Source organism: Alnus glutinosa, chromosome 7, assembly GCF_958979055.1.
Source record: "Alnus glutinosa chromosome 7, dhAlnGlut1.1, whole genome shotgun sequence".
NCBI classification, from domain to species: domain Eukaryota; kingdom Viridiplantae; phylum Streptophyta; class Magnoliopsida; order Fagales; family Betulaceae; genus Alnus; species Alnus glutinosa.
This window is the reverse complement of record NC_084892.1, coordinates 21,225,541-21,286,866: the sequence shown is the minus strand read 5'-3', so window position 1 is coordinate 21,286,866 and position 61,326 is coordinate 21,225,541. Positions and strand designations below refer to the sequence as shown.

The 61,326-nt window shown below is 36.2% G+C and overlaps 3 protein-coding genes across 5 annotated transcripts; all 3 read right to left on the bottom strand.

Moving 5' to 3' along the window:
- Positions 1-21,425: 21,425 nt before the first annotated feature.
- Positions 21,426-26,138, bottom strand: LOC133873113 (serine/threonine-protein kinase PCRK1-like). Its single transcript, XM_062310835.1, has 5 exons — positions 25,750-26,138; positions 24,606-24,988; positions 23,717-23,977; positions 23,306-23,428; positions 21,426-22,395 (listed from the first exon to the last, which is right to left on the bottom strand). Exons 1-5 carry the CDS (start codon positions 25,787-25,789, stop codon positions 21,880-21,882), a joined length of 1,323 nt encoding a protein of 440 aa, XP_062166819.1. The 5' UTR covers positions 25,790-26,138; the 3' UTR covers positions 21,426-21,879.
- A 3,867-nt stretch (positions 26,139-30,005) lies between these two features.
- On the bottom strand, positions 30,006-31,940 carry LOC133873825 (pentatricopeptide repeat-containing protein At2g32630). The gene has a single exon (XM_062311599.1). It carries the CDS (start codon positions 31,914-31,916, stop codon positions 30,072-30,074), a length of 1,845 nt encoding a protein of 614 aa, XP_062167583.1. The 5' UTR covers positions 31,917-31,940; the 3' UTR covers positions 30,006-30,071.
- A 17,150-nt stretch (positions 31,941-49,090) lies between these two features.
- LOC133873747 (uncharacterized) lies at positions 49,091-60,444 on the bottom strand. Of its 3 annotated transcripts, none has more exons than XM_062311499.1 (19): positions 59,934-60,444; positions 58,100-58,619; positions 57,689-57,952; positions 57,366-57,457; positions 56,373-56,582; positions 55,859-56,263; positions 55,294-55,472; positions 54,875-54,977; positions 54,695-54,751; positions 54,206-54,340; positions 53,986-54,057; positions 53,048-53,161; positions 52,633-52,794; positions 52,372-52,500; positions 52,160-52,261; positions 52,001-52,077; positions 51,175-51,324; positions 50,140-50,715; positions 49,091-49,206 (listed from the first exon to the last, which is right to left on the bottom strand). In XM_062311499.1, the coding sequence occupies exons 1-18, from the start codon at positions 60,405-60,407 to the stop codon at positions 50,145-50,147; spliced, it is 3,816 nt and encodes a 1,271-aa protein (XP_062167483.1). In that variant the 5' UTR covers positions 60,408-60,444; the 3' UTR covers positions 49,091-49,206; positions 50,140-50,144. The 3 variants fall into 3 exon arrangements, with proteins under 3 accessions (XP_062167483.1, XP_062167482.1, XP_062167481.1); XM_062311498.1 differs by lacking the exon at positions 49,091-49,206 and adding an exon at positions 49,907-50,011; XM_062311497.1 differs by lacking the exon at positions 49,091-49,206 and having other exon boundaries at positions 49,907-50,715.
- Between the last annotated feature and the right edge of the window lie 882 nt (positions 60,445-61,326).

Sequence of the window (61,326 nt, the reverse complement as noted above, 5' to 3'; positions counted from 1 at the left end):
TGTAATTAACTAAAGTGCATAAAATAAACGTAAAAGAGAATTGAAATATAAGAGAGAGAATGAGTAGAGTATTGACTTCACCGCTATCCGCACATCAATGGTTAATCATATTTAATTAGAGAAATTTATTCTATGCATGCTATAAATAAACAAGAAATTACCATATTAAAGCATAAGTATAATACATCCTCGATTGGCATGGACCGTCCACCTAACCACTAAGATGCGGTACTACCCGTCTTCCCTAGGCATGGATTAGCTACGTCTTTAATAGGATACATACAATCAACAAAAAAGTATAACCCATCTTCGGTTGGTACGAATCGTCTACTTAAATTACACTAAGCTAGGGTGTAGTACGATTCGTCTTCCCTAGGCATGGCTTATCTAATCCTCTTGACATATGTCAATTAAACCCGTTGTATAATCATCATTCTCATAATCACAGAAAATAAGAATGATTTGAGTTCAATAAAGGTAAACATCTTTCTAAGACAAGAGAAGAATTCTACCAATATTGATTATGAATTGAAGAACAATTGCATTAAAAGATGAAGAACAATATCAAATTGTAGCAATTCTCATAATTATACAACCAACATGCATAAACTAAAATTCTCTAAATTAAAATACAATCAAACCATTGTGTTTGGATAGGGCTACATCAATACCCTACAAAGGTTTTTAGCCGCTCATGACGTTGCTGCGATGGCCTCTTGCCATAATTACTTCTCTTAAACTCTTCAAGCCTTCAAGAAGTTTTTCTCTGAATTTGCTCTAGGTAGCAGTGTGTCTTTCTTCAATGTTTAGAGGCCTATTTATAGGGATTAGGAGAGGCCTAGAAGCTCTTGTAATTCTTGAAAAATCGCCTCTTGAGTCTTCTTGTCCAAGTAGGAGATTGCAATTTCAATCCAAGTAGGAAAATGATTCCAAATTCGTCCAGAATTGCGGTATTTTATCGTGGGGCAATTTTGGCATAGTAAACTTTCAAATTAGAGAAAAGCTATTTGTAACATATTTGTTGAATTTTTTATTATATTTCCGACGCCACTAATTTCATTCCAATTTGATATCTGACGCAAAAGTTATGATCCAAACACTGAGACATATGCAGAATCCAAATTTGAATCCAATCCGATTTTGACTTTTAGTGGAAAAATTCCGATTTAATCATTCTCTTGATTTGATTAAACTTAACCATATCATACAAGTCTTCTATTATGATTGGTTAAGCTTACCAATATCTTTAGGTCTTCTTAAAGTGTGCTTTAAGCCCAAAATCAATGGAATTAATTGCATCTTTATTTAAAACCTGAAAACAATAAAACGACACAAAATCAAACAAATAACAATGCCAAGAAATTAACGTGTGCAAGTTAAGGGGCTTATATGTGCAATACTCAACGCTTATCAGCGTTCACGTTAGGTTACATGTCAAAGTGCAAGATACGATCGCTGCATGTGGATATGTGAGTGTTACTGTATTGTTACTAGCTTTATCTTCTGAATAGTGAAATTCCTAGGTTTGGCTGCTCTGGAGTGGTTTTTCTCTTATTTGAGTTTGCACTTTATTAACAAAATATCTGTCTCATTTAAATTCCACACTTTTGATATTTTGTTACACGTTGTTCACACACACAGTAAATTAGAAGTCTGTTTATTTTTCAATATGTATATTATGAAAAGAATAAGCAAAAGAGTAAATAAGAGAATTTTTATATATATCTACAAAATTTATCCATGTGAGTGGTTGTCTTAACAACTATGACATTTTGGTGGCAAACTTTGTTTTGAAACCTAAATTAATGGTTGTTTTTATAAACACTACTTAGAGGTATTTTCAAAATGGGGCCCATATTATAAAATGGTTTGTATCTTAAACTTGTTGAGGCGTGGATTCACACATCCACCTATAAAATTATATTCATTTTATAAATGCTGCAAGAGAAGGTTAGGATGAGGACCAATATACATGTCTTGGGTTTTATGCTTGAGTCTGACTAGAAGGCTTAGGCTTTTAGAGAGGGGCTGCCTTTTATTAGTCAGTTTGTTATATTTTGTATGTGCCGCATGTGGCACCTTTATCTAATAGACAATTATTAAATATGTATATTAATGTTTGTAAAAGAATGGCCCCAAAAAGCATCAAACATTTCCGATGAGAACTATGGAGCAATTCTTAGCTCTAGTATATTTTAGTTTGAGATAAGTTTGTAGTGTCAAAAGAAATAAAAGGAATAAAAGAAAAATTTGTTCACGACTATTTTTAACTGCGATGATTCTAATGTTATATTATGTTTTAGCGTCACGTGGAAAATCAAGATATTTTTCACTTGCGAGTTGTTAATAAGTTCGGCCCGTTACAGTAACTACATTTTCACCTATTATTAGTTTTGAAGCAATCTTCTATTTTCTTTGATAGCATTATTGTCCTAGATGTTAGACTTGTCGCATTTGAACCAAAATTTTTAGAATTCAGGCGTAGGTGAAAAAAAGATGAAGCAAATTTTTGTTACAATGAATTATAAATTGTTGAAAAGTGAGCATTTTGGATCTACTTTTGCAACAATAACATAAGAAGAAAATAAAAGAAAATAAATGAAGAACTTCATTTATAATCTCTGATATTTAATTACTTTTGCAAAAAGGTACTTAAACTTTAAAAAGTGTCAATTTAGTATATTCATCCTTCAATTTCAACCTTTTGTAACTAAGATTTAGATATTTGTAAGAATTTAATGGAATTTGAAAAAATACCCATGCTTGAATCTTAAATTTTTTTTTTCAAAAAATAAACACGGGTTTTTTGAGAATTTTGATAAAAATTGAAAGATGAATACCTTAAATTAAGACTTTTTAAAGTTTGACTACCTTTTTTCAAATTTTTTTAAAAGTGATAAAAGATAGGGGTTGTAAGTGAAGTTTTCTCGAAAATAAATTATAATATTCTCTTCTTGGATGAACAAAATTACTTTTGACATGAAACAATGGAAGGGGGATAAGAAATGTAATACCAGATCAAGCTACAATTGATGCGAATAGATTCTGCATTACCAAGTCGTTCCTGATAAGAAATATGTCAAGCATCGAACTAGACATGGGAAATAAGATTTGTAGATTTCCTTCCGAGTGATTAGATTTCTTTTTCCACTTAGTATTGTACATATTTCTTTACAAACATTCCAATAATGCCCAGCACCATCTCCTGAAGGGGGAGGGAGATGGAGTGTACGAGATACAAGGGGAGGGAAAGAGGGAGGTGGGGAATCTTCAGCTTTCACTACAACATTAACAACCCACATCAAAGCCATCATTATCACAAGTCTTCTCAAACTATTTCCTTTCATAGTTATAGTGCCTCTCTTGTAACTTTATGTCATATGAAAGCTATATAATAACCCATAATTGATGCAAAAAAAGTAAAGAATATTAAAGTCTTTAAATCTATTAGTATTTAATTTATATTTCAAGAGTTGGTGTTATTTTGTAATAGTTATTAGTATTTAATTTATGTTTTAAGAGTCGATATGCAATAATAGGCTTGGCCCAAAGTCAGTCAAATTAGGGTTATGGTTTATTTTCAGTGTCTAATATTTAAATGTTCTTTGTACTCCTATAAGAGGAACGACGATTGATATTATGATTTATGAAAAGAAGATATTTGTTTGAGATGTGATTTCTCTTCTCTTTTAGTGGTGAGACTCTGTCAAGGCCAGTAACAGTCACATTAGGGTTAGGGTTCAGTTTCCTAGTCTATTTAAATGTTCTTTGTACTCCTATGGAGAGGGGCGATAATTGATATTATGATTTATGAAGGAAAAAAAAAATGTTTGTTTGAGATGTGATTTCTCTTCTCTTTTGATGGTGAGACTCTGTTAAGACTAGTGAGACTCTGGATTAACGTAAGAATTATCTTTATTTTCTATTGTTTTCCCTTCTGTCCTGCGTCAAACCTCTAAGATTTTTTTTTCGTTTAGAAATTGTAGAAAAATTCTCTTCAAAAATTCTGAATAGGCAATGGCCAATGTTCATATTCAAACTTGCCTTTTGAAAGAAACAGAAGTAGCTTTCAAATTCAAAAATCGATGGTCACTACTGCAAGTAGTATCTTTAAGAAACTTTATACATATATTTTTATTTTATTTTCATGCATGAAGAGACACTGGCTGGTTTGGTATGCCCATGAATCATAGAAAAGTTTCGCTAAAGAAATAAAAAAATGAACCTTATTGGTGATTTTTCTAAATACTGAGGATATTTTTACTTTGAAATTTGTTTTATCTTCCCTAACAATATTTATTAAACAAAAAGTATTTATTTGAAGGAAGAGTTGAATAACAATAATGATTTTTAGACGAAATATGATCTCTTTTGTGTTAAGAAACTTTTAATTAACCTTGCGTGTTTGCTAAGGCTATGATGCATTTTAAGATATCTATCATCTAATTGCACGTTTATGAATTTTAATAAAGGTTGTGTCTAATTGACAGCCTATTTAAACAATTTGGTAAGGACTTGGTCCTGAATAAATTAAAGTACAAAATTCCAATAATCATAATTAAATGGATCATTCCTGTCAGATTACAATATATATTATGAAAGGGCACAATATATAGTACTAAAGATGTTTGAAAAAAAAAAAAAAAAAACAATATCTAGTTTCAAGAAAGTGTAATGAAATAACATTCGACTCTGTATGATGTTAATCGACCATGGACTTATAAAAAGAAAAAATATAAATTATTTGAAAAAATTAAATGGAAGTGAATATTGAAAAAAAAAAAAAAAAAAAAATCTTTCATATGCTTCATGATTTCAAAATAACAGCTGAGGAGGCCGATAAGAAAAACCCCCCATTTTATCTCAACAAATAAATGAAACTTTTAGTTAATTAATTGGAAAATTCTCATATTTCCTAATGCTCCGTTTGTTTCGGTGTAAAATGATTTCTGGAAAACGATTTCGGCATTTTCCGGTGTTTGGTAGGGGCGAAAATAATGGTCAACGAAAATCATTTTCGGTTTGACCGTAAAAGCTTCTTTAATTTTCGGAAAACGATTTACGATTTTTAAAACCGTAAATCGTTTTCCGAAATGAAACTCTTCGTCCTTACATGCATGTTTGATATCCGATCGTCAGAATTTAACAATTATCGGTCGTCGGAATTCGGTCGGCGTCGGAGTCCGACAACATCCGATCGTCGGAATATAGTCAGCGCCGGAGTCCGAGAACATCCGGTCGCCGGAATCCTGCCGGCGCCGGAATCAGGTCCCCGGAATTGTACCGGCGCCGGAATCCGGCCATGGGATGACCAAATTCCGGCCGAAATCTGGAAATTTTGGCCGGATCCGGTCAAACTTTTCGCCGGAATCCGGCGATGGCGACCGGACGTTGCCGGATTCCGGTGACATTTGTCAAACTCTGATTTTTGCATTTCGTAATTTTTTCGTGCGAACCAAACACCGAAAAATATTTTCAAGAAAATCATTTTTTCTGAAAATAATTTCGTCGAAATCATTTTACGACGGAAATCATTTTACGTCGAAACAAATGGAGCATAAGTCAAAACGGGTTGTTAACAAAAGTACAAAAATATGGTACATAGACTCGTTCTTAGTCTCGTTCGAAAGAGATGACCTTAGAATGCCTTGAATGCAGTCTCGATTTGACCTTGTTCAATAGCCGTTGAAACCCTAGATCTCGTTCAAACTAAATTATCTATCATTCAAACGAGATAGCTGCTGAGAGTTTTAATTGTTATATAACTTTGCTTTCAAACCTCAATTTTCTCCCCATCTGTATAGGCCTCATAAGCTACAACTTTCATACATGTTGAAAGGCAATATTTTATGGAAAACATTGAGCCTAAATAGTTTCAAACATTCTACTTGTTTAATCTCATCATTCAAACCACATAAAAGTTTATAGCCACCAGAGTTTTGGGTTGAAGCAGACGAGGTTCATTCGTGAAGGTGATCTATGTAGAAGAAGGCTAGAGGTTCTTTAACTATTATAGTGCGAAGTGATCAAGTCATTTTTCAGGGTTACAAATTGAGTCTTGAAAGTTATAAAGGTTTTGTATGTAAGATCAATTTGTAACACAAGATTTTCACCTCGTCACCAAATTTATGTGTTCTTTTATTCACTGCTTATTGTGATTGTGGTGACTTTAACTGTAGTAACTAGTTTATTGAATGGGTTGATAATTGTCTTGTTTGGTAAACTGGATTAATGACAACTTGAGGTGTAATCAAAATTTTCACTACTTTTGTCTAAATTAAATCAAGTCTCACGAACAATCATAACTGTTGTAGTTAGAATGAAACTATTCAATAACTTCTTCTATAAAATGTTAGAGTATAAAGTTTCCATATATATTAAGTTTGATATTTTCTAGTATTGGATGTAGGCTTTTAAGGATGAAACCCCCCCACCCCCCCCCCCCCCCAAAAAAAAAAAAATAAAAAAAAAAAAAATAAAAAAAAATAAAAGTTCTTTAGCCTCATCTCTCTCTTGCTTTTGCAATATTCTATTTCACTTCATATTTTATTACAAAATTCTACAAAATACTTGCCTTTTCGTAACCATGAAATTTCTTATTAGTACAAAATAAAAAATAAAAAAGTGAATGGTGCCATCCAATAGTCATAATACATGGACTCCGTGTACCCAATCAAAACTAACGACGTCTCGATAAATTGTGAGGCCAAAGGTGAAAGATTTAACTAAGACATTTTCTTACATTTAAGTATTAATTAAATAGTATTTATTTCAATTCTATATTATATTGTTTAAAAAAAGTATACTACAAATTGTTGTTCATGTTTCTTTATTTGTCTGTCTTGAAAAGTAAAGTAGCAAAAGACATTCAAGGTATATTAAAGAGGCAATTATATTATTTTTGTATCTTTAATAAAAAAAAAAATCGCTATTTTTAGGAGGTCTTTATTTCTCAATGGTCCTTTTAAAACTATTTTTTAAATGATTTTCTTTCTTTAAAGAGGTCTTATATCTTTGCGGCCTTAGGCAGCGAGCTTAGTTGCTTGCCCTTTTAGCCGCCATATTCAAGAGGGTCTATAAAAGAATAAATAAGCTTACCTAATTCTAATTAAATTTTGGAGTATTACACTTTAGTAGTATCTTCAGTCAATTAACAAAGGCGTCAGAACGCCTTACTGAAGACCTTGTTGATGACATTGTCAGGTAGGTTACTAGAATACATCACGTCAGAAAGTGTTGCTGAAATCCTAAACGACAGTGCTCTTGGTGGCTCTTCTATACCAATCATGTCAAAATGGCTTGCTGACGCCAATGTAAAAATTACAACTTCAACTTTGAAACTCAACCGCCAAAACAATTAAGTGTTCTAAGACTTACAACCCATGTTTTGATCATCGAAATAGGTCAACACTAAAAACCTAAAAAAATCACTCTTTGACCATTTGATGACAAAACCATAAACCAACAATAAAAAGTTTTCAAGTAAATAAATTTTACAACTACATCCCAAGCCTATCAAACCACTAAGTAGACTTCGATTGAATTGAAAAACATTTATTGTACTTATCTTCTAAAACCACAAAGAAACTAATTATGCGCATTGAGATTTGAAAAATATTAAAGAACATCAAAACCATCACTTATCCAACTCAAATTGTAATCAACAATGCAATGCATAAAACTCTCTCTCTCTCTCTCTCAAGAAGGATGAATGGATCAATGATACAAGAAACAAGATGAAAAAAATGCAATATACAAGATGTAACACACCGGTCCCAAATTGGGAAGATAAGGAGTAGCCCACATAGAGTGGGTGATTTATAAAGATGGTCATGAGTGTTAAGTCGCACATTACCTAGTTACTAGGTGAACTTAAACTTTAAAATGGATTCTATGAAAGTTTCAAATTGACTAGTCTATTGGGTTGATAGTGTAACCACCATATCATGTATTCTGTAACAAGCAATTCAAATAACCAAAACCCAAGCCAAATCAATTGCGCATGTACATTGCAAAGATGAACATCAATGGGTGATGCAGATGACCAATGGACCTATCTAAGAACTATATAGTACCCAATGCCTAATGAATGAGAAACAAAACAAAATCCTCTATGCCTAACCTTGAATATGATTAATGCTACTAATGAAATGAGTAAATGCAACAAGATCCATAAAAACTTATGAAAATGCAAATATGAATGCAAAACTACTCAATATTTGTTAGGACTAGTGTCCCAAACTCCAAATAGTTAGATAATGCTTTTCTATAATTGTATAATATTGAAGAATGGGCATACACATTAATGTTTTACATGTACATATATGTTTGAATATTTTCATATTATATACATGTAAGGTCTTTAAGTTACATTTTATTTGATTATGATGTAAGTAAAAGAATTATCACACAAAAGATCATAGTCATAGGCCCTTGTAACTTATAAATGATAGTTCATAATTGTAAATGGAACTGGAAAATTCATCTACACTATAACGTGTCAACCTTAACGATCTGTCTAGATTAGAAGAAGCAAGTAGGGCTTCGGTTTGATATGTTGGTGTAAGAGCAAGGTAGTGCCATGCACCGAACGGACTTCGTGAGTCATCATACTTTCAACACTGTAATAAAGAATGATGTATGTGCACAACAGCTTATTATAGTTACTCTAAATGCTGAGGAGATTGTGAACTCAGATGTAAAGTGTAGGTCACTTTGATCTAATCATGAGTGAGATCTTTTCATGGTCAACATTTTTCGTGCATTGGGTGATCACATGTAGCATTGTGGGAATACCCTCTTCAAGAAGGAATCCAAATCCTCTTACAAGAACAAAGTGATAAGGAATTTCCCAATTAATGTAGATTTAATGAGAATGATTGTTCTAAAGCTCGGGCCTTAGTGTTTCAATAGGATTTATTGAAACTTATTTGTAAAAAGTGAGATGAAATCTCATAGGGTACAAAAAGGATAATCACATAATTAAATCAGGCTATTAAGGAAAATGGGTAGTGAATAAAGTAACAATGTATAGGCTTTGGTTGAACTACGGAATTATTCTATTGATGGGTGAAAAATAAAGTGACTTCTAATTTAAAGTGTGTGTGTGCAACGTGTAACAAAATATTGTAAAAGCGGAATTTAAATGACACAAATATTTTATCAACAAAGTAGAAACTCATTTTAAAGAAAAACCACTCCGGAGCAACCAAACCCAAGATATCCACTATTCAGAAGATAAATCTAGTTACAAAGCAGTAGCACTCACATACTCTTATGCAGTGGTCATACCTTGAAATCTGATATGTAACCCAACATGAACACCTCTCAACCAAGTCAGCTACTTGAAGGGATTTTCAATGGAATCCTTTATCTTCGGGCTCTTCCCTAAGATAGACTTCATACGAACACAGCAACAGCACTTTTGGCAACGGCTTGAGAGCAACTGGATTAGCACAACAACTCCTAAAATATATTCTCTAAGTACTATGAGATTCAATACTGAATTCTTACAAATTACATGCCTAGAGGCCTCTATTTATAGGCTACAAAAGACCTAAATCGAGTCTGAATCGATTTTCTATAGGCGGTGTCCAGATGGTGTTGGCCTAGAGTCCGAACAGTGTAGACTGACGTCCGGACGGTTGCAACATTTTTGCACATCTTGCCATATCAAGGATAGTGTCCGAACGAAATACCACGTCGTCCAGACGGTTGCAATTGTCTTCCCATATTTGTGTTTGGAAAGGAAATCATTTTACTTGTCAAACACTGAATAGCGTTCGGACGTGTTGCTGAGACGTCCGAACGGATGCAACCTAGAACAGTTCGAAGCTTCTGGACATAGATAGGAGTCCGGACGGAAAGTTCTCGTCATCCGGACGGATGTTGCTTGACTGATGAGCGTTCGGACGGAATACCACGTCGTCTGGCTGGATGCAAGGGACTGGAACTTCACTGTCTTGGATTCTGCACATAGTCTTTTTGAAGCACATAAACAAAGTGTAAACTCTGAATATAACAATATCTTTAATTAAATAAGCAACATTACATAGAAGTTATTTTGTCCAATAGAATGCAGCCAATCACAAACTAACAATGGGTAATATGTAATAAATAAATAAGTACGTCACAGAGATTAATTCATTAAATCGAAAACACATATTAAAGTTCAGTCACATTTGTGTAGTGGACTCAATTGTGATAAATAATGTTGTGTGAAAAGTCTTAGAGACGTATTGAAGCTAATTGTATTTTTCCCTTTAGGTCCCTCTTTGAGCTGATGTAAATTGATTATTTATTTTGACCCTCAGTCATGTATTTATTTATTTGGGTTGTTTTATTTTATAAAACATGAGCCAATGAATTTAATTCCTATGTAGCTTATTATTTAGAGTTGATTGGCCTTAGAGCTTAGGAAATTAAAGAGTTTTAGGCTTAGGGATTTAATTTCTAAAGGCTTAAGTAAAGTTAAAAGAGCATTGAGCCAATGGGATAAAACTCAAGCTCAAGTTTTTGGCTTTTTGGATAAGGACTAGGGTAAAACCTAGCCCTAGGTGGCACATGGGGAGATATTGGTTGGTAGTCTCCAGAGGAATTATCCCCTTGTAACCACAACTCCTATTCTACTAGGATTTGTTATCCTAGCTAGTTCTAGTAGGATCCAAGATTTCTTTTTTCTTATCTTTCCAAGTAAACTTGAGTCTATAAATAGAAGATCATAGTGAAACATATATAACACCAATAAGGTTGATAAACTAGAAGACTAAGTTTCATAAACTATTTTTGGAAACGAACGATTGGGTGCAAGAGAGTTGTGAGAAATATTCAATAGAAAATATTTGGTTTTCTCAAATTTATTCTTCTAACTATTCTCTAGAATTGAGAATAGCTTGTGAGTCCGCACTCACTGTTATGTTCAGTCATTAAAGAAAATCTGAAGGTTGAATCAAGAACAACAAGAACCTGTTCTTCATCATTCAACATGCAAGAAGAATTTTAGGCAGAGTCATATAGCCAGCTCTAAATGCTTAGGAGAGGCTGAATACGATTGTAAGTATCACGAACTTATGTAATTATTAATTTAGCCTTGTTTATCTTGAAGCAAAAGTTTTCATATGATCGTTTTTCGCTGCGTATACTTTCATATGCATTATCCCTAACAATATTATTAACATATTTGACAGAAACGTGTTTAGGACAATTTGTCAAACATGATATAAGGTGCCAAAAATGCCTCAATGAAGGCATCAAAATCACATTTGACACTTAATGCAATCAAATCATGATAAAATTCAAATTTGTGTGTCAAATGAAATAACAGTCCAAAATACTGATGGATATTATTTCACACAAGGATGCAAGCTTAATGTCACACATTTAACTAACGTTTGAGTGTGGTGTGTGAATAATTCACAAGTGAACTTAAGACCTTAATTTTGTGAGGAGGTCAAGTTTTTAACTAGAAACCACAAGTGGTAGGTAGACTTGTCTCACAAACTAAATACTCACACCCTTATGTATACTAGGGCCTAGAGACATTTATACAAATACACACACCCTTACTCATAGCACTAATTTGTTTATAAGTCTATCATTTGCCTTTTTTCACTATGGTTTAAGCAATGAATTTTTCTATAAGGACTTTTGACACAATTATTTATGTGCAATGTTCACCTTTCGCCCTTGTTTATGAACACCGGCTTTTACTAGCACATATGCTTTATTATCACCGAAATAGGTCAACACTAAAAACCTAACAACTTCTATTTCTTTTTTCTTTTCTTTTTTCCTCTCCTGTTTCAATTCAAAAAATTTCCCCTATTTTGTCACAACAAGCATTTGATTTAATTTTTTTTATATAATTAAAAACATGTATTTATTAAGTCAAAAAAAATTTGGTCTAGCATGAGAGCAGTGAAAATAGTTTTTGTGCATCTCTTTACCTTGCACATGCCACATGCAGGCATGCACTTCAAACGACACGAGCCAACTTGGCCTGTGCATCCTTACACGTATCTTTTTGCGTAGGGGTGGCAAAAACCCGTGGACCCGCCTCGCCTCGAAAATCATGATTTTTAGTTTTTTTTTTTTTTTTTTTTAGGTATGGGTCCAAAAACGGTAGACATGTGTAGGGTGGGGCGGGTTGGGGTTTTTTAAAACCCTGGGACCCCCCCCCCCGCCCAACATGAAGAAAATTATAAAACAAAAAACCCCTTACCTGCATAAGTTCATAACCCTAGCACCTCCCCTCTTCATTTTTTCATTCATTTCTTCCTAGTTCCTACCCTTTAGCCCTAGCGCCGCAACCCGCACCCTGTTCCCGTCCCCGTCCTCTTCTCTTCATTTTGGTAATGACAGGTACTGGTCGCTGGTCGGGATCGAAGGATCTGTCATTCGCTTGGCTTTATCATCGGTCGGGATCTCTCATTCGCTTGGTCGTCTATGAGATTCTGGAACGTCGAGAGCAGATTTCTCTTCATCTTCCTCTTATTCGCCCAAACCCGCCTTGCCTCGCTAAACCCGTACCCCCACCCCACGTCCCCCCCCCCCCCCCCGCCCCACACGAACCCGCCCTAGTGCGGATTCCCCTTCTTTTATGCGGATTGCAGGTGAGAAATTCGCAACCTGCAGAGGTGCGGGGCGGGGGCAAAACGGCGGAAATCCGCCCCGCCCTTGCCCACCCCTATTTTTGCGCGTTGTCAGTGGTTCTCACAAATTCTCTCATGCACCTTTACGCACTTCACGCACATCTTCACCCGATACACATGCAAGGCTATTCGACCTATGTCTTTGTGACACGTCTTTTGTAGCTAAGGCTCAACATTCAATTCTGATCAACGATCCGACCCACATGTCTTTTTGGATCTAGATAACTATCTTGGTCCATGTAATTGTTTGGCCATTCATTTTCCTAGCTTGCATTTTGAAGCCAACATGAGCCTTTCTCTAACCACAGCTTAGCCCCACCTATTCTCTAGTTTAGACTGTGTAGTCCAACCCAGATCACTTGCATAAATTTCCCATCTGGTCTGGTTCAGTTCGACCAACCTAATTTTGACCACGAAAAGAAACCAACCAAAGAAAAAAAAAAAAAAAAAAAAAAAAAAACTATTGGACTTGGTTACTTTTTATTTTTTAACTCAAGCTTCTATCTTGAATCTGAGGAGGATGGTAGAATGGTAAAATATTATGAAGAATTTTTTGTGAATAACCAATTACACAAAATTACTAACTATCATGGTTTCGTATGATACAATGTACAAGATGACATATTTATCTTAAAAAAATATTATATATATCTCATATTGTACTACACATTCAATTTAATATAATCAAAATGTATTCCTATTGGATTTTGTGTATAATGGACATAAGCCTAAGACTAAACAACCTCAAATCTTCTGTATCCTTTTTCCTATTCTTTTATTACATTTTCTCCTTATATTATATCTTATGCTATATATTTATCATGTACTATGTCCAACTAACCATTAATTTGTGAATTATCTTCATGGATTCCCCTTACACAGCACCACTCTTTACACTATCATATAGTTTTCAATTATTGTTAGTACAGTTTATGGTTCGACGACATACGCCTTTGATGGTGCTTTCTTTGATTGCTACAAGACAATGAAAATAAACAAAGAAGCTTGTTGGGTGTGCCGGCGGGGTCTCACTTCGATTCCTAAGTCAATTTCTCTAGACAATACATATGAAGTAGCCAAAGCACAGTAAAATTAGAGTCCTCTTCATACCTGGGGTATAAGAATATTTATAGGCATGGAGTCCTGCTCAACCTATGAGTCATTCTCAACCTAGGGTGCTACTCAACCTGGGATTCCTAAGTTGATTTCGAATAGGGCTTTTATCCCGGATCATGTGGGATAAGAGCTTATCCCTTAGAATCCGAGATTGAGACCTTATCCCAAATCGTGTAGGACAAGGGCTCATTCTGGGGAATCCGGGGTGGAGACCTCGCAATAACCATCCTGAGGATTTCAAGGTGGATTCTTCCTGCAAATCCCTCTTGTACATCAAGATAAAGATCTCGATTTATTCTGTCTTGATTGCCTCTTGGTAGTCCTGGGACCAACCTGGGCCTTTTGGTAGTCCCAGGAGATATCTGTCTTGGGACCAAGTTAGACCTCTTGGTAGTCCCAGGATATTCTTTATTCGAGGCTAATGTGTACCAAGCCAAAGACACATAGATAAACTAGGTCTTCATGAGCTTCAGTTAATCAAAAAGTCTTCGTGGGCTTGTGCGGACCTCTCTGACCCATAATTTCAGCATGCCACAGTCTCGGGGATCCAGATCCTCTCCAGTTCACTTAAACTGGAGAGGAGCCGATTAAGGGTGGGGATGTTTCAAAGAAAAATCGAAGGTTCTAAATTTGCCATGTAGCACCCAAGCTCATATCAGTTTAATAAAATATCAAAATAGGCGGAAGTACCCCTCTCTCTGTGTCCACTCTCCAGTCTCCACCACTTGTTAAACCCCTCTCTGTGCCCACGGGTTGCCAAAGTTTGGATCTGTCCACTTCTTGAGGATGTCGTAGAGACCCATTCGGGTGGTGGAGTACAGAGCCTAGTTGAGAACAATGCGGCCACGCCTTCTTGCAGGACCAGACGGACGCCGATGGTGAGTAGGCCCAGAGCGGAGAGTGAGGTGGCGTGGAAGGAGAGAGTCGGGCGTAGATTTTGGACTGCCAGTTTCGGGATCAGGGCCTAGGTTTCACCCTGGAGCTGCATTCGGACCTTGAGTAGGTCAAGTGAGTGGGTAGCACACCTTGCGACAATTGAAGCTATGCCTCCTTCAAGGGGTTAAAATATCCAAGGTCGAGGTGTTTGCAGAGTATGGAGGCATGAAAACAGAGGAGGCTATAAGCTGTTGCTCAAAATATCAGACGGGAGTTTCGATCCAGAATTTTGGCTAAGGGGCAATTCAAAGCTTCAATTGCTAATTTGGTGCTTTTGTGATAGATGGAATCTATCGAGGAAAATCTTAATGTAGTTGGTTTTTTTATTTTTGATTGGGTGATAAAGTTGAGGGTTAGTCTGCTATTATGCTAATGGTTGTCTTGTAGGGTTGTTTTGTTTTATTTTTATTTTTATTTTCCTCTGCTGTTGCAGATGGTGTTCTAGTGGTATGGAGAGTTGTAAATTTTGTGTTCTGTTATAAGAATTTCTTCATTCATCTAAAAAGAAAAATGGGTTTCTAGCATGAGTTTCGCCACATACGACTTGGTGGTGGCTAAGAATGGAAACACGAGGTGTCCTTCAATCTTTTGGTCATTGTCCTTCACAGCCCACTCAGAGCAGCAGTTCATTAAACGGTGTCAATCACACGTTTGCTTCAGATGTTTTTTTCTCAGGAAACAAACAAAATGAACTTAATATAATAATCTGAAAGAATGAAATCTGGGTTTAGCTTTCGAGAGGTTTTAATCCTAGAATAGTGAAGAAGCTGGGTAATTAGATGAAAAGCTTTCGGAAAAAAAAAAAACAGGACTAGTTGGAGCTTGGGTTCATCTCACTGGAGACCAGGAGATGGGAATGGAGGCCGAAGGCTACAGAGGAGTAAGGATGAACGTTGGTCGCTGGGCCTTTGATACATGCTGTTAGAGAGTGTGTTTTTGTGAGAGAAAAGAAACAAGAGAGAGGGTATTTTCACCATTTTGATATTTCATTAAACTCAACTCAAATGAGCTGGCTACATGGCAAGTTTAGAACCTTAGATTTTTCTTTGAAACATCCCCACCCTTAACCGGCTCCTTTCCCGACAGTTATCTCCCAATTTCCTTATCAGAAATGTTTCTCGTGTATGAGAATTTAGTCGTTTGGGTCCTTTCCTAAGTGAGTCTTTTCGGAGTCATTAGTCCTGGAGAGCAGTCGGTCCCTTCTCCCACACATGGCTTCAATGCTAAGTGAAGAAGATCTTCCTTCCTTGCCTGGCGATCTTCTCGGGCACATTCGGTCTCGGGGAGCAGTCAGTCCCCTCTTCAACAGTACTTAGTTAGCTTTTGGCTCCAAGTGAGTCACTTAGGTCATGCTTTCTAGCTCCAAGTGAGTCACTCGGGTCTTTCCAAAAGAGTTGTTGATACCCAAAAAGTGAGTCACTCAAATCTTCTCGGGAACATTCAGGGCTTGTTTGGGTGTGCGTTTGAGGAGCCTAAAAGTGCAGTTGATACCCAAAAGGCTTGTTTCAAGAAAAAAGTAGTTGTTTGGTAAAAGAAAAATTGAAAATGCTTTTGAGGATCAAAAAGCCCAAAACAACGTTTTACCAAAAGCTTGAAAGTGATGTTTTCTGTCAATCGCACTTTTGAAAGAAAATGCGCGACGCAGTTTATGTTTATGAAAATCTCACATTGTCAAAAATATTCATACAAATTTAACATAATTAAAATAGTACCACTATGTATAGATCTTTTCCCACGCCCTCCTCCTCTTTTGTGAATTTGAGAGCTGCGAATTTGAGAGTTGCAGAGAGTTCTGTCGTTTTGTTACCGTAGCTACGGATTTCAGAACTGGAGTGACAATAACTGCGGTAAGTCTAGCTTCTCTTTCAACTCTGCTTTTCAATTTTGTTTGGGTGTTGGGGTTTAGAAAGAGAGACGAATCGATCTAAAGATTAAAGCTCAATTTTGGAGAAGACGAACGAGTGTCTTCTATTGTAACAGAGTAGTGAACTAGTGTCTCTAGAGAAGAGAGACTTAGAGAGAAAGATAGAGAGGAGGGTTCTGGTGAGTCTAGAGTTGTTTATAAAGAAGAGGAAAAACAAAACTAAAAGGGATAATTGCACCGTTGGTCCTGTGGTATGTCATAATTATTTCTCATTTTCTATGGTTTAAAAAGTTTATGGAAGGTCATTGTAGTTAACAATAATTACAAATCGATCTCTACCGTAAAATTCCGTTAAAAATTTTAACAAATTCTGTCAAAGGCTACGTCAACGCCACGTGTCGCCAATAAGATGGCGAAACGTGTCCATCTTAATAAATAAATATAAATTTATTTAAAAATAAATAAATAAACTTATTATTTAAAAAAAAAAAAATGGGGAGCAAAGGGGTGGCTTGGGGTGGCCGCGCGCCACCCCTGGCCACTGGGGAGCAGCCACCCCCAGAGGTGGCCGGGGGTGGCCCAGCCAACCCTTTCCTGCCCTTTTTTCTTTATTTTTTTTTTAAAAAATAAGTTTATTTATTTATTTTTTAATAAATTTATATTTTTTTATTAAGATGGACACGTGTCGCTATCTTATTGGAGACACGTGGCGCTGACGTGGCCTTTGACGGAATCTATTAAAATTTTTAACGGAATTTGATTGTAGGGATCGATTTATAATTATTACTAATCACAAGGACCTCTCATGAACTTTTTAAATTATAGGGAGTGAAAAATAATTATGACATACCACAGAGATCAATAGTGTAATTATTCCACGCTAAAAAGAAGGTTGAGAGAGAGAGAGAGAGAGAGAGAGAGGGGGTAAAAGTGCAAAAATTACGTGAAAGCATTAAGCTTTCAATAGAATAAAAGATTTTTTTTTTTTTTTTAAAAAAAAAAAAAATGCTTTTAATCAAAGGATTGCCAAAATCTGGACAAAATATTCACTCTACACGAAAAGGAGTATGATAGCTACCTTTCACGTCAATGGAACAAATTTCTCTTCTCTGGCTTTTACTTTGGCTTACGTGTTTGTCTTTTATGCCAAAAAGTAATTGAGAGAGTATATATATATATATATATATATATATTTTTAACAGCTAGAAACAAACTAGTAGTTGGTAGGAGTTTTATTTTCTTTTTTGCATGTCAATAATTAGATACAATTTTTAATTTTCTCAGCTATCTCAACGCTTTCAACAATGGTCTTTGCAATCACTTGCCATCTACTGCGTCCGATCCCTCGAGTAACTGCCGCACACCCCTTCATGTATTTCTATCAGAACATACTCCACTTCGGTCCCAGTGTCTGTCATCCTGCTGATTCCTCTGTCCAACAAGAAACTTAACAAGCTTTTTGTTCCCAATGAACTTCTCTATCAGGAGTCTCAGGGTTATACAACCTTCGGTAGTATGGCCATTGGCATTGTGGAAAGCACAATACCAGTCCTTAGTCCTTAGTCCTTGGAGGCGGCTTGCCAATTATCTTTGGAGGCCGAAAATAGTCATAATTCTTCTTTATCTCCATAAGGACCTCGGTCATTGCCGTGTTGAGGGGTGTGAAGTTGTACTCTATAGACTTTTTGACCGGTTCAAAGTTTGTCGTCTCAGCTGCCCGAGAGTTCTCTTTCTTTCTCTTACAGGTGGCCTTGAGCTAATTATAGCTACGAGTGCTTCCTCCTGGTTTATGAACTCCTCTACTTTGTCCATAAACTTCTGAAGAGTGTCAGGCTGCTTCCGAGCTAACTCTGCCATCAGGGGCCTGTCAGCACAAATACCTTGATACAAAGCCACAAACGTCATCTCTTCTCTACAAACAACTTCTCTTGATTGAACCTCATAATATAGTCCTTAAGAGGTTTGTCATTACCCTGGGTCACCGTCAACAGCATCTGTATCAAGCTCTTCAAAATTTTCTCTAAATTTAAGGTAAACAATCTACTTTTTCTATTTTATTCATCACTTTTAAAGTAACTCCTATATCAAACTCTTTAAATATTTCTTTATTTTAACTTTATATTGTTTTTTATTAGTTTTGAGAATAACTTCTTTAACTGTATCTCAAGAACATCAAAGTTTCTACATTAAAACTCTCTCATTCTGCCATCATCGACCAACCAAAACACCCAACAAGTTTGAGCTTCAAACAATCCCACCACAATCGGCTATCCACAAAACCAAGAACCTCAATTTCCAGCCACTACAAACATCAACACAATACCACCAAAATCTCAAAATTACACAATCAAACACCCATCCCATCGGCCATTAACAGAGAACTCAAAACCAAACAAGAATCGGCCATTAACAGAGAAATCTTCAAGCCTTAAACAGAAACCCAATATACCCAGAATCATCCAACAAAACATCACAAATAGAAATCCAACCCACAACACAACAACCAATTGAAACCCACAATTTCAAACCCTAAAATCAATTGAAAACAAAGAATGAAACTCACATTTTGAGAAGGGAAATTCAGGGTCAAATTCCCGACACCGATCTCAACCCGCAGCGACGCTGTTCCTGGCGATCAAACTGAAGTTGCCCGGTGGTAGTGTCTTGGCCGATCGTCTTCGATGAGGGTGAGCTTGGACATGTCGATGGTAGTGGCGTCGAAGAGGGAAAACGAGGTGGCACGGTCGGAGAGGCAAGGGCGCTTGGTGTAGATCCCATTGGTAGAGGAGTGGCAATGGTAGGGCTTTGAATTAGAGGGGTCTAGGGCTTTGGGTTTGCGCTGGAGGGGTTCGTTGGGAGTTGAAGACTTGCAGCTGATTTCCCTTGGTAGAGAGATCTTGCGGGAGGAAAGTGACGAAGGAAAGTGAAGAAAGGCGCGAGAATGAAAAATAATAATAAAAAATGGAATAGCGCGAGGTCGATGGGCGTTAAATATGGAGAAGGATTCTAACAATAAGTATTTTGGTGAAACGATGGAGAGCTTGATGCAGAGGAGTTTTTGAGAAGTTTCACCAAAATTTGGTGAAATGTTTAAACTGCCGAGTTTGATGCCGATGCTCTAACCTAAGGCCTTCTTACATCTTCGCCCCACCATGAACTGAGTTAGGAACTTCCTCCTAGGGCGTCGAAGTTGTTAACGAAGTTCATGGGAAGCTTCTTGAACCAATCTCGGGCATTCCTAGTCAAAATAAGATGGAAAGCCTAGCAAGCTACTTTATTGAGCGTAACGTGAAGGAAAAAATGGGCTCGGTAGTTCTCCTGATGCTTAGTTAGATTTTCAAGCCTGGTGAAGGTTACTATACTAGGGACTTTGAACTTCTCCGAGAGGTGGAACTTAGTCACCTGATCAGTAAAAGGAGAGGCAATTCCTTGTAGCAAATTGTCTACTAAAGAAGTCTTAACCTTTCTCCTGTGTGATGAGGTCGTACTTCTTCTTCAAATCAATCACAACATCTCTCCATTTCTCTTTCTTCGAGATCTTTCAGCATCTGTTTTTTGAGGTTGTTCTCCTAGTGGTTGTCTTCCACCCGGGCATCTTCTTCTTCATGGCTCTTTCGCCCATTGCTCTGGATCTGTGTTCAGTATCTTCTTCCCTCTCGGAAATTTCATCGCGGAGCCGTGTTGGAATGCTCCTGGATTTGGAGCAGCAGAGCAGCATTTTGCCTAGTCAATGTCCCCATGCTTTTTGACATCTCGACAGTCTGATCGTTCAAAAGGGCTATCCGCATCATTTTGTTTAGGGATTCTGTTTCTTCCAACCATAGAATCAGTAGAACGCGTATTCACCATTGCAGATTTTCTTTTCATGAGAAACGATATATCGTTCCTACAGACAGCGTCAAACTGCTAGTAGTTTCTGGTTTGGTGTTGTACGCCTTTGATGGTGCTTTCTCCAAAGACAGTGAAAATAAACAAAGAAGCTTGCTGAGTGTGCCGGTGGGGTGTCACTCTGATGTCTAAGTTAGTTTCTCTAGACAATACGTATGGAGTAGTCAAAGCACAATAAATCATAAGGCTATGGGCATATTTATAGGAAAGGAATCCTGCTCAACCTAGGGTCCTGCTCAACCTGGAGTCTTGCTCAACCTGGGAGTCCTAAGTCAAGTTCGAATAGGGATCTTATCTCGGATCATGTGGGAGAAGAGTTGATCTTGGGATAAGGGCTTATCCCAAAGAATCCAGGGTGGAGATCTCACAACAACCTTCCCAGGGATTTCAGGGTGCATTCTTCCCGTAAATCCCTCTTGTAAATCAGGATAAAGATCCCGATATATTCTATCTCGATAGCCTCTTGGTAGTCCCAAGAGACATCTATCCCGGAACCAAACTTGGACCTTTTAGTAGTCCCGGGAGACATCTGTCCCGGGACCAAATTGGACCTCTCAGTAGTCCCGAGAGGCATCTGTCCCTGGATCAACCTGAACCATTTGGTAGTTCTGAGAGACATCAGTCCCCGAACCAACCTGGACCTCTTGGTATTCCCGCGATATTCTTTATCTGAGGTTGGTGTACCAAGCCAAAGACGTCTATATATAAACCGGGTCTTTATGAGCTTCAGGTAATCACAAAGTCTTCATGGGCTTGTGCAGACCTCTCTGGCCCATAATTTCAGCATGGGCCAGTCTCTATGGTATTATTTCCCAACAAACGTCATTCTACATTATCTGCATTTAGATTTCAACAAAATGCGTAACACATGTATGTATTCTTTCTCCATTAACTTTCTTGTCCATGTATTTGATCAACTTCCTCCTAGATGGCTGGTATTAACTGATTAGATATATGTCAGAAGGCGAGTATAATAGAAAAAGGTGTAAAACTAGAAAAAAAATGTTTCCAATACAAACACATTTACATGGTTACAGAACTTGAATTACACTGTTTATACATACAGATTCAGCAAGAAATTCTCAATCTCTTTCAGGCTTCTCTAAACACCAAAAAGAACTAGCCTAATCCTCTTTTGCCCGAGGCGCTGCAATTAGCACCACCTTAGAAGCTTATTCTTATTTATACTATTTATAATACCCCGATTAAGTAACAACTTCCCACAGCTCCGAAGCCTGCCGGTACATGAGAGCGGCCTTTTACATATCCATGTTAAAAAATCGGAAGGGGTATCATGTATCAGAATTGAACAGAAAGTAATTATCCGTGTCTATTCATAATGAATCTTAAGACCTCAAAGAAGCTCATCCAAGTTTACCTGATCACCCAAGAACAACCCAGTTAGTTTGCTCAAAGATACTGTAATCAGCGTATCCTTAAGAGTTTTGGTTTCCATATCCGAGTAAACCAACCAATTTCTCCATTTCTCAAATCCACAATCCTTCTCTTATTCTTGGCTTCAGTATCGGAAGAATTTTCCACCACTTCCAAACTCTTCAAGGGTAGTTGAGGACTTCCAGAATTCGTTGATGCCTCCACAATCCGATTCACCATTTCCAATACCTCACTCATCTTCGGGCGATTCTTTGGGTGTCTGACCAAGCATCGGTTGGCTACAATTGCAAGCTTTTGTGCTGACTTCAGGGGATATTTCCCTTTAAGCCTCGGGTCCAATATTTGCTGGAATTTGTTCACATCTGATAGGAATGGCTTTACCCATTCCAGGAGCTTCTGCTCACTCTTGGGACGATTTCGGTCTAACGGGCGCCTACCTGTGATGAGTTCATACAGGAAAACCCCATAGCTCCATACGTCACTCTTAGACGTGAGACGTCCAGTTCGAATATATTCTGGAGCAGCATATCCCAATGTTCCTACAACCTGATCAAAGTAACCAGTCATGAATGCTAATGGATCATTGGTAAGCGCTAGAGTATTGGGTATTCTGACAGAAGAAAATAATTCTTAAAAATTAATTTTATTATGTTTCTCATATTATTTTGAAAGAGCATGTGTTGATTTTCTAAAACAAAAGGTTGGATCAGATCATTTTCTTAACATAAAACCACTGAAGGCAAAATGCATCCTCCACACTGGACTACTTGCACTAAATGAAGCCCCAAGCGCAGGCAACATAAAAAGATTGAAAAATAAATTCCTGATGTCCCCGTTAAAACAAGTACCAAAACAACAAAATGTCCGTGTGTAATTTTAATAATAGCACAAGCACAATCAATTTATTTTCATGTGCCATAACAAATAGAATAATCCAATCTCTATGGGTCATCCAAATGCCTTACTCAGACCAAATTGTTACGATTTCCGAGATGACTAATTTTACATGACCATTAATTGAAATCCAGCTACTCAGGAACTGAAGTTTGGTGGAGGTGGTATAGATCAGATATGGGTTAAGTTCCCAATCTTTAACATGTGTCTCTCAGAAATTTACATGCTAAAAGATTAGGATGATCAATGGTTTCAAACCATCTCATTAGTGCAATTTCAAAGGCCTAGCAGGAAAGCAAAACAAAACGCAAGAATAAAACATTACAATTAGAAAGTCCTATGTTAACAAGTACGTAAAACAGACCAAATACGGTTCTAATTTAATGTCACATAACTGAAATTAGAAAAAAATTTGAGGTAGATTTCTCAGGTAAACCACAAGAAGTTGAGACATTATAGGTCCCACATCCATGTGAGTTTCTCGTGACATTATATTATATTTTGAAGTCTGTGTGCAGTCAAAGAATAGAATTTAGTCATAAAGTAGTATGTATGATCATACCGCTGTTGAGACATGGGTTAATCCTTCTGATGGGCCCAACCTAGCCAATCCAAAGTCTGATAGCTTTGCATTCCACTGCTCATCCAGTAGGATATTAGATGATTTGAAATCCCTGAAAATGATCTATAACATAATGGACAATGTCAGTAGCATGTCAACAAAATGCTGGAAATTACGTTGGACTCGCATTACCAACCATAAAGAACCCCTCCCGAGAAAAAAAAGAAAAAGAAAGAAGAAAAAAAAGCCCCCTTCCCTTCTTCCTTTTCCTCCTTCAATGAGAAATCAAATAAAGAAATAAAAATTTAGCTTCAGTGAAACCTTAAATACCTATGTAATTTCAATGCATTATAATGAACATACTAACAAACCTTATATATAATCAAATGAAAAAGAAAATTTGGCAACTACCTGAAAATCCATTTCTTCATGTAGGTATGTTAAGCCACGGGCAGCATCTTGGGCTATTCTCAATCTCACAGCCCATGGAAGAGGTGTCTCTGACCGAGTGGATAAATGGTGTTCAACACTACTATTAGGCATATATTGATATATCAGAAGTCGCTGGATTCCTCTTTCATCATCCTCAGCACAGTAGCCCACCAGTTTGACAAGGTTAGGATGCTCAACCACCCCAAGAACATTAACTTCTGTCACCCATTCCTTGTGCCCCTGCCAAAAAGAGGGGTGTCCTTGAAAATATTAGTTAGGCAGACAATCTTTTTAATAAATATAAATAAGGTTTATCAGATTAAATTCAGAGATTTGCAGCGCCACCTATAACAGAAGAACAAGTTCACCAAGGATTGCAAGAAAGAGATACATCATGCCAATAGTCACTACTGTAAAACATAAGAGTGACGTAGTTCACTGGTATGACTATGACATCACCAAATGGAAATAGGTTTGAAAAATTAGGATATTTATGCCAAATTCAATGAGTTTCCAGGGCATGGCTGGTGCCACAGGCTGCCATACCATGCCCCAGGAATGGCCACACTAACTAGAAAGTGATCAACTTATTTCAGCTGAAAACTACTTGCTGCTGAATATGTTGTATACGCATCTAGATGTCAAAATATCAGAAAACAATGAATATTTCCTCAATAAGTGGATTTATGATAAATTGTTGAATTGCTTTAAGAATGCAGCAACAGAAACAGACACCTGGAAAAATTTACTTATTTTTAACTCCATGACAACACACAATATAGATAAGGTGTCACTAAGATACTAGATATGATAAGCATGTAAATTCTAGTCACTATCAATGCCAAAAGGCATGAGGAATAAGCCTTGCCTGCAATCCCCTTTTACCAAGTTGTTTCACTGCAACTTCAATCTTTACAGATGGATCTTCTGCTCCCTTGATCAATCCCTTATAAACACACCCAAACCCGCCCTCTCCAATCATAGCAGAGCGGCTGAAATTTTTAGTGGCTGATTTCAGCTCGGACACTGTAAACACTCTGAGATTGCTGGGTTTTTGAGACAAACTAGGAAATGAGGTCCTCCTTAAGGACTCTGTGCTAGTGTCTGAGGCATTCTGAGAATTTAATTCAGGCCAGGAACTCCTCACTTCACCCTCAATAAAAGCAGAATTGGACTGAACCGATATTGACTTTGGGCTCTTCGGTTCGTTCTTCTTGTCTCCACTAGAGAATGTGAAACACTTCATAGCTCCTAACCAAAAAAAAAAAAAAATCAAAAAACAACAATTATACTCTTAACTGTAGAACCAGAAGCAGAAGGGAGCCTCAATGTCAGTAAGCAACCAAAGCAAAACTTGGAAGTCATGGAAAGTGAGTCATGAATTGCACACTAGATATTTCATAATTTAACTTGAGTTTTACTCTCTGATCATGCAGGTTTGAAACACACACACACACACACAGGCAATGAATCGAAATTACAGAAAGTTTAAAACGAAGGTCTAAACCCATGAAGTACCCCGGCGTATTTCCCCATTAAATTAAACCAAAACTGGGATCTAGTTTCCTCCAAAACAAAAGAATAAATAAATAAAAGTGGACTGCTAAGTAACATGCATAACATAGAAGCCCTCTTTGTTTTAATTGTTCTTTTGCTTAAATTCACTTATCTTTAACAACTCTCAACAGCCAAGTTTCCAGAGAGTAGAGGCCAAGGAAGATAAAATCAAGAAAACATATTCCACATCTATTCCAATATATGTTGCCTGAAGCCATAATACGTCAATACCTCAAGGTCACCAAGAAACCCCCCCTTACTGTATGTTTTTGGCAAGAGGCCTACGATAATTAAGGCATAAAAAGCTCGAATCCTTTTTCTAGAATTGTGTTCGTCACAGACCCAACAAAAATCCAAATTATAGCTCACCTAAATTTCCCATTTTCAGGCAGTTGAAATTGGACCCAAATAAAATTTTTTTAAAAAAAAAACAGAACTTGTGAGAGAGAACTCACCTTGAATACACCAGTACATGATCCCACAAAATAATCTCATATATTTCAACAGATTCCCATTCCTTGGCAATTCTGAGAGAAACCCAACAGTCCAGCGTCTCAAAAGACCTGTTCTGAGAGAAGTCCACTGCCCAAAAGACCTCACAAGGTCATGGCAAGAAGGGGCATTCAATCGTTCCCTGATCAATACAAGGTCCTCACACGGCAGCTGGAGGTCAGCTTACCAACCAAAATTAAAAACCCACCTTATGAAATTGTAATATATATTACACGTATTAATTAAAACTTCATTTATTCGACGGTTCCAGTTTCAAATCCAGGTATGAATGGGTCTATCAAGTCTTTGAAAATGATAACCATTCCTGTTGGGGCAGCTCAGAGAGAGAGAGTCTTACTTGGCGAACATTAAGTCAAGGTCATCTAGAATCTAGAAAGAATTTTGGAACCTTTAAACAAGCATTTTTTTCTTTTTCTTTTTTTCTTTTATAGATTTAAACAAGCATTCTAGTTATTTCGTTTACGTTACAATTTTCTTGGTTTTTAATTATTTGTGTGGATGATACAGTTTCTTCGGTAAAAACACCGAAAAATCACGCACCTTGCCAAAGGAATAGAGAAGAGAAAATCATATCATTTCCGCGAATCCGCGAGTTCAAATCCTAGTGCGACTAGTCAAAAACTGTGGAAAACACCAAAAATTGATCAACTATACATAAATTAGATCTATTTATACTAAGAGATTGATGTATTTTAGTGAGAGAAATGATTGTTTTATAATTTTAGACATAATTTTCGTACAATTTCAATTTGTTTTTTTTTTTAAGAAAAATTAATCATTGATCTGTTTTCTACGTGTGAATCTTACCTATCTAATGGTTGATTTTAAAATTGTAACAATGTTCCACCGAATGTGTTAAGAGCTGTCATTGTCTGAATGAATTTTATTAACATATGAGTCATATGTGAGTTCAATTATCCTTTTTTGAATCTTTCTTTTTCTTCCAGTTTCTAGAAAGTTTCCACGGAGAATTATTTTCAGAAGAGACGTGGTACTCCACATGAAGCTACAAAATTCTAAGATCATGGTGGCTACAACTTCACAAGGCTTAAGTCACGTGCTTTACGCTGTCATGTTATCTCAATTGTATGACAGTTATCAGAGACGGAGGGAGGGGGGACTGGCAGGGGCCATGGCCCCCCCCCAATTTCCTTGAAAAAAAAAAAAATTAGGTTAAAAAAAAAAAAACTCAAAATAATATATATATATATATATATAAGTTAAAAAATTAAAAATTTAGCCTATTGGCCCTTGTTAATAATTTTTTTTTCCACCGGCCCTTACTCATAAGAACTTCTGACTCCGTCCCTAACAGTTATATAATAGTCTATTAAATAACATTTCTTATGTGTTTAACAGTATCTTATTTTGGATGAAAAGAAAATTTTGCTAGAATCGAAGTCGTAGGAATATAGAGATTTAGATGAAAAAATCAAAAATTTATTATGATTGATAATCTTTTCCAATTAAATCAAAACCAAAATTTCTACAAATTGTAGAATATACTTTGACCGTTAGAATAAACGTTCTTTCCAGGGAACATCCTAGAGGTTCACATAAACTTTCTTCATTCTATTAACTTAATCAAAACTGATATCTAATTTTCTACAAAAAAAAAAAATAAATAAATAAATAAAGAGATAAAGAGAGAGCAATTCATACGTTGCTTTAATTATTCTTCTTCAAAACTTTCTTCATTCAATTATTCATAATCTGCTTTAATTAACTTAATTAGCCAGCGTAACAGAGGAGCCCACTTAATTTTAATTATTCTTATTATCTTGCTGAAATTCACCGATCTTTGACAAGAACAGCTCTTAGGAACCAAATTTCCAAATATTGAGTACGTGAAGCTAGCTCCAGGTCAAGATAACAAATTCAACTTCAAACCGTCAAATCAGATCCCCCTGTACATATATGTCATCAAGCTCTCGATAGTTGAGCCAATCAGATCAATTGAAATTAGGAAAAAATGTCTCTCTCTCTCTTGTTTCTCTCCTCTAGAGCCCCATGTGAGCATGGTTTTCACCGGGCTCCCCCTCTATGTGGTGATTTCTCTCTGGCTCCTCGGGAGTCAAGGTGTTTTTTGCTCCCCCTGTGTTGGTCCAGTTGGAGTTAATTTTTTTCCCAACCTCTAAGGTTGTGGAGCTTTTGTTCCCCCCGACTAGATCCGGTGGTGGATGATGTTCCCTTAACCCTTTTGGACTATGATGGCTTGTTATTTGCATTTCTTTGTTTTTTCTTTTGTTTTGGCAGGACTATTCATCTCAAGATGTCCTCTTTGGAGGAGTGACTGAGCCAACGTGATGGGCCCCATGGTAGGCCGAATCTTAAAGATCCCTTACAAGTTCCAGATGGGCCAATCACAAAGTCAAGGGCGAAGAAGATCAAAGAGGCAATGCAAGGATTGGTGCAATCCACTTGGGCCGAGTTTGCAAATTTATCGAGCAAGACTCCAACATTCAAGATGGGCTTGAAAGAAGAAGAACCGACTTTAATTCATGTGATACAAGCAACAGATGGGGGCGGCATAGCCTAGTGGTTTCTTGCAAACTCTTTATTTCACTAAGTATAGGCATGTGAGCCTATTTTTATGTTTCTATGGTTGTAGCCCTTTAGACCTATTTGTTTTATTAAGTGGAGTTCTTTTATTAGCTATAGAAGTGAAGTTTATGATATTTTGGGCTTGAAGATGTTCAGCCCATGTCTTTTAATTCATGTAGGCCTCAGTAGGGTTAGGGTTTCATGGAGAGGTTTTAAAAAGACTTGTAGACGCATATACTAGACAAGTTGATTGTGAATGAAGTTTTGTTCTTCCTAGAAAACTTTTTCAGTTTTCTCTACTTGTTCTTGATTGAACTAAGAACTTATCAAAGGCAAACCCTTTATGGTTCTAACCAAATTTAGGTTCTTGAAACAAGATTTCAACGAGTCTAGATCTTCTTGACTTGATTTTTGGCTTTCTTGGGTAGGTTTCAATTTGATTGTAGGTTCAAAGAGGATTTCATCCTGCAGGTTCACATCACAACGTGTCGTCGGTGGGGTGATTTTTGGCCTGTTTTTTTTTTCACATTTCTCTTTGATTTTGGAAGCCAGATCTACACTTCTCTGCCGACTTTTGACTGACATGCGCCCCCCAGCCACGTTCCTCGTCGTCTTCCGCCCTTGCCGCCGCAAGCTCCGGTAGTGTCGGTCATCGGTGATCAGCGCATGGCTCCCACGCGCCTAGGAGCTCTCTACTCTATGGTGTGCGTGAGGGCCACGCTCCGCCTTTTTTAGGCCGTTCTTGGCGGCAACCGATTATACGGCGGCGGATCTCCGTTTGGGTGGACCTAGTGACGGCGTGTGTTCCTCACGCGCCGCCGTCTGGCATCTTGGCATTTTCCCCCACAGTCGGCAGCTTGTTTTGGGTGGTTTTTGCCTGTGTTTTTTGTGTTTTTCTTTTGTTTCTCTAGTCTCAGCTTGTTTGTGTTTGGATCAAATTTTATAGGAATATCTGTTGGCTAATTGCTAGATCAGCCATCTTTCTGTAGAGAATGAGCATTATTGTAAGAGGTACTCAAGTGTCCTTCTTGTAAAATTTGTATTTCTGCTTAGACAGCTGTTTTATTAAGTTAAATCATTTTGGCTTAGAGAGTTGGGGGTCCTGCCCCTTACTTTTAAGTTGAAAGCCTATGGGCCGTTTGCAGTATTAATGATAGCACATGCTATTTTGTTCAAAAATATATATATGTCATCAATACCTTATTTTCTTTACAAAACATTAGTATGTTCGGTAAATCGATTTTGTAATAAAAGTTTTGTTTGAATAATAATAAAGAGTGATTGATGTAGTATGAAGTTTAAAAAAAAAAATAATAATAATACAAAGTTTAAAATTTTTGGTTAGGAAAAGTGAAAAAAATATTTTTTAAATAAATTTTTTGTTTAAATAGTAATAAAAATGTAATATAAAAAGTTAAAATGTTTTTAGTTTAACTTTTTTTTAAAAAAAAAAAAAATTGGAATGGTTGGCCAAAAGGGGCGAAATTATCTGGAAACACTATTCATTTTTTTTTTGGCAGGAGATGGAAATACCACAAAGAAGACAATAGACTCCCATGTTGTTGCATTTTTCTCAAACCCATCAGGAACAACTATAATCCAAAATTTGTTTCCTATTTTCTGGCCATTAAATCTAACAAACCATCACAAAAAATTGTATAATCAGTTTATGCATCCACTCAACCGGTATTGGAGCAATAAGGACCAAAAACACTTGAAGCTAAGGCCTGACGTTATGAAGGCTGCTCACAAGTGAATGATAGACTCTATCATCAGGTGTTAGGCCCGACTTTTTCATCTCCTCATACAATCTAAAAGCTTCATCTGATCTCCCTTCCCTGGACAAGCCTGATATCATAGCGGTGTAAGTGACTACAGTCTGAACTAAACCCTTGCAAGACATTTCATCGAACAGTTTTAGTGCCTCATCTACCTTCCCATAAACACTTTCCCCATGTAAAAGAGATGTGTATGTATATGTGTCTGGCATTATCCCCTTATCTTCCATCTCATCTTTTAGCCTGTGAGCTTCTTTCATCTTTCCTTTCTTGCTGTACCCATCAATTAAAGCATTGTATGTAACTGTATTTGGTTTCTCTCCCTTCTCCATCTCACTGAACACCCTCTTCGCTTCCCCAAAGTTTCCTTCCTTGCAATAAATGTCAATCAAGGTAGTCAACGTCACTGTGTTTGGAGAGACACCCCTTTCTACCATTGTGTATAACACTCTTTTTGCTTCTTCATGCCGATTTAATTTACACAACCCACTAGCAATTATGTTATAAGTAAACACATCAGTCTCAAGTCCTTTCTTTACCATGAAGACCTGCAGCCTTAGAGCTTCATCTATCATCCCTCTTTTGCAAAACCCATCCATCAGTGTATTAAATATCACTTCATTTAGGTCAAGCCCTTTGCTTTGCATCTCATTCACCAACATTTCCGCCACCTCCATCTGCCCAGCCTTGCATAAACCATCAATTAGAGCCCCATAGGTTTGAACATTAGGAACAAGGCCTCTCTCAGTTAATTCATCAAACAGTGCAACTGCTCTTTTAATATTTCCTAATCTACAATACCAGCTGATAATTGAAGTATAAACATGAAGATCTGGTTCGATCCCCTTATTATTCATTTCCTCGAAGAACCTCTCTGCCTCTTCTATCTTGCCAAAGCTCCCATACCATTCAATTAAAATTGTGTAAGTTGCCACATTGTATGCCACTTGATCCTTCTCCATCAAGCTCAAGATCTCATTAAGACCCACAAAATCCTTTCTTTCAACGTAAGCATTTAGAAATGTATTGTAAGTAATCACATTTGGTTTAATCCCTCTATCAACCATTTCACCCATCAATTCTCTACCTCTTTCAACCTCTCCTCTCTTACACAACCCATCAATCACACTAGTCATCGAATAAACCGTAATCTCAATGCCCGACTCAACCATTCGACAAAAGAACCCCAAACACGACTCCACCCGATCACACCTCTTGAAAGCGAGCAAAAGCACAAAGCATGACCTCTCCTCGATCTCAAGCCCATTCTTCTCCATATAATCAAAAACCCCTACAGCCTCTTCAAACATTCTATTATCCGCGTAAACCCTCATTAGCATATCACACAATTTATCAACAAATTTAGGCTCATTACACCCACCCTCAATCAACGAAACAATAATCGAAACTGGGCATCGTAGATTATCGTCAGTCACAACACAATTCAACATATTCTTCATTTCTGCAAACTTTCGAGCCCCATATAACCTACAAATGAGGGTTACATGGGCTCGAAGATCAGGTTTTTGTGAAGTGAAAGATTCATTTCTTCGCAGAAAGTTGAAGAAACTCAAGCAAGAACGGGGTGGGACATGTGGGTTTGAGAGAACAAGGTGAGTTATGTGGGAATTGAGACTGGAGAGCAGGGATGGTGCACGCTGGAGGAGTCTGAGGCCTGGGCTGATTAGGGTTTCAGATATCTTTTCGGCGATTTCATGGTTCGATAGCGAAGCAGGGTTTGAGGGGAGATTTTTTTTTAAGGTTTTGGAAAGCTTTTGGGTGGACATTTTCTGTGACAGAAATGAAGTGACATTTTTCCTTTGTCGGTTAAGGTAATTTGCCTTAGTGGTTTTGGCGGGTATTTACGAGGTTTAGTAAGTGCCCACAATTTTTTATGAGAAGCGATCATTACACTCATACTATATAACAATAACACAACATTAATGCATAATAGAGTGGGATTCATGTGTGGACTCCACTCCATTGTGCCTTGGTATTGTATCATTGTTGTGTAGTGTGAGTGTTTTAATTATTTCTCATTTTTTATATACTCATAAATTTGACAAGAATTCAAAACAAAATTAGCCTGATAGAAATAAAGAGTCTAATTCGTTTAATTAAATGAATTTAATTAACATTGATCTATATAGTTTTATACTCATGTTTTGATACTATTCAAATTCGACAAAAGAGTGGATAATTTTTGACATAACCCATAAACTCAATATTAACTCAATACAAAATTAGTAAATTATAGTTTGATGGGTCTGATCCATTTAATTAAATGGGTCGAGTTATGATTGACCTATATAATCTTGTACACATGTCTCGACTCAAACCCGACACACCAACACGAATTGCCACACCTAGATTCAGTATTGTTGAACCGATAATCTCAATTATTCGCTTAACCATTAACCGCTCAACTTAGTTTGGTCAGGCACGAGAAATTAGCACTCATAATTTTCCTATGTCATGCGAACAATTCTCATTTGATACCGTATACCGCCCATTTAGAGAATTACTCAATACCGCCTCCATAGCCGCCCTCAGCGGAGGTTAGTTTTGAGTTACAGCGATTTAAAGTTTGGAGTAGCAATTAATAATTATTAGGGATAAAGTGTAAGTTACCAAATTAACACACACCCCCACCCCCCCCCCCCCCCCCCCCCCCCCCCCCCGCCAAAAAAAAAAAAAAAAAATCAACAAGATTGCTGGGTTTGGTGGAGGCCGCGAAAAGAATATGTACTACTCAACCCTCACTAAGGGAGAATATGATCATCTCCATTTCAAATAAAATTGAGAAGAGTCGGTTAGTTATAAAATAAGGGGCAAAATTGTTCAAAAAAATTAAATGACAATTTTATCCAAATTTACCCCTTGTTTTATAAATTACCGACTCTTCTTCATTTCATTTGAAATAGAGAGGATCTATTCTCACTAAGGTGGAAGGGAGATACATATATACCCCTTCCATCCTCTCATAGAGGAGGTGGTTGGATGTCACCAAGGTAGCCTCCGGGGACCGATGCCGTCACGAATATTGAAGCCGGGATTAAACTTGAGAGATTGTTTTGTGAGAGCGAGATTGAAGCTTCATTAAACCCCCAAGTGTTGCCAAAACCACGTTGACGAAATGAATCACCCTCACCAGGCAGGTGAACGAACGATGAGCAGTTAACAACTTACCATATTTTTGGACCAATACTTTAGTTTAACTACCATGTAACTCAGTTGATTAAATTCATTTCACTAAATCGATCCAGTACTTTTACTCCCTTGACAAATGACAATTAAGGGGTACATATGGCCTATTTGTCATGTTAACTCATGTAATATAGATAATTTTCTTAGAGGAAAAAAAAACAATTTGATAGGAAGAAGTTTGACCATTTGAATTTTAAAGTAACAAAATAGTGACACAAGAAATTTGAAGTAATTAAAAATAATATAGAATGAGGCAAAGAAAATATTTTGGAAATTCATTGCCAAGCATAGAGTTCCTTTTATATTTTTGTCATGTTATATCATGGTTTTAAGATTTCTTTAGAGGCCCCAAAAGATAGTGCACCATGTCTAGCAAGTGTACGTATACGTGCATTTCTCCATCAAGTGTGCTCAATTATATCTTTTGGTTAAATATCTCACATGTACTCGTGGTTACGCCTGAAATCAAAAGCTGCTTTGGTTTCAAAAAGTGTCATAGATGGTACCTGTCTCGAATGAAAAACCTCAGTTGGTACTTCTTTCTGGCCTCCGTCCATTTTTTAAAGGTCGTGCACGTCACCCCCATTAAAATGCAGACACTTGTCCCAAATCCTATGTCGCGACAGTGTATCACAGATGATATACATGCTTTTACTGCCACGTAGGACGGAGAAATTATTAGGAAAAAAACATTTAAAAAAAAAATTAGGAAGAAAACATTCATATTCCCATTTTGACAAAGGGGTGGCTCGAACCACTCCATGACCCTTGAGGGTGGTTCAACCATCCCAAAGGTTAACCCTCAAAATTTATTTATTTTTTATTTTTTTTTTCCCTTTGGTCTTTTGGGGGTGGCCGGCTACCCCCATGGCCAAAATGGGGGTGTTCGACCACCCCCAATTTTTTCTTCTATATTTGTTCTACGTGGCAGTAAAAGCCTGTGTATCATCTGTGATATACTACAACATAGGATTCGGGACATGTGTCATCATTTTAATGGGAGTGACATGGACGGCCGTCAAAAAAATGGACGGAGGCCAGACGGAATTACCAACTGGGTTTTTTCATTAAAAACAAATATCACCCATGACACTTTTTGAAACCGATGAAGCTTTTTTATTTTAGGCATAACCCCATGTACTTGTGAAGGATTTAACCATATATCTTTTACCAAATTCAAATACCGATCACGTCATATTGTCATAAACAATTATTCAGTACCTAATGGTAAAACACATCAAAATACTCGTCGTAATTCAACTTATTCTTCCTATAATATCAAGGTTTGTTACTGCTGAAAATCACAGTATTTAAACAAATATCAACGAGGCTGAGTGTGGACCTTGACTTCCACCTCAGAATCCCGACTAATATAATATGCAGATAACAGAAGATTGTCATCCATTTCTTTGGAAAGGCGGAGAAGAGTCATTTTCTTAACTAAAATGCCCCAACGCCTCGAAATTTTCTCTCTCAATTCAGCCACCTTTTGCGTTTCTCTCACCCTAATGCGTTCTACCTTGCTGGAGGATTTCACTAAGATGTTGATTTTTGGTTGTCCAGAAAGCGGTCTGACAATTAAACTAAGCACTACAAATTGTGGGAAGCCATAAGAATCGATGATGCGATCATTTTCCATTAACATACTGCCAAACGAGAGAGTCTGCCTAGCAACTTCCATGTTCAAAACCTCATTAATCCTCTCCTTCAATACAAGAATGGTTGCAGAAGCTGGCATTTCAATCTCTGGTTTCAACTCGCCTCCAGTGATTCTGAAGAGCACCATTGCGCGCAAGGATGAATAAAGTGGAAAAAAATTGCATGAAAAATATTGTTACAAATAATTTCTTTCTATTTTGTTTTCGAGCTTTAACTAATTAGTTTATGTATATAAAACCAATCTTGGAAAGGAAAAAAAAAAATGTAAGAATTACATGATTTGATCACTCTAATTACATTTTACTACTGGGGGAACAAGATTCTTGTTTCCAAGCTTTTTGTTATGAATTGGGATGAAGGGTGCAAAGTTAGAAGTATGTAAATCAAAAGCAAAAATGACATGGGCACTGCTGGAGCACGATCGATCTCCAAATGATTATTGCTTGTAAAATCTTACTGTAAACAAACTTCAAGATGATTTATTAAAAGTAACCAAATTTTCAATATGGCCAAAAAGATTTCTATCAGATGTATATCTTACATGCACATGCGGTACTTACTTTAATACTATGTTAAATTATAAATTGTCCTAAAAAATTAAATAGAAAAAAATTATGAATTTAATCTTTTAATTAATATTTTAAGATCTATATCTCTAAAGTGAAGCATATAATGATGAATTAAGTCGATTACAACTAATCTAATCCTAAAGAGTAGCTCTATCGGTTGAAAACCACACATCATGAATAGGATGTCATTAGTTTGAATCTTCCATTTCTCCCCTCCATGCCTCCCTTGCTTAAAGCCAATTAATTATTATTTTTTTAAAAAAAGAGTCACTCATCTCACTATGCTTTGATGTTAAGGGAGATGACTCAATCAACTACGTACACCTACCTCGTTAGGAGAATCCTCTACTAATTACACTTTCTGCTCTCAAATAATTACTACTAGTTATTCACATGCATCAACAAATTTAAATTGTTGAGCTTCTTAATCTTGAGCTTGGGCATGGTTACGGCATGTTGTAATGGGGAGGGGAAGTTGGGGAGAAGGGACGACAGGTTGTTGAATAGTAAGGTAGTGCCAACAACAGAGGAGGAGGGGAGCGCAGGTTGGGAGGCCAAGATGGAGGATATATTGAAAACTACTAATGATTACGAAGTATGAATTACTCAAAACTTTATAACAATTATGAAAATGAATATCCTTAATTACACTTATTTCCAACGAAATCGAGCTCACTGAATGGGTTATAAGTTTCGTTGGTGATTTATTTTTAAGTCGTGAACTTGCGCAGTTACTTTTTTATATGTAAAATATTATTGTTTTACATATTGACAGGTTCTAGTGCGATGCATATTAGAATTAGAGTTCTTTCGCAAGGACTTGAGTCGCTTAGTAAGGCCTCGTAGAGGCATTGATCGGTGTATTATCTGTGTATCGTTATTGTTGTTGTTGTGTGAATGTGGTCGTTGTTTTAGATGGTTATGTATTTCCTTTAAAGGCGATGGTTTGTAATTGAGTAAGAGACACTATCAAGGTAGTAGTTTTCAATTCAGATCAATAGTTCACTTCTTGCTACATTTTATTATGACATTTATTGTTCTAGATAACACTAGCTTCCAAATTAAATTATGAGCGCTACGAGTAATACTTCAAATTAATTACTAAATCATTTGTTAATTTTAAGGTGTTACACACGGAAAGCAACGACAATGGTTCTCTTTTGTCGTGGATCATGGAATAGAGAGAAGGTGGAGCTGGCAACTATATTGGAGGAGCGAGGGGGCGGCGACCGGAGAAGAAAAGGGAAAATTGGTGAAATTGTCTCATGACGTGGAATGATCTTAGTCATTCATTGCAAGATAAGTGTTATGATCCGGCTTCAGTGAAACTACAACACATCTGCTGTAAATTAATGAACGGTTCAGATTATTTCAAATTTCTTTTAACTGAAACATAGTCGTTTTTAACTCAAAGTTGTCTAAAGCAAACGTTTCTTGTGGTTTCTTGTTTTGACGTTGTTTAAGGGTAGTGGGAATGTCTTCCTCTTCGTCTTCTTGTCCTGATGAGCAACCTTATCTTGTCCTTCAATAATTATTCTTCTTGCCCATATTAGTTTGAGCTTGATCGAGCTAGGTCTTTGTTTGAGTCTTGGTAGTGCTTGCAGGACCCATTGACCCAAAAAGGTCCTGGGTTACGCTTAAAACCTCAGGGGTCGAGCGAATGTCAAACTTAGTCTCATTCTTGATCTGGGTCACGCTTTTTTCACGCCATCCGCCATTTCTTTCTCTTCTCAATGCTCATCAAAGTACTACGCAAGAAGCTTAATGTGAGAAAGTTTTGTTTGTAAGGGCTGAAAGTTCAGGTTTCTTTCTCTCCCTATTTCTAGTGAATGAAGAGAACAAAAATGGGTCTCTCTTTCTTTGTTTCCTTTGCATTTGTTGAAAAATAATGGAAAGAAATGGGTTTCTGATTTTCTATCTCAGTGAATAAAGAGTAACCAAATGTGTCTCTCTCTCTTCCGCAAACAAAGGAGGATGGGTTTTTTTCTTCTTTGACAATTCCAAGTAATGTTTCTTGTACAACTCTTACACAACTTTTGCACAACTCTAACTATTTTTTTTTTTTTTTTTTTTTTTTATAATCAACCATTGGATTTGTTTTCCTACATGTGGATCATAAATATTCAATGGTTGATCTTAAAAAAATATTGTTAGAGTTGTGCAAAAGTTGTATAAGAGTTGTACAAGAAACATTACTCACAAAGAAATATGGAGAAGCAAGACGAAAAGGAAGACGTTCCCACTACTAACCTTAAACGGCGTCAAACAGAAAACAATAAGAAGAAAACTTTAAGTTAAAAACGATGACGTTGTAATTAAAAGGAATTTAAAGTAATCTCAACCATTCATTAAATTTACAGTAGATGTGATGTAGTTTAAACAACAGCACTGAAGCCGAATCCAAGTGTTATAGTACTAGTGCTATACACGTGGAGCTCATGATATCTAGCGTTACCTGGTACATGTGTTAGGTGCACAATATAATGTGAGTTCAAATAAATATAATATATATTTGCAAGATAAGTATTATATTACTAGTGCTATACACGTTATTTATACGCATTACCTAGTATAACAAGACAAGTATAACAAGATAGTGTTTTTATTCTAGTAGAAGATTTGCAAGATAACATTTATCTATACACGTTATAATACGTATAAGATAGAGCACTAGTAGTAGCTTCTCTAAACCTCATTCTCTTCCTTAGATGTAGAGAAAACTTATGAAAAAGTTCATTGAAAACTAAAGAAACACTAAGAGAACCAAAAGTTGTACACTAGATCTAGGAAAGAAAAAGTGGTTCCCCTTAACATTATGTTAAATATAAAAAACTTTTTCTTTCTTCTCTCATTCTTCTAACATTTATTTGAAACAATATTTAAATAATTTCTCCTTCCTCTTTATTTCTCCCGGCATTTAATTTTATAAGTTTAAGGAAAGCTGCTATTAGTATCTTCTTAGTGTTAATATATACAATAACATCAGCATAAATACAAACAGCTTCCCTTATGCATTATAGAAAAAAATAAATAAATAAATAAATAATACAAAAAACTCTCTGTTCACTCGTAATCTCCTCTACAGAGAAAATCTTTTAGAATCAACATAGGAAATTAAAATTATTCATATTAAAGCAAAGTGTTGAGGAGTTCAAATGTAATGAGTTTAATCTATTTCAAATTTTGCATTGATTAAATGCACTTTACTCTAGATGGGTAACATTAATGAAAAATCGAAACTGATTAATCTTGGAGTTAGGAAGGTAGTGGATGATGACTAACACTACAACAAAAAGGGCACTTTGAGCCGTTTTTGTTGGAGCCATTTTAGAAAAACGGCTCCAATTTGAAACGTTTTTAACTAAAACGGCTCCAATTGGAGCCATTTTTCTAAAATGTTTCCAATTGGAGCCGTTTAAAATATAAACGACTCAAACTATAGCTGTTTTTTAAAATGGCTTCAACAAAATTTTGAGCCGCTTAAACTTAAACGGCTCAAAACGGAGCCGCTTTGTATAAAACGGCTCTAATTTGAGCCGTTACTATTTAAACGATCAATATTAATTAGTCGTTTTTATAAAAACGGCTCCATTTTCAGCACTTTTATAAAAAACGGCTCTAATTAGAGCTATTTTGACAAAACAACTCAAATTCAAGCCACTTTACAAACAGCTCTATTTCTAGCTTTTTTTTATAAATCGGCTCCATTTAGAGCCGTTTTGTTCGCCGTTTTTATCAAAAACGTCTCCAATTTTAAAAATTAAAAACAACACCATTTATAATAATTCTAACCATATATATATTGAACACAGTGCCTTCTTCTTCTTCATTTTTGAGAAATATTCCCCAAAAGGATTACACAACTAGAGAAAAATGATACAAGAACAAGAGCATGAAATACAATCACAACGCCCAAAGGCGAGAAATATAGCCCAAAGGCCATCGAAGTGAATTAAAAATAAAGAATCTCTACCTACAAAACCAAGAAAAACCTGGCTTAAAGCAGCTATCAAACAGTAAACTGTGAACACAAGCAAGAATATACAAACAGAAAACCCAGCATACAGGCTCCAAGAAAGAAACAACCGCCGGATTCGGCACGTGTAAAGCACACGCCTTCTCCGGGAACCCCCTTAGCGATGGCCGACCTTCACGAGCTTAGATCGGCACCTTCCGAGATCGAAGAAAACAGTTGTAGCCCACACGCACATAAAACAGAAGATTTAAACCGCCGGCGCGTGCAGGTCACACACCAACCAGAGACAAACCGCATGGCCTAATTAAGTGACCATACTGACCAAAAAAGGCCGGCTTCCACACTTGGATAGTTCTTGTTGGAGAAAATCCAGCCGAGGGTACCTAAAACTCCCAACATAGTATTTGGATTTCTAATGTTCCTTTTTTATTAAGGAACATTATAAATTTTGTGTAAACTTTCTGGATACATTTTACATTCAGCTTATGAGCTTTTTATAGAAAGCCCATTATTGACTAAAATCAATTGACACCAAACGCACGTTTTATAATCCAAACGCTGCGTTTCACTTACTCAACCCTACTATCGTTCCGTAATACGTTATCTCCTCAGAAACAAAAACAGACATGAAACCGAACATAAAGTCACGGCCGTCCCAAGACCGTCATGGTGTTTTGCAGATGTATGTAGTTTCTATTTTAATTTGGCTTAAGCTTGTTTGTAGGACTTTTGAGATTCTGTTTATCTCTTGCCCTTTGTAATGTTTGAACCAGTTTTTTGGTGTGTATTTCTTGGATATTTGCACCAACAACATAGGGACACATTTTGTAATTGGTACCTTAACTACGTAAGAATTTCATATGGTTTAATTTATAAAATAATGGTGATTGTTTTATGAGCGGCGTTTTATTGTATATGTTATTTTCTACATCCCGCTAACTATAAGCAATGTTATCTCAAATTACATGTTAATGGAATGGACCAGACACGTAGAACTGAGTTAGGGGATAAGCTTGTATGGCATTCTAAAAGGCCAATTGAAACAGCCTTCGAATATAACCGATATGTGGTTAACAGCAAGCTGTTTCACACTGTGGCCCAAAATGAAAGAAAAACAACCCAAAATAGTGGCGTGTATATGCCTACAGTTGATGGCGATACCTATTATGGGAAGCTAACTTGAATAATCGAGATAGAGTACTATGACACGACTAGGTATGTGCTATTCAAGTATGATTGGGCGAACATTAGAAAGGATAGGGAATGGTCGAAGGATGAGTATGGTATAACACTTGTGAATTTCAAAAACCTAATACATAGAGGAGATAAGATTTTGGATGATCCGTACTATTATCTTCACAAGTATCCCAAATATACTACGTCCATGACGACAGGAACCCAAACTGGTGTTGCGTAATAAGGACTAAACCAAGAAACGTGTATGATATTGGTGAGGGGGGAGGGAACAATGATGAAGATCTCAACTACCATTAGAGTGAGCCATTGGACTTGAACGTCAATCAGGATCCAAATAATGTTGATAACGATGAAGACCTTCATTATGCCCGTAGTGACATACTGCATTCGAAGTAGTACAACCACAATAAAAGTAGCATGCATGTATGCCTTTGTTTTTTCAATAATCTTAAACTGATATCAAATTACATTAAACATGTTAAGTGGTTTCTATATTTACATTTGATCTGATACATTATGTATTTGTGTATTTTGTAGACTGATATGGCAGACAAACCACCTCCAAGGAAGAAAGTTTTTTTACGAATCCCAATACGACTCTTTTCATAGTCTACACCTGAGGTAGAGCCATCTCAGCATGTAGATGAGATGGAACATGAGGACTGCCCACCTTCTCCGAGTGCATTCATGGTTGAGGAGCCCTTACAGGACAGCATACGTACGCCGTCGGATACAGCTAGTGGGTTTGAAGAGTCTTTTGATGATGATCTTGATTCTACTGTATTGGCACAAGAGTCTGAGCGGGAACGAGTGGTAGTCGCAAATCGAACCGATGATTAAAAATAAGAATTTGGTTTTGCAATTTATCGGTTTTCACAACTACGTGGATTTTAATATATTTAACCACTCGCAATAGTACGGGACTTTGTAGTATAATACTAAGGAGGGTATCGTACCACAAGGATTGGAAGGGGTTGTTTAAGTTATGAAATACTTAAGACGTTGCCTAATTTAATTAGGAAAAAGATGAATTGTTTTGTTTTATCACTAAGCTAAACAAGTAAAAATGGAGAGTTTAAGAACAAGGAAAGTATAGGGCATTGGTTTTCACTCAATCCTCATACACATGACATACTATATTCCTCCCGAATTTCCTTCACAAGTGTAATACGAGCGCGTAATGATTGTCAATCACACGACGACCTCAACATGAATTTACTTTAGTTAAAGACAATGATAATCCATCTACTTATACAAAAGTCACTCAACTAATAACTAGGGTTGAATGATTCATGCTCCCTAGTATAGACTATAAGGCCTATTAATAAGCATACACATCTATGGAAAAAGCATAAATCATCTTAGTTAACACATAATCTCCACATAAAATTACACTAGAATTGAAAAGCATCTAAGCAATATTTAAACTAAAAAGAGTGTGGAGTAATATGTGTTCCCTAGCATGAGTTATCAAATTCACATAAATTGTGTCATAAGTACCATTACACAACCATCTTTAAGCTATGTAATCATTACACTTGTATGGAAATCCAAGAATAACACAATCAACCCATGGCACTTAAAAAGAGTTTATCAACACCCTACAACTAAATTAACTACTCATGAAGTTATGGGATTCTCTTATAGAAGAAGAAGAACCTATTCCTCTAAGAGGTATAAAAACTATAACCCACACTAACAAGATGTAAAACAACTAACTTTAATAAAGGAATCTTACTTAACAACTAAAAATACTCAAAACCAAGCTTTAAAGGAAAGAAAATCTAAGAAGAACATTTAAAGACCAAGCTATGGGCTCTGGAATCTAAGGATTCCAGAGTTGTATTCAACATAAAATAACACAAACAAGAAAAAGAAGAAGAAATAAGTGCTGGAAAATGTAAAGAACACTTGCATCAACTATATTTCAACTTCACTTTACTAAAAACGAATTTAAAATAAGTTACAACATCAACATACCTTTAAAACTAAGCTCCCTGGAAAACATGAAGAAAAGGGTGCATCACTTGAATGCACAAACTAAAAAATGAAATTGTTAACTAAAACTCTCTATCTATCTATCTCTAACGTCCATCCTCCATTTATAGAGGATTTGGTACAACAAACCTAGCTCAAACAATCACTCTCAGCCGCACAAAATGATGGTGACAACTTCTGATTAGAACCGCACAACTTGAGGATGAATTTGAGCCACACAAAAAGCTGCCGACATCTGAAGATCTTTCTGAAATATCCGAAGTCGATCGATCGATTTATTTTGCTTTGGAGATTTCGATCGATCAAATGTAGATTGATCGATTTAAATTCGACTGAAGAATCGATCGATCGATTTTTCACTCAAGGAAATTTCGATCGATCAAATATACTTGATCGATTTTCCTCTTCTAGGCAGGAGCACTTGAACTTCAAATGTCTTCATTAGGCTTAACTTGTTGATTTTTTTCTTGTTTTCAATTAAGACCTAAAAAAGAGATGAAACACTAAAACATAATAACACATTATTTAACAACACAAATTAGGGTTTAACATATGTAAATTAAGGAGCTTTGAATGTAAACATTCAACGCTTATCAACGAGCTCCCAATACTGGTGTACAATTGGATAGTCGACAAGTCCGTAAGATAGGTATGTATGTTACACTTGATATATATGTAGTTTAGGCTCCAAATATTTTACTTGATCATGCTGCAAGAATGTGCATATTTTATTTAACTTATATACACATACAATATTTTAACCTCCTTTTTTTTTTTTTTTTGGCTTCTGTTTAATTTAAATACAGATACAGATAACAATTTTCACATCAGAGATGTAGGCTCTTCAACCGCCCTCTGGACAATACCCGTGGGCGAGAAGGTGGTCGTCAATTTTAATGCGACGTGGTAGCCAGTTGGCACGAATGGCTTGAAATTTAGCCAGCTATGAGCGAAATACGTTCGGAGTGGGAAGTTTGTGGGGCTAAGCGCCCTAAATTGGAGGAAGATACCGCCTTAGGCTAAGGAGGACTTGTGGGCTGCCCTAATGGTATGTAAAGCAAGTTATTTACAAATTTATTGCATTGAACATATATTACGACATATACATAGTATATTAATTTATTTATTTTTTACAAATTTGCAACAAAAATTTTACATCATGCCTGATGCACCGATGAATGAGATCAAACGGATAGCCAACACTTCGTCTACGCTCGACACTGCGTCACCCTCATCGTGAGGGTGACATCCACAGTAACCAGTCCACCAGGTTAGCTCCAAACATGATTAACTATAATTTTTTTGAGTATATAAAGTTGAATATGTTACGTGTATTGTTACTATATATATATATATATATATATATATATATATATATATATTGTGTAACACATTTCATTTGAATCACTAATGTAGGTGACGTGCTCTTGACATCTAATGATGATGATACGCATAAGGAACTATCGTGAAAAATACATCACTAATGTAGGTGACGTGCTCTTGACATCTAATGATGATGATACGCATAAGGAACTATCGTGAAAAATACATCTTGAGTTGTTGTGAATGTAGGTGCAATATTAAATTTTGTAAATGATGTAGGTAACTTTTGTGTTATCCGTTGGACTCGATCGGTTTGTGATTGTAGGTAACTTATGTATTATGTTTTGAAATTACTTTTGGTGATATGTCATTTGTGATCGTAGGTAACTTGATCGGTTTGGGGTTAAGTGACATTGTTTATGGTGATATGTCATTGTATTTGTTATTATTTTTGTTTTAATGTCTTAGTGTGTACATTAAGACATAGTGATGGTTTGTGTATGAAGTTTGGGTTATATATGATTATGTGAATGTTTATGAGTCCATATATGTGAACAATATTCTTGCTATCAGGTATTAAAAAAAATTAATAATATTTTATTTTATTTATTTTTTAATTTAGAGCCGTTAAACGACTCTAAAATTATATTTAATTTATTTTATATTTTAGAGCCATTTTAAAAGTTAAAACAACTCTAATATATTATTTTACTTATTTTATAATTTAGAGTCGTTTTAAGTGTTAAAACGGCTCTAAAACCTTTTAAGCTGTTTTTATAAAAGTGGCTCAAACCGTTTAGAGCCGCTTTATAAAAACGACTCAAAACGGTTTAAACCGTTTTAAAAAGCGGCTCAAACCGGTTGGAGGAGATTTTATTGAAGCAACTCTAATAGGTTAGAGCCGCTTTTGTAAAAGGGCTCTAACCGGTTAGCGCCGCTTTTATTAAAGCGGCTCAAGTTAGAATCGTTTTATTGAAAAACGGATCAATTCGAGTTTTTAATATTTGATGTGTTGATCTGTTGTCAAAACGGCTCAAAAAAAAAGGGCTCAAATTGTTTAGAGCCATTTTTAGGGCTTAAAACGGCTCTAAAAAAGTGGTTCAAAACACCTGTTTTTTTTTGTAGTGTAAAAGAAATCTATTTGTATTAGTTCTTTGTCTTCACTTGCTTTAGAGTTTAGCCTTTAGGAAGGTAGTGGCCGGATGGTGACTAAATGAAAGCCGGCAGTTCGGCAGCCCACATTAAGGACAATTCTTTAACCCAATCTATTAAATTGGCCGAATATGTCTTTTGAACAAGATGCTTTGGAAAGCATATTTCAATTTAATAAACTATAGTACTCTATGAGACTATATATGCCTCCATCTAATTGTTGAAAATAAGAACAGATCGATTAGAGCTTAGAATTTACAATATTAAACTGTGATTGTAAAGCGATCGATCGTAACAGCAAATATTATTTGAACAATTCTCTGCTCATAATTTCTTACCCCAACCATACGTAACGACACAGTGATTGTCAGGTTATGCCAGTGATGAAAGGTTCACTATAAGTTTTTCATTTTCCTAGACACCATTGTTGATTAAAATAAACAATATAGTAGTTTAATTGGCAGGCTTATTACAATTTATAAGACTAAAATTATTGCTTTTTATTATTATCATTATTATTAATTTTGGTTTTTGGTTGGATTGAATTATTTGAATCTAGGAAGACTCAAATTGTTGTGAGTTGTAATTGTGATTTTCATTGGTTGGTCCTTTGTTGATGGCCGAGAATGGGTGGAGAATTTTTTTGGGTTTTCTCATATTGTTTTGGGTTAGGGAACCGAATGGGTCGAAGAGATTTTTGTTATTGTTTTGCTTAGAAATTTTCTTAGGCTATTCTTTATAATGGCCGAATGGGAATTTTTCTTTGGGTTCTCTTGTTTTTCGGTTGAGCAACCGAATGGGAAAAGAATAATTTATATGTGTATAAATAAATATGATTAAACCAAAAATTGCACATTGATTACCGGGACTGAAACAGTTGCAATCACTTGGAAACTCCTCTACATCAATCATATTGTGCATGGGAATAATTGATTCAAGAAAATAAAAATATCCAGTTTTTTTGGGACTCCAAAAAGAAATTGATAAAATTGGGGCAAATCTACCTTATTCTAGAGACGTTGCCTCTAATATATTGTTCCCTCCCAAACGATGAATGATATTCAACTTAGAAGCCATCTGGCATGGATGGTGAGGACCCAAATGTTGTTTCTGATGCATGGCTGCATTTGCCAATTAAATTCAGAGCTGACTCCCGGAAATAAAAGGACTATATATTGTAGCAGCTGATTTCCCTTAATTTGTGGGATTGAACACATGGCCTGTATATATATATATAGCCAAAGCTCTCTTGTAATTATGTTATGAAAGGATTCACATGTCTGAGAAAGAGCCAACATCTTGTTGCCGCCATTAAAATCCAAGCATGCATGTATTGGAATTTGGACCATATATTCTCAATCACCAGTGAAATTGATTAAAGAGACAATTTTATGAATAAAAACTTCCTTTTATTTCTTTTTTTTTCCCAGAATCACAGCAATCAACTCATGAATATTAAACTGAATCTAGTCAAAATGAGAATACACAAGAAGGTAATTCAGAATGACTACACAGAAGGCCACATTAAAACAGATGAATGGTTTGGATTTTGGAGGGTAGGTTGCAATGCAATTCTCCTCAATACGTCCACAAATGCTCCATCTCTCTAGACTCTAATAATGCTTAACGCATCATGATATATTTCAAAAATCTATCATGTCATAGTAAAATCCATCATGAAAAATGAACCAAATAATTCTACTTAAAAAGGCCTGTGTAAAAATAAACAAAACATTCAAAGAGAAAATTGTGTACTTCTCGTATTCAAATTAAGAATAGATGCCATACATTGTAAAATCCAATTCCCAAAAAATACTACAAAATAATGAGTCCAAACACCATTAGAGAAACAACTGAAAAATAATGGTGCAAGACAAATACTGCTCATAATAGAAATATGTCAATACATATCGAACATTTCTTCTCCATACTTGGATTCAAAATTAGCTAACAAAGAATGCAATGGTGAAGAGTATAAGTATATAACCCGATTAGTTAAACGGGTTGACACCCTAAACTGGAAGACAACTCATTAATTTACCGAGTAACCTAGCATGACACGATTGACCCGTTTAGCTAACGGGTCATGTCGGATTGACACAACCTGTTTGACCCGAATTGTTTTTTTTTTTAATTGAAAATTTACTTGAAATCTTTCATCAACCAAACTCTATGATTTGCCCACCACACACACTACCAAATCTCTTCCTTTTACATTCAATTATCTGAAACGAATTACATCCAAAAATTCATAAATTATAGATTTTATTATAAATCTGTTACAGAACAGAAGAAGCAGCAGTTGGCATGCACTGAAGAATCTAAATTTGATGGAGAAGTCAACGAGCAATGGAAACCGAGGCCGAAAAGGGATTACTAGGAATATGTCTTTGTGTTTGAGTTAGTTGGGAAGTCTACATACTAAGGGATACCTTTCGGACGAGCTGCGCTGGAGAGGAGAGTCACGAGTGGCTTGGCGCTGGACGGTCACTAGCAGCAGTGGAGAGGAGTCACGAACGGCGGTGGAGAGTGGAGAGCGCCGGTGGAGAGTGAAAGAAATCAAAAGTGGGAAGAACAAAAAACGACGCTCGGCTAAGGTTGTTTGATGTTTCACATTTTTCACTTTCGCGTTTCTTTTTTCTTTTTCATTTTTAACGGGTTGATGGGTCGTCGGCAGGTTGACTCGCTTGTAACCCGAACCCGTTTAGCCTAAATTCAAATTCTATAATTTGTTTGTGTCAAATTCGTAGGTCCTGTAAAAAATTATCAATGCTAACAACTTTTTTATTATTATTATTGACCGCCCTAATTTTGTACCACATTTCTTTATTTAACGGCATAAACCCAAATGTCCAATAAATTTAAAAATTCATTAAGTTTAAAAGTATTAGAACTTTGATACGTAATTCCAATTAGCTACTACATTTGTAAATAAAATAAAGTTGGTGGTTCTATTAGGAAAAAAAAAATTGTTGCAAGAATATTGAGAACCCAAAAACACAAACATGGAGAAAAACATTTGGTCTGAACAGTTAAAAAATAACTAAAATCTTTATAATGCAACTAACATCTTATTACTTAGGGAGAACTTCACTTAAGGGTACCGAACTATCGGCCTATTTAACTTAAGAGTACTAAACTTCAAAACGTCTCAAACTAGGGTATCCAATTTTCAAAACGTCTCAATAACAGGTACTTTGCTAGGATCTGCTATTAAATCCTTTCAAAATTTTCAAAGTACCCGTGTTTATTTAAAAAAATAATAATTATAAAATATTTCAAAAATTCAGGCATGGGTATTTTTGTAAATTCTATTAAATTTTGACCAACACCTAAATTATTATTTTTTTTACTAAAAAACTAGAGGGGTATTTTGAGAATTTTGGCAAGATTTAACAGCAAATCCTAACGGAATACCTATTATTGAGACGTTTTGAAAATTTGATACACTAGTTTGAAACGTTTTGAAGTTCAATACCCTTATGTCAAATAGGCCGATAGTTCGGTACCCTTAAGTAAAATTCTCCCTATTACTTAAAATAGTGACTCTTTTGAAGCCAAACTTTTTTTTGACAATATAACCGTTCAAGACAATCTTTTAACTATACCCACTATAAAACCTAACTTTAACAATCTTATAAGTACCTAAAAGAGTCATTCAAATATTTCTAACAATAAAAATAACATATTATCACACAGAGCTACACATCCAAATCCAATACATCCACTCTTCTTGTTTAAAGAAGCATCCCAATTAATCTTTACCTCCCCTGGGGAGGGGGCTGCCAAGATCTAGTTGGAGCTTGTCCTCTTCCTTCAACAAGAGTGATATGTGATTCCGGCAAGTTGCACCTATAAAATTCCTCACATGCTGAAGCTGCCTCTGAAAATACAGTATTGGGATGGATGAACTTGTCTTCAAACACCAAAGAGTTCTGTCTAAGCCAGATCCGACGTGCCACCATAGCCAGTAGATCCAGATTTTTCGAGTTCAACCTGTGTATAAGATGTTCAAACAGTAGGACAAAACTAAATCCCACCGTGTAGCACTTCGGATAAAAAATATATATATATTTAAAAATAAAAAAGAAAACTACTTAATGAAAAATAGCGTAAACTAAAAGATCATCATACATTGTACCATAAACAATGATACACAACTCTCTGTCTCTCTCTCCGACAATCATTTTTTTGAATTCAATGCCACTCCTGATCTTTTATTACTTTTGCAATCATAACTTTAAATTTTAAAAAATATCAATTTAGTGTATTCATCTTTTATTTTCTTTTCAATTTCAAAAACCATCCATTAGAATTTTTCTTTAAATCCTATTAATATTCTCAAAATATCCCTCAATTTTTTTAGGAAAAAATAAATTATATCTTTTATGTTGGTCAGTTAACAAAAATACACATGAATCTTTGAAAATTTAATATTTTTTGTAAGGGTTAAATATTAAAATATTATTTTTTAAGGGTTAAATTTTGTCTTATTACAATTTACATCATACGGTACATGGTAAAATGAGGAGAATTTTATTCCGCACCACGGAGTCAGCCAGGCTTGGGCTTTTAAAACACCTAACCGTAGCCCAAGACCGGTTTTGCACTTGGAGTAGCATGAAATGATGCCTGAAACTTTAATTTGTACACTTTTGCGATGATATATTATACCATACAGATCATGAAGGAAATCTTTAATAAACTGCAAAATTGATTGCAAGCAAAATTGCTCATTTCAATTATGAGCGTTTCCCTTTGACATTGTAATTACATGCACCGCAGCAAGATAGCTTGATTCCTATATAATTTACAACATAAAAAAATCTGAGCCCCCAAACTAAATAACCAAGAAAAAAGAAAACACATAATTTAGAGTGCAAATCTTCAAGGTGATGTATTTAAACAATGTAGATGGTTCTTTTTCACCTGCTTCATTTTCTGCTGCCCCTCTTCTTTTGACTCCTTTTAAACTTCAAGCCCTTACTGGAGAGTGCAATTGAGGCACTCTTCCCTTCAAGCTTTTTTGTCATCTTTACCACACCTGCCATCCCTTTTCTTGCAGCAGCCCGATGCTCAGGTCTACGGCTCATCATTTTGCGATCAAGTGGCCAATATGCATATGGTTCAAGCTTATCCTTCCTTTTCACATCCCCACCTGCCTTCTTGCTAGAGTACTCGCTACTTGTGTAAGCCCAACCGTCAGAGTCTGCTAATTTCCTGCGCTTCTGGTTTCTCCTTGCGTTCACTGACAAGTGACTACCTGCTTCACTCTTTGCATCCAAATCAAGGTCAAAGGGTGTTTCACTCTTTGTTTCTTCTCCATCACGAATAATCAAGCGCCCTTCAGAGTCCAGTTCTGGCTCATCCAAATCTAATTTCCGCTTTCGATGTTTAGATCGAAGAGATAACATTGTTTTTTGCCTATCAAGCAAGTCAAGTGGCTCATCTTCTAATTGGTCGAACAAGTGCTCGGGCAAGTTCTTAGCTGCTCTACTCTTGGAGCTGGAGAAGTAAAGGAAAATTGTATCAGTTGACTTGTGAATCACAAGTTCATAAAAATGCATAAATAATGTTCAATGAAGCAGCTACAAATATTGGTAAAGGAAATTGTCTTGTCACGCAAGGACAATTTGATGGTAACCACAGCGAGAGAGAGAGAGAGAGAGAGAGAGATAGAGAAAACAGGCTATACTGCTCATGAGTGGGTTGGACTGTCTCAACTATCAGATCTCCAGAGAATAATTGATCAACAAAACTCTACTTTGACGGCCTAAAATGACTAAACAAACTAAACTGCAAGTCCGGGACGTGTCGATTACACATATTTCTAGTGTCCAAGATTATAAATGGTTTTTTTCTTATAAGTGATGCATAAATGGTATATCCCGTAATGGCTAATCCAACATACTCCAACCAGTCATGAACATGAAATAAGCAGACCCAAATGTTCAACAAACCAACCGCAATAAGGATGCTTTGGACTTTAGCTGTGAGGAACCCTTGCTCCGTCGACCAGACATTGTCCTGGCATCCATGTACTCGGCATCACTTCCCTTGCTTTCATCATCACCAAAATCAGAAAATAATTTTGTATCATTCCATTTGCTTAGCCTGAAAAGATAAAAATAAATAAGTACAAAAATCACCAATTATAATGACTAAAAAAGATGGATTCATTTCTTTGCGGGCATTTGAATTTGCATATGGACTCTCACAATGAAAATGGGAATTAACTACATTAATAGCAACTATTGTGACGTCCCACATCGCCTGGGAATGAGGATGTGCTTATATGTATAAATGTACCATTTATGACACAACGCGTTTTAAAGCCGTGATGGCAATGAACCTATCAGAACTCCGCAGTTAAGCGAGCCGCTGCGAGAGCAATCCCAGGATGGGTGACCTCCTGGGAAGTCTGGTATGGGGAGCCAAAAGCGGACAGTATTGTGTCATTGGGGGTGGATCGTTACAACTATAGTTCAGAAATGATCAAGGAGGTTAATTGTTAGAACTTGGATACCATGTGAGTACCATGGAGCCAAAACTCCCACTGCTAAATACATATTGTCCACATAACTTCTGGTACAGAACACATGGCATTTGTAAAAACACCAGCATAATATCATTATGCCTCACACATGGAACTAGAAATTGAATGTTTTACACATCAGAGCATTAGATTCATGTATTTATTGATGGCAGATACACAAAAATATGTATGTACACCTGGGTAGATGTACTTTATGTATATACATCATTTATATTATATTGCAAGAGATTAAACCTGGATGTAGTTGCTTTTGACAGTTGAGATCTTGCTTCTGATTTAGCTCTTAGCTTCTTCTCTTTCCGTTCCTTGAGCTGTGTTTGACAAGAATCAAGTTCATCAAAAATGACACCCACTCAAGTTTTGTTTCTAGCATATGATGATTTTTCAACAGACCTTTCGTATATTAGTAAGGAGTTTCACGTGTTCCTCGGGCATCACAGCCTTAACTGCCTCCAGACCGCACTTCTTGACAAGAATTTCCAGGAGATGCTTAACCTAAAAAGGATTTAAAAATGATCAAAGAGAATTCAGGACGATCAATGAATGAAATCATGGCCATTTGCCATAGCAATTGAAAGAGTTACAATAAATTCTTATTAGCCAACCTTGGCTTTAAAGTGGTTTTTGGTGTTATCTTGCCACTTCAGCAAGCCTTCCACCATGCTCATCAAATGCATTTGCAACCCTTCAGGCTGCGATTTTGCCACCAACACCTTTAAAAAACCTAAATTAGCCTGCATTGAAAAACAGTACAGAATACCTTAAGATCAGAGAGAAAGATCAGGAGAGAGAGAGAGAGAGAGAGAGAGAGAGAGAGAGAGAGAGAACAATGACCTAATTAAGTAGTTCAGTGAAAAGGGAGAAACCTTGATAATTTCTTTATTCTTTCTCTGGAGGAGGAGAAATGTGGATGGAAGTAAATTGCATGCAGTTGAAACAAGATCTGAAAACTCGTAGGCCAAGCGAGCTAAGCCTTTGACTGCAGCACTGACCATGTGAGGTGTCTCACCAGCTAGTCCTCCGGCTACCTGTCACATGAAAAAACTTTACTTACCACAACCACCACATGGTCAATTTCTAAAAAATGAAGATTCATCATATAAAATCAATTCAAGATGATAGCAATTTTAGTTGATAGTTTAGTCAACAGCAATCAAAAGAAAGAAGGAACCTTGACAGGATACTTTTTGGCATTCTAAAATGTATCTAAAACTTCCATTAAATAGAATCATCACTTCAATCAATTTAGTAATGACTTTCGAAACATGGTTCAATTAGTACCATGTTAAAAAATTGAAACAAGTTTTCTCTATTTCCGCCTTTCTCTTCATCCCCACATGCATGGCCAATTTGGACAAGAATATCATATGCTCTGTTTCTTGTTTTTTTATTTGCCTGCAAGAAAAATAATTGTAGAAGGCGGATCAGAATATATAAAGCAGCATGTTCAGAAGCCATTGTGTGTGTGGAAGAGAGAGAGAGAGAGTACTTCAAGCCGACACAAGTTAACAGTTTTTTTCCCTCAATAATAAATGTTTTATAGATGCAACTGAACACCATTCAAAGCCAATGAACCATCAACGCCACAATTACCATAACCACCACCAACACACCACTTATTCATTACACATCCTCAACTGCTGCAACTAAAGCATAGAATGCAACCAACATGCAGTCTGTCCATCATTTCATCTATCTAGATATTTTCTACAGAACCAATCAAAAAAGAATCAAAAGACTTTCTTGAACTATATGCCAAGACAAGGATCATTACAAGATAGAAAGAACATGTAAAATAATTTTATAAGCCAAAGAAAGTTTTTAATTAAGCATTAACAAAGAGAATATCTTAGACAGAACCAATCAAAAAAGAATCAAAAGACTTTCTTGAACTTAATGCCAAGTCAAGGATCATTACAAGATAGAAAGAACATGTAAAATAATTTTCTAAGCCAAAGAAAGTTTTTAATTAAGCAGTAACAAAGAGAATATCTTAGACAGACAGAAGAGAAAGGAAACTTTAAACCTAATACTTTAGGTAAATGATAATGACAGTAAACTTAAAAGTGAAGCAAATAAGTTTGACCATGAAAAGAGCACCATGTCCAAGAGATTTAAGGATAAATTTAAACGAATAAGGCTCCCGGAATAACCAGCATAATGTTCAACCCCAAGTCGAGAAAAATATAAAATAAAAATGGATAAGGCTCCCAGAATACCTCTTTAAGTGCAAGCATTATTTCTGTTAGGAAAGAACTAATGATGTCACGTCGCCTCTGCTCTGAATTATCCTGTAAACAAGAGCATAAATTCTAAGGTCAAGATTAAGTTGCACTGATCAAGTTTGAACTCAGACCCAATTGAGTATTGCATTTTAAGGTAAATAATAATAACAATAATAATAATAATAATAAAAATGGCACTACTATCTTCAACTACCTTGGCAACGTGTACTATTAGAAAGTACAGGCAATCAAGTCTGTGACGTTTGGCGGAAAAATGGCATGAAGGTAGCACTTCAATCATAAGCCCAAGCAATTCCTCGAGCTTTGCTGAAAGAAAGCCATCACAGTTCTGCCCCCACACAAAAGAGATCCATAAGTCGGACAAATTTATTTGAAGAGAAGGACATGAAAGTTTTTTGACGTGGCTAAAAGATGCCTCAATTATAATGGCTCTTCTAAATATAGGAGAAATAAGGTGAATAATCCACAACAAAATGCACATTCTGATGTCTGGGATTCGCCTGCTACTACTAAGACTTCAGCCAGGTAAACCAACCAACTTGTATTGGTTAACCATGGTTCCTCCCATTCTACAAACCCATGATATTACGTAAGGTAAAATGGGCATAAATTATCTGCAATATGCAATGACATGATGGTAAAGATAAAAGCTAAACGTGTCCGCAATTACAAACAAAAATACCTTGAGAATAGCTGAAAGAACTTTGTATGCCTTCTTTTGTATCAGACCTTCAACATCCTGCAGTTCAAAAGCTCTTCACTCTCAATTACATCATCCTTTCCGTTATAAGCAGTGCCTTCTATAAATTCCTCCATAGACAGCAAAGGTAAATAACCGAATTATATATACTTATTTACGAACCTGTAATGCAGGCTTTATTGTGACAAATAAAGCATCAATCTCTTCATTCTTTTTAGTGTTCAAACAAGGTAAAAGTGAAACTGCCAAATCCAATATCCATGCCCTGCAGATAAGATGAAGGAATAACTACAATGCCAATATCGCAAACCCCAACACTTATCATTTGATGTAAAAAACAAGAAAAATATTTGAGACTTTATAATTGAAAATGATAAATAAGAGACCAAAAAGCAGTCATGTCAACCAAACATGAAGCAACATATACTTTTTTTTTATAAGTAATTTTTTGTTCTCAATGGAGAGCAATGAGAGATTCGAACTAGTGACCTCCGCTTCATGAGACATGGTCCCTAACTGATTGAGCTACCCGGACAACATGTAGCAACATATAATAGGAAAATGAAAAGAAAAAGGAATACCTCAAAAGTGATGGTGAACTTTCATTTGAGGCATGGTCAATCTGCCTAGAATTAGAATTTCTTGAATCTTCTAGTTTTCTGGCCTCTTGAATAACCTTCAAAGGCTTCTCAATTCTAATTTTGAAGAACTTTGGTACTACTTCTTCCTCTGATATTGAAGCAAGTTCACAGATTGTGGACTGCACAGTGCAAACGACATTATTATAAATTTTACCCAAAACCTAAAAATACAATATTAATGCTAAAAGCTTCGACATTGTAATTAGCTTTTCTAAAGTGAAAAGCACTTCTAAAACAGAGGTTTCATTCAAATGAAGTAGATTGTGTTGCAATCATCTGGTGATCTTCATAGTGAAAACTGTCTCCATTTTCTGGGCCTGTAAGTAAAGCTAATACAGAAACTTCTCAATATAGAAATAATAAACACACTCTCACACACACACACACACATATATATATATATAATGCACAAATAAATTTATTACAAAATTAAAAATAAATCTATATGCCAGCAGCCAAGATGCACGGTAGCTGCATTCTCAATTGATTTAGATGGTTTAAGTACCTGTAAAGAACCACCATCATCTGCTTTAGATTGCACAAGGACACCTAACAAAACGTTTAATAACACACGGGCAGATGACTTAAGCACACTCATATTAACTGCTGCAACCTGTGGGGTGTAACGGGCCACTGCTCGCTGTCTGGCAATTCCTTCTTCAGTATCAGGCATCTCACCTTTCTCTTCCAAAATTTTCTTATTCTGTTGAATAAGAATCTGCAAACTGGAGCATATTACTCCACGAGTATCAGGTTCTTCATGAAGGGCACTACATAAAGCTTTTTCTAGATCCTTGAAACTTTCAGCCATATCGCAAGGATAGTTGCAAAATGAAGGCAATAAAGACCACAAAGAGTACACAAACGCATCTGCAGTTCTTGATGAAATGACCCGTCCTTGTAACTCAAGCTGCCAAAAGCGAGAAGTGATTAAGCAAATGCCATTTAAAATATATATATATATATATATATATATATCAGAAAGAAAAACAGTATCTAATTGCTCTGAAAGGTTTTACCTTACGAGATTTCTGCTTCATCAATCCAATCATACCCAAAACTGAATCTGTGAAGAAGCTTAAATGGGCACCTATCGTATACTGCTTCAGAATTGGAAAGAGCCAAACATTTGCCTCAGATAGGTCTTCAGCCTCTAAATTAAGAGGTAACAGGCCCAAAAAAGTTTCAGGTCCCAATGCACCAAGAGCTGATCCAAGGCATTCATGCAGCTGCATATTGATGAATCAGAATGATAATGCATAGTACAAAGCTGAAAACTGGTAGATAAACCAAGTAAATGGGGCTTCCACATTATCTTCAGCAAAGAGAGGCATAATATCAGCGCAGTTTGCAGCCAACTAACTGTAAATCGCCAGTAACAGTGAGTGCTACACTTAATCATTTTGTTTTTAGTAATGGCCGAGTCAGCTGACACTGTGCATGTCAGTCAACAAATAACATGGATGGATCACAACATTAATGAAACCCATTAACAATTTAAGGACCCTATGATTTGCAATTATCAGTCTGTTATTGCAATCTATCCCTTAAACAACTGCTATTGGACTAAGAAGCTCCATAAGCTCTTCCGAAAGGTTATAAAAAAAACAATAAGTCAGTATCTACCATTCATAAGTAAATTATAAAATAAGTTTTAGTTCCTTGGATCTATGTTTTTGTGGCCCAAGGTTCTGAATTTTTGCCATCTTGGATAAGATGGTTCTGAGCAATGCAGTTAAACAAGAATGAAAGGTGTAGGGATACAGGTTATTTTCACAGTAATTACCAAAACCTATAGAGATAAAGCAATAACATACTGAATAAGAAAAAAATCCAGAGCTTCACAAAGAATGAACTGTTAGTCATTCTAAAAGAATAACAAATTCTAACACTTAGCTGACATAACAATTCCCAAACACTTGCAGAGGGTAACATCAAAATGATGATGTTATACAGCCATTAAACGCTATAATACAATGCAACAATACTTATGACTTGAAAAATACCAATACCTGTTTCCTGAAAGGAAAATCTTCATCAGGCAACTTCTGCATGTCAGCCAAACTGCTAAGGATCCCCCTCAAAAGATAAGAAGAAGAATGCCCTGTATGATAAAAGATGTGATAACATTATAAATTTAGACCCATGAACATAAAAATAAGCATACAACCTAGTAGATGTGATATCAGAAAGATGCACAAACCATCTGATGAAAGAGTGAGGAAGATCATCCCTACATGCAGTATCAGATGGCTTCATCCTCTATACATGCAATATTTCTGACAAACAACTGGGAATCAAATAGAAATCTCAAAGTGTTAGAAAATGGGAATACCTAATTTATCAAAAATTGTTGAAACAACTCGAAATGCCATGTCCCAGACAGCAGCATAGTGATAATCAAGTAAGCTTTCGATAGTTACACATATTTTTTCAATGATAGTAGGCCCAATCCTCCTTGCATCATTGTGTGGATTCATCATAATAATCTGATCAACACCCTCTTTGATCAATTTTTCATCAATGCAAGCATCTATCATACTCTTCAATGCATTCATGGCTGCATATATGGCCTCCTCATGTTCAGATGCCAAAATATCTGCAAATACGAAAGAGAGAAATATACTAGAACATTGTCACTTTTGTTTAGCTGATAGTTAAAACTGATACAAGCACTAACTTGGAGAAAGGTTCTCTAATCCAAGAAAAGTGAACATAATTACATCCCGAAAAGAAAAAAACAAACCTTTGAGTGCATTGAATACAACAGGGAGCTTTGTTACGCATAATTCCCTATTAAGTGAATACATTTTACTCATTCCAACATCAAGCAAGCGAGCAGCGAATGTCATGGCATCCGCAGATGTCTCATTCGTGGAGACAAACAAAGCTATTGAGCTTATCAAATCACGCAATGCCTCAGGAGAAACAGCTAGATCTGGGACAAGAAGAAGAAAATACAAACTATCTGTTATGCGTCTTGTGACTAGGGGTTGGTGCAGTTCCATTAGAGTTTTGAAGTGCTTGAGGACGCTCGTTTTATACTTCATTGACATAAAGGGAAGACACTCTTTCAAAGCATCCAAAACATAAAGGACCTCCTGAGCTCCTTTGGATCCTTCAGTGGCACTCATTTTTGATCCACCTGCAAGCAGAGGAGACCTTTCAAATATCTTTGTAATCTCTTCACTTGCAGATGCCCGCACTGATTCTTCTTGAAATCTTGATAAGGAATCTCGAAGACACAGATGTGATTGCCTTCTTACCTATTGTTCAGAAACAAATTAGCACACAGCTTTGACGGTTAAACCAAACACCAAGCTTGATCGATAAAACTAACACGTAAAAAGCACTGCAAAGATCAATTGCATTCTCACCTAACATATCTGTTGCATAATATATTGTTCCAAACACCTAATTGATTGTAAAGCTTTAATTCCCCTGGAGACTTAGCGAAGATATGAAATAACAAATCCAAAAGATTATACCTTACATTTAGATGGATACGTTGCCAAAAGCAATTACTACAGTTTTGTTGCTATTTCGTAAATACACAAGTACCATACAAGCAATTACATTATCTCATACACCAGGAATTGGTGCTGATTAATCATTACAGCCAACAAAGAAAGGAGGGTACAATTTACATCCTGCCTTATATCCACCTCCTTTTTATGACAGGGAACCACTCCAAGGCGTAATCACCCCTGTCCGGAAAACCTTGAACCCATGCAAAGCACCCCCTTCATAGTAAACTTCCTATATACATCCATTTAAGAGGACTCTGAAGCACATATCTACTCAGTACAGTCAGCATATGATTTACCCGCTAGGTCACTGTCTCATCACCTTAAAAATTCTCGCAAGTGAATAATCTATCAAACATTTTTTTTGATAAGTAATAATTCAATCTCAATAAAAACGCGTAAGGTACCCCCTAATCTATCAAACATATATCAATACAAATAGTACTTTTTTTAACAAATAATTTCAGAGACTGGATCCATCTTTTCAACAAGTATTCATTGGGTCTTCATAAAAATGAGCCAAACCCCATTTAAAAGTCACCGGACTGTACAAAAGATTTGTGCAATTCCACGTTTATTAGGGTGCGTTTGGGATTGCGATTTCGTAGATCATAAATGCGATTTTAAACCAAATCGCAGAAAATAAATCGTTTGGGAACTGCGTTTTTAAAAATTGCGATTTGAAAACGCAGAAAATCTGCTATTTCAAATCGCAGGTAAGATGATATTTTTTTTTAAAACGCAGAATTTTAAAGGCTAATTTGCGATTTTAAATGCTAAACTGCGATTTTGCTAAACACTTAATTGCATTTTTAAAAATTACTTTTTTTAAATCGCACATTTTAAAATCGTGATTTTAAATCGCACTTTTTGAAATCGCAAATCCAAACGGACTCTTTTTTCTTTTTTTTTTTTGTAAGTCAAACGGACTCTTTAAACAACAAAATTTTCTACAAAATTTGCTAGACTAATATGGATATCCACATCAAATATACAGGAAACTCATAAATTATATCTAAAACAATGAGATCAAATTATGATTTTATATATCACCTTAGGACGCGAGTCCGTGAGGAACCGCAACAGAACACCATACAAGTGGGACACCTCAGACCAGTTGGGAGCGTCTCGAATGCTCAACAAATGGGAAACGCATTTCAATCCAAATGTTGCAGCGCCGACCGACAGCGACGGAGACCGCAGAACCCGAAGCAATAGGTTGGACAAGAACTCTGCCTTCTTGTGGAGAATTGATAGGGGTATTCTGGGAAGGACGATATGTAGAATGCTGAGGAGGGATTGGACGACGTGGACATGCTGCTGGGGTTCTGAGGCAAGGCGGTCGAGGGAAGAGCAAGTGGCGCCGAAGTAGGCAACCGGTGTGGAAGGGAGGTTCTGGTCCTTGAGCTCTTGGGACATGGTGCCTATGACCGTGCAGAGGTGATGGTGGTCCTCATTCGTGGAGTTTCCAAAACGAGAGAGGATCGAATTGCAGAGCTCGTCGGAGGTTCCGTCCATGTCTTCCATGGTTGCACTAAACCCTAGCTCTTTGTTAGGAACCTGTAAAAAAATAAAAAAAATAAAATGTCATAATTATTTTTCACTTTCTCTGATTTAAAAAGTTTATGAGAGGTACATGTGGTATGCAATAATTACGTTTTACTCCCTATGTCAATTTTCCGTCCACAATTTTAACGGAATATGTTAGCCCTACACGTCAGCGACACGTGTCGCCATCTTATTGGCAACACGTGTCCATCTTAATAAAAGAAATATAAATTTATTAAAAAATAAATAAATAAACTTATTTAAAAAAAAAAAAAAAAAAAAAAAAAAAAAAAAAGAAAAAAAAGAAGAAGAAGAAGAAAAAAAAAGGGCAGGCTTGGGATGGCTGGGCCACCCCTTGGGAGGTGGCCACGCGCCACCCCCTTTCCCCCATTTTTTTTTTCTTTTTTTTATTTTGTTTTTTTTTTTTTAGAATTTTAATTTTTTTAAAAAAAAATAAGTATTTTTATTTATTTTTTAATAAATTTATATTATTTTATTAAGATTGAACATGTCAGCGCCACGTGTCACCAATAAGATGACAACACGTGGCGCTGACGTGGTATTTGACGGGATCTGTTAAAACTTTTAACAAAATTTGACGCCAGGGATCGATTTATAATTATTGCATACCACAAGGATCTCCCATGCACTTTTTAAACCATAGGGAGTGAAAAATAATTATGGAATACTACAGGGACCAATGGTGCAATTATCCCAAAAAAAAATTCCACTATTACGCTATTATCATAGAGATATGCTATTTAGTGAATCGAGCTGAACTGAGTCGGGTTTGATATTTTTAGGACTGGCTCATTTAAGAAGCCCTTTAATCAAGCCGAGCTCGAGCTCGAGCCAAATTTTAGAATTTTTGTCTGAGCTCAGCTCGTTAAATAAATAC

Bases quoted from the DNA above. Each gene is read 5' to 3' on its own strand.
- LOC133873113 (XM_062310835.1), bottom strand. From the start codon at position 25,789: ATGAGATTATTTTGTGGGATCATGTACTGGTGTATTCAAG. The intron at 24,989-25,749 runs GTGAGTTCTCTC...TTTTTTGGTTAG, and splicing joins CATGTACTGGTGTATTCAAG to GAGCTATGAAGTGTTTCACA. The intron at 22,396-23,305 runs GTATGATCATAC...TACTTTGATCAG, and splicing joins TAACCCATGTCTCAACAGCG to GTTGTAGGAACATTGGGATA.
- LOC133873747 (XM_062311499.1), bottom strand. From the start codon at position 60,407: ATGGAAGACATGGACGGAACCTCCGACGAGCTCTGCAATTCGATCCTC. The intron at 58,620-59,933 runs GTGATATATAAA...TCTGAACAATAG, and splicing joins TCACGGACTCGCGTCCTAAG to GTAAGAAGGCAATCACATCT. The intron at 52,262-52,371 runs GTTGGCTAATAA...AATCCTTTTTAG, and splicing joins AAAACCACTTTAAAGCCAAG to GTTAAGCATCTCCTGGAAAT.
- LOC133873825 (XM_062311599.1), bottom strand. From the start codon at position 31,916: ATGTCCACCCAAAAGCTTTCCAAAACCTTAAAAAAAAATCTCCCCTCA.